This window comes from Garra rufa, chromosome 5 (genome assembly GCF_049309525.1).
Source record: "Garra rufa chromosome 5, GarRuf1.0, whole genome shotgun sequence".
NCBI classification, from domain to species: domain Eukaryota; kingdom Metazoa; phylum Chordata; class Actinopteri; order Cypriniformes; family Cyprinidae; genus Garra; species Garra rufa.
In genome coordinates, this window is record NC_133365.1 from 22,714,248 (window position 1) to 22,786,336 (window position 72,089).

General features: G+C 37.5%; 3 protein-coding genes across 4 annotated transcripts; all 3 read right to left on the reverse strand.

Annotated features, from left to right (window-relative positions):
• Positions 1-1,932: 1,932 nt before the first annotated feature.
• ccdc15 (coiled-coil domain containing 15) lies at positions 1,933-15,684 on the reverse strand. Its single transcript, XM_073841282.1, has 10 exons — positions 15,279-15,684; positions 13,431-13,580; positions 13,145-13,321; positions 12,916-13,032; positions 12,648-12,824; positions 8,555-8,650; positions 7,965-8,068; positions 5,879-6,073; positions 4,073-4,221; positions 1,933-2,196 (listed from the first exon to the last, which is right to left on the reverse strand). The coding sequence occupies exons 1-10, from the start codon at positions 15,474-15,476 to the stop codon at positions 2,078-2,080; spliced, it is 1,482 nt and encodes a 493-aa protein (XP_073697383.1). The 5' UTR covers positions 15,477-15,684; the 3' UTR covers positions 1,933-2,077.
• Positions 15,685-20,760: 5,076 nt separating this feature from the next.
• Positions 20,761-34,290, reverse strand: hepacamb (hepatic and glial cell adhesion molecule b). Of its 2 annotated transcripts, XM_073840319.1 has the most exons (8): positions 34,127-34,290; positions 26,602-26,943; positions 26,239-26,520; positions 26,047-26,140; positions 25,887-25,972; positions 24,558-24,593; positions 24,150-24,220; positions 20,761-23,827 (listed from the first exon to the last, which is right to left on the reverse strand). In XM_073840319.1, exons 1-8 carry the CDS (start codon positions 34,212-34,214, stop codon positions 23,498-23,500), a joined length of 1,329 nt encoding a protein of 442 aa, XP_073696420.1. In that variant the 5' UTR covers positions 34,215-34,290; the 3' UTR covers positions 20,761-23,497. The 2 variants fall into 2 exon arrangements, with proteins under 2 accessions (XP_073696420.1, XP_073696421.1); XM_073840320.1 differs by lacking the exon at positions 24,558-24,593.
• A 14,083-nt stretch (positions 34,291-48,373) lies between these two features.
• On the reverse strand, positions 48,374-53,150 carry nrgna (neurogranin (protein kinase C substrate, RC3) a). Its single transcript, XM_073841285.1, has 3 exons — positions 53,013-53,150; positions 49,706-49,852; positions 48,374-48,863 (listed from the first exon to the last, which is right to left on the reverse strand). The coding sequence occupies exons 1-3, from the start codon at positions 53,025-53,027 to the stop codon at positions 48,843-48,845; spliced, it is 183 nt and encodes a 60-aa protein (XP_073697386.1). The 5' UTR covers positions 53,028-53,150; the 3' UTR covers positions 48,374-48,842.
• Between the last annotated feature and the right edge of the window lie 18,939 nt (positions 53,151-72,089).

Sequence of the window (72,089 nt, forward strand, 5' to 3'; positions counted from 1 at the left end):
CTCATCTGCTCGGATTTTAGGGTCTGAACTATTCGTTTTATATATATAAAAAAGTAACTTTAATAAGTAACATTTAGTAACATTTAGTACAGTGTTTATGCCATTCTTATGGTCTTACAATATACTACTTAAATCTTTCAGTTCGTGAGCATCTGCTTGCACTGACAATGCATTATTTTATATAGTTAGTTATGCAGTATGTACACAACCAGTCAAAAGTTTTTGAACAGTAAGATTTTTTGTTTTTAAAGAAGTCTCTTCTGCTCACCAAGCTTGAATTTATTTGATCCAAAGTACAGTAAAATATGGTTAGTAATATATACAATAAAAAAAGCGTACCATTAGGATTATTCAAAATTCTTGAAATATGCTTTAAAATAAAAACCATTAAAATCCTGTAGAAATGATCCTACAGGATATTTATGTCTTGTATAAGAAAATCCTATTAGACAATTCCTAATGGAATCCTTTAGGAACGGTTCCAAAATATGATGAATAAGGGAGTAAAGTTTTGAAATATTTTCACTATTAAAGATAACTGTTTTCTATTTTTAAAAATATATTTTAAAATGTAATTCATTCCTGTGATTTCTGAGCTGATTTTTTTTTTTTTTTACTCCAGTCACACGCTCCTTCAGAAATCATTCTAATATGTGACCCAGGACCACAAAACCAGTCATAAGGTTAAATTTTACAAAACTGAGATATATACATCATATGAAAGCTCAATAAATAAGCTTTCTATTGATGTATGGTAGTTATGATAAGACAATATTTGGCCGAGATACATCTATTTGAAAATCTGGAATCTGAGGGTGCAAAAAAATCAAAATACTGAGAAAATCACCTTTAAAGTTCTTCAAATTAAGTTCTTAACAATGCATATTACTAATCAAAAATTACATTTTGATATATTTATAGTAGGAATTTTACAAAAAAATCTTCATGGAACATGATCTTTACTGAATTTCCTAATGATTTTTGGCATAAAAGAAAAATCAATAATTTTGACCCATACAATGTATTTTTGGCTATTGCTACAAATATACCCCAGCGACTTAAGACTGGTTTTGTGGTCCAGGGTCACATATTATGATTTGCCGTTTAAAAACATTTATTATTATTATGCCGAAAACAGCTGAGTAGAATTTCTGCAGGTTTATTTGATGAATAGAAAGTTCAGAAAAACACCATTTATCTGAAGAAATCTTTTGTAACATAATATTATAAATGTCTTTATCATCACCTTTGATCAATTTAAAGTATCCTTGCTAAATAAAAATATTATTTCTACAGTTTCTTTGTCTAAGATCTTTGGATCATTCTATTCATCCAAGAATCCTGAAAAAAAAACACACTCAACTGTTTTAAATATTGATAATAAAAATAATAAAGGTTTCTTGAACAGCAAATCAGCATATTATAATGATTTCTGAAGGATCATGTGACACTAAAGACTGGAATAAAGTTGCTAAAAATGTAGCTTTGATCACAAATATTAATTACATTTTAAAACATCAAATAGAAAGCAGTTATTTGAAATATATTACTGTATTTTTTGCCGTATTTTGGATCAAATAAATGCAGGCTTGGTGAGCAAAAGAAAGTTCTTTACAAAACATTACAAATCTTACTGTTCAAAAACTTTTGACTGATAGTGTATATTTATATCATTTTACCTTACCAAACCTATTATCCTTGACCTAAAAACCTTGACTAGAAATTAGGATGTTGCTTTCTAGAATGGAAATAAATACTTCTTATTTCCACAGACAAAGACAGAAATAAATGTGACTGCTATTCGTTTACTGGCTTCTCAACCTGAGGGACTTTGTGTGGATAATGGCTGAATAAGTGTACAAAGGTCACATACACATTTAGGTCCATTCAGGTTCAGAAAACAACTCACATCAGTTGAAATTCTCAGTTCATTAAGGTTTATTGAAACAGTAAAAATACTGGTTACATTGAGGTATGTCAGGTATTTTAAAACCATCTATAAGTACAAAAAGCACACACCATGTAATCTTGACTGGCTGCCCAATCTTAAAAAAATGACTCTAAAGTTGGAATACAATCATTTCCTTTGAAAATGGACATCCTTAGTAGATGCCTTCCAGGTGGACGAACACTGTCCAAAGACTCCTTCCTTCAGATCGCAGCTTAGCAAGACAGACTGCAGAGCTTGAGCATATGCTGCAGAAAAAAAATTCATAAATGAGCAATAAATAAATTTGAAAGTTGAATGAATGTCAGTGTCTTAAAAAAGTTGAAAAATATGGCCATTGCTACCCTTGCGATGAAGTGCTTTTAATCGAATGTGCACTTATAGTGTACTTCAAATCTTAAAAATATATATTCAAAAACTGTACTTGAAGAGAATATAATATTAATTAAATGAAAGGCCACTTAAGTGTACTTAAAGAACACTTTCATGAACGTTTCTTAACACACTTAATTATACTTTGTGCACTTGCAATAATGCAAAATTAAAAGGTTTATTTTAAAATACAGTACATTTTAATTCATTATGTTTTACTAGTCTTTGGTTATACTTAAAAAAGTACATGCATTTTGATTTGCTAAGATGCTAAAGGTTGTTTTTCAGTATTACATTTAAAGTTAATACACACTACCAGTCAAAACTTTTAAACAGTAAGATGTGTAATGTTTTTTTAAAGAAAAAAAAAACTCACCAGGCCTGCATTTATTTGATCCAAAGCACAGCAAAAACAGTTTGATTTATTCCTGTGATCAAAGCTACATTTTCAGCATCATTACTCCAGTCTTCAGTGTCACATGATCTTTCAGAAATCATTCTAATATGCTGATTTGCTGTTCAAGAAACATTTTTTTTAATTAATATTATGACTAGAAAGATCCAAAGATTTTTTTCTGAAATAAAAAGCTTTTGTAACATTATATCATTCAATTTTGGGAGGGGGATGAAATTATAGAATTATAGACATTTCTAATTATAGAAATAATAGTTTAATTTAACAAGGACGCTTTAAATTGATCAAAAGTGATAATAAAGACATTTATAGTGTTACAAAAGATTTCTATTTCAGATAAATGCTGTTTGTCTGAACTTTCTATTCATCAAAGAAACCTGAAAAAATTCTAGTCTAAAATAATAAATTATAAAATAATAAATATTTTTGAGCAGAAAATCAGAAAAGATTAGAACAAGTCTGAAGGATCATGTGACTGGAGTAATGATGCTAAAAATTCGGCTTTGAAATCACAGGAATAAATTACATTTTAAAATATATTTAAATATAAAAACTTTTGACTGGTAGTGTATTTTCAAACTTCATTACAAATGTGAAATTACAAATAAATTTAAATATGTAACAAACAAAGATTTCAAGTTTATCACATGCTTAACCACATTTCAAATGTACACAATAGAAATAATAATGAAATTACATATAAAGACATACTTAAGTCCAACCAATTTTCATTTAACTGTAAGTAACATTCAATTTAATGTCAGAAAACATTAGCTACAGTTTACATTTGAAAGTATTCTTTCTAAAGTATGCAGAAGTGTACTTCTCTTTCACAAGGGTATTTAAAACTCATTTTTCTCTCGTTATAAAAAATAAGATGTTCCTGTGATGAACCAAATCCATGATTAAACTTCAGACTGTCTGGTAAAATATGTACCGTTATACTATGTCATGGAAAGTGGAAAAACAAAAGACATCATTTGTGACAGAGGCCCCACATGCATTGTCTGTCAAGTCATGGTACTGTGAGTAAGAACATTTACGACATAAAAACAGGCACGACGTGACAAGTTTCCAGCAACACCATCACAACAGTTTAGTAGTTCAGTCTACAGTTATGAGGAACAGGATTCTGGACCAATGGTATATATCTCTGTGGGCAGGGCTATCCCACACAATGCCACAGAAATAGGAACCCGGCAACCAATAAAATGTTGTGTTACTTGCTTCTTAGAACCAAAACTCAGAATTGCACAATACGTGGTGTATAAAGATTTTCAAATTATTTTCATTTCAGGAAAAGAAATGAAACAGAGAGTGAGCAGTGAGCAGTTCACCTTTTGGATTGTTGTAGAAGATGCAGTTGTTGGCGCAGGTATCAGGATGGCTGTCCCAGAAAGTGTCTCCACAGCAGCACAGAGGAGGCAGTTCTACTTTATCCTTCTCCAGCGTCTCTTTCATTAGAGCCCGCATGGCCTCAATGTACCTGTCACAGAATCATCACATCAGCTCTTTACATACCATTAGAACACTGTTCTGAGCTATTAAATGTATTGGTGTTTTGTTTATGGTTATAGTTTAGAGTCAATAAGATGTTTTATTTAATATAAATTAACACTTTTATTCAGCAAGGATGCATTAAATTGACCAAAAGTGACAGTAAAGTCATTTACAACATTACAAAAGATTTTTATTTTAAATGAATGCTGTTCTTTTGAACTTTCTATCCAAAGAATTCTGAAAAAACGGCATCATTAGTTCATTTCCAGAACAAAAATGTACAGATAATGTACTCACCCCCTTGTCATCCAAGATGTTCATGTCTTGCTTTCTTCAGTCGTAAAAGAAATTATGTTTTTTAAGGAAAACATTTCAGGATTTCTCTCCATATAATGGATATGTATGGAAATGCAGCTTCAAAGGGCTCTAAACAATCCTAGCAGAGGAAGAAGGGTCTTATATAGGGAAACGATTGGTTATTTTTGTATGTTCACTTTATAAACATTGGGTCGGTACTTCTGCGGCGATGTAGGGCGATTTTGAAGTTGGAGAAGAAAATGAGATGGGAATTTTTTGACATACCCTAACTGTGATGAACTGGAGTACACGCAGAGCTAGACAAGATGAGCATTTGAGGTTAAATGTATTTATATTGTAATTTTCTTTTAGAAAATAACACTTGTTTTGCTAGATAAGACCCTTCTTCCTCAGCCTGGATCTTTTAAAGCCCTTTGAAGCTGCATTTGGAATTTCAAACTCAGGGGGAACCATAGAAGTCCAGTATATGGAGAGAAATCCTAAAATGTTTTCCTCAAAAAACATAATTTCTTTAAGACTGAAGAAAGAAAGACATGAACATCTTGGATGAAAAGGGGTTGAGTACATTAGCTGTAAATTTTTGTTCTAAAGGTAAACTAATCCTTTAAGTAGCAAATCAGCATATGTGACCCTGGACCACAAAACCAGTCATAAGGTTACATTTTTACAAAACTGAGATGTATACATCATATGAAAGCTCAATAAATAAGCTTTCTATTGATGTATGGTTTGTTGGGATAGGACAATATTTGGCCGAGATACAATTATTTGAAAATCTGGAATCTGAGGGTGCAAAAAAAAAAATCTAAATGCTGAGGAAATCACCTTTAAAGTTGTCCAAATTAAGTTCTTAGCAATGCATATTACTAATCAAAAATTACATTTTGATATATTTATAGTAGGAATTTTACAAAAAATCTTCATGGAACATGATCTTTACTTAATTTTCTAATGATTTTTGGCATAAAAGAAAAATCAATAATTTTGACCCATACAATGTATTTTTGGCTATTGCTACAAATATACCCCAGCGACTTAAGACTGGTTTTGTGGTCCAGGGTCACATATTAGAATGATTTCTGAAGGATCATGTGATACTGAAGACTAGTTATGACTACATGTGAAAAGTTAAACAGATTTTAATTTAATAATATTTTACAATATAACTGTTTTCACAGTATTTGTGATCAAATGCATAAACCTTGGAGAGCATACTAGATTCCTCTTTCTTTCAAAACTTACCACACCAAACTTTCTGTATATGTATTGTTATAATGAAGATACTCATAACAAGATAACTTGTGCCATATATTGGCAGTATGTACCGTTTGCTTTCTTTGATCCTCTTTGTTTTCTCTCGTCTTTCTACCTTCTCTGCTGCCTCCTCCTCATCAAGTCTCAATCGTTCCAAAATCAAATACTCCCTCTCAGCCATGTCTTTTCTTTCTTCTTCCTGCTGTCGCTGCCTCTCCATTTTCTTCTCCTCTGCTCTTCTGAGTTGTTCTTTTTCATTCTTAATCCTACACACAGAAAAAAGTTCTCTGAGTTTATAAAAGAAAGCATATAGCGCAACATGAAGTCTTTTGTGTTCTTGGACAACTTAATGAAAGAAAAATGATGTGTGGTTACTTGCTTTAATAGTACAAAAGAAATGTACTTAAGCTTACAGGACAGGTTACTAAAATTAACAACAGCAACAAAAAAAAGTATATGCTTGCTTAGTAATATGTACATAATATAAATATATTCTATATCATCAATATAGGGTATGTATTTTCACATTTTCCTGGGAATTAAACCCGTGAATTACTATTGCTAGTGTCATACTCTGCCAGCTGAGTTACAGGAAAATAGTCATGTCATTTGTGACGAAGACCTAGCAGTCATTCTATCAGTCTTATTTTTAGTCACTAGTTAGTCATGTAAACCAGCGGTTCCCAATTCCAGTCCTCGCGACCCACCGCTCTGCACATTTTGTGTGTTTCACGCATCGCTTCCGACGTTTGTTCTATTCCAACGTTACTGCCCTTCGAAGTAGGGCTGGGTAAAAAATATCGATTCTCCGATTTTAATCGATCTTCTGTTTAAGGCAACGATATCGATTCGGGAAATCCCCGAATCGATTCTTAATGCACGTGCTTCACATAAGAGGATATGAATATTCACCTCTCGTCCTGAAGGTGTCACTAGTGTTCCTGCTGAGAGAGTTCTCTCAACTGCTGGTGATCTAATCACAGCGCAAAGGAGCTATCAGAACATGTTGATCAGCTGCTTTTTTTGCAGAAAAATCTGGTGATCAAAAATGATAAGGCTGTAGTTAAGAACTGTTAGTTTTATGGACAGTTAGAATGTTTTGTATACGCAGACAAGGGCTTTATAATGGGTCTGTTTTGAACGTTTTGAATTTAGAAAAATGTTTTATTTCTTAAACATGTTTGAAGTTCTTAATAGATTTCACTGTTGCACATTTACAGTCTTTTTTTTACAGTAATGTGCATTTTGCAGTTTGTTTACATGGTGTACAATGGATGCACATATTTATGACTTCTTGTTACAGTGTTCATTTAACATAAAAGTTGTTTAAAATAAACAACTGTGTGCACCCTATTATTAATGTAGATATGTATTTCAGTAATAAACTTAAGTAGGAGAGTTTCAGTTACCAGCATTTATATCAAAATATGGATCCTATGTCTGCAAAACTAACATTTTAAATGAAATATTGATAGCTAATCGATATCGAATCGAATCGAATCGAAATCGGAATCGAATTGAATCGAAACCATAAAAATAAGAATCGAATCGAATCGAATCGCCGAATTGGTCACAATACCCAGCCCTACTTCGAAGTGGACATCACAGGATATTCCGCCATTATTCATTAGTTCGAAGCGAGCGTATGTGTTCCATTTGAAGGTCATTAAAGCGTGCGGGACGTAAATTTAAAATGCATTTATTTACAGATGCACTTATGTCACACTTCTCTAGTAAGTTTCATCTGTGTGTGAAGACGCTACATGCGGTGACGTAGCGCAAATATGTGAATGAATGTTTCGAAGTATAGTAAACAGATTTCCCCCGCTTAGGGAGCAGGGAGCAATGAACACTTTGCAGGGACCATGTCAATCGGATCGCAGTTCTTGCACGGACCTCACTTCTAATGAGCTGGTTATCTGAATCAGGTGTGTTAACTAAGAGAGACATGCAAAATATGCAGAGCAGTGGGGCGCGAGGACTGGAATTGGGAGCCGCTGATGTAAACTATTTACTGTAGCCTGACTACAGCAGAGAAACTAAAAGAGAAGTGAGCAACCATCATGCGGAAAGAAATGAAAATAGACATCCTTTTTAGTAGCATAAATGTGATGCTGTTGTGGAGAAGATACTTGTAAACATGTGGTGAGATTCAACCTTGCAGTTCTCTTCAGATGTTTCCTGTGCCTTTGGCGCTCCTTCACTTGCTCTCGCTCAATGTCCATGAAGTGTCGTCGATACAGGAGGAACTGAGACTGCCTCTGAAACAATACAGTTAACGCTTTGAAGAAAACAATATTTTTTTTGGTAAACAAAGATACTACTTAAATCAAGACTAAAAGCTAAGGATACTAATAGAATGATTATTTTTATTCGGTAACGATGCATTAAATGTAACAAAAGTGACAGTTACAGGATTTATTCAATTTTCAATTATTTATTTTAATTAATTAATTAATTAATTTTAATTTTAATCTTTTGAACTTTCTATTAATCAGATAACACTGAAAAATGTTTCACCATTTCCACAAAAAAAAAAAAAAAATATATATATATATATATATTATGCAGTTCTTTTCAACATTGATATGTTTAATGAGCAGGATAACAGAATGATTTCTTATCAAAATCTATTAAAATAGACTAAAGTTATTTTAAAATTAAACTATAAATGTACACTGATCTCCCAAATAATAAAAATATGATTAAAGAGGAGACACCATTCTGAATAAAGCATGATTTCTCACCTGCCTCTTCAACTCCTCCTGATTCTCATGAGGCCAAAGGACTTGGTAAGTTCTGTAGTCAGTTGTGAAGGAAACAGTGGGATCTGGCTCATACACCTGCAGAGACACCATGAAATAATAAAAGGCATTGTATTATAATAATATTATATTAAAAAAAAATGTTTTAAGGGTTATTTGGAGTTAAATAGCTTGAACAGCATTGATTCAAAAAGTGCATATTTATTCTGAAGCACCAGTATGTGATTTAAGGGACCGGTGAATCTAAAAATCAACAATATTACAATCATGATTAAGTAAGCAACAAACTGGTAGCTAATTAAAATAATGGCACAGTAGTAGGATTAGACATTTTTGATACTACGGACCCTCCTAAATATAAATTTGTTTTTGACCATTGTACCAAGTTTACAATTTACTCTTAGTGCCATATTTAGATATCTTAAATTTAGTTCTAATATCTCTGGAACTGAACTATATAGGGCTTTAAAAATGAACATGCTAAAAGAAAAGTTGGTTAAGACCCAAAATCTAAAAGGGCATTAATATATCTTTAATACTTCTTGAGTTACAGGCATTTTCAAGGGTAAAAATAACAATCAAATTTTACCCTCCTGTAATTTAGCTTTGAATCTTAAGATGAAAATTTTCATTTTGACCCCCTTCTACAAAATAGTGGATTACTCAGTACATATACATCTGTGACATTTAATATTTTGGCTTTTTGTTTATCTGTCTTCAGAAAAATTATTGACAAAATCAAAATTTGGGCTTGGGACATCTGGTTTAGTTGGCATAGAATGACCCTCATGTATTTAAACCAATTTGTACGGTGTAAAAAGAACAATATGTGTGATATTATAAAGATCCAAATGATTTCCAAATTTCCAAATGAAATAATTAGGTTTTATAATGTCTTTGACTAAAGCATGTCTTTGCTGCAACATGGAACTTTTTTAAAGTTGACCCGTATTGTTAAAAGCAATGTATAAAAAAATGTGATTGATTGATTAAAGATTGATTACTTTTTATTAACTTTTCCCCATAAAACTATTGCAGATTTGTTGTTTTTTTCCCTAATATTAAAAACGTGTTGTTATTCCATGTTAACAGAATAATCACAGTTAAAAGCAGAATCAAATAGTAATAATTAAATTTGGAGAACATGAATGTGTTAAAAAAAAGTTAAATGGTATGCAATTTTATTAAAATTACATAAAGTGTGACAGACCTAAAATATATTTTACATTTTGCAAATCTCTATGCAGACCCCCTAGCATCCTAAGTTTAAAAACCTCTAATATAGTGTTTTCAGACTGGGGTCCAGGGACCACCAGGAGTCCATATGGGAGTGCTAGTAACATTTAGAGAAAAAATGTATAATAGAAAATTTTTTATAATAGCTTAATCTATTAAATAACAAATCAAAACTAAATATTTAATATAATATTTTACATAAGTTTATTATATAAATTTTTTCAATATATAAATTGGGTCTTTAAAAAACACACATAGCTGCTTTTCATTTTTTTTTTAAGAAAGAGTAATGTTGTTCACATGGATCTTGTTAAAGGGATAGTTCACCCAAAATCAGAAAATTCTGTCATTAATAATTACTCATCCTCGTGTCGTTCCAAACCACAAGTCGCTCGTTTATATTCAGAACACAAATTAAGATAATTTTGATGAAATCTGAGAGCTTTCTGACCCTACATAGACAGCAATGCAACTACCAAGTTCAAGGCCCAGAAAGGAAGTAAGAAAATCATTAAAATAGTCCATGTGACATCAGTGGTTCAACCTTGATTTTATGAAGCTATGAGAATACTTTTTGTGCACAAAAATACGGTGGCCGAGAGAGCTCAACACGCTGCAACTTAAAGGGGCTATATGTAACTTTTCCCCCAAAATAAACGTAACAATAGCCTTTTTATTTGACCATTTATGACTCAAACATCTCCTGATGAGCATACTGACACCTTGTCAGCTCACAGTGGGTGCACCTATAAGCCTGTATCCTATTTTTCCTATTTTCTGTCGGGTCGGATTTTCGCGTGCTGTCTGCGGATGTGACGTCAAGCGCGTTCATGTTAAACGTTTCAGATCACTCTGCCACCACTGCTAGTCATATATATTGCAAACAAACCTAGTTTCTCAAACAATATATGTTTTTGACTGTTCTTACCTCTGTAAAAATAATGTTGACTTCTTTGCAGCGGATGACTTGTGAAGTGTGTACGTACGAGCACGCGCTGCGAGAGCGAGCAGAAAGGAAGAGCAGTTCCGTTTTTTGGCCACAGGTGTCAGTCGCGAGTTTAAATTTCAGAAAGTTACAAATAGCCCCTTTAAGAAAACACATGCAAACAGAAAAAAACGACAACAAATAAAAAAAAAAAACATCTTCATCAGTTTGACAACACAGGCGCTGCAAATCCTCACAACGCAAACACAAATACGGAAACACTGCAAACACCAAAAAAACCCCGCTGCAAACACAAAAAAAGCACTGCAAATAGCACGGAGCACAACGGAAATGTTTCAGGGGGACCTCAAAAAGTGACAAACCCATCTGGGACCTGATTATTTGTTCAGTGGCTGTTGGTCAGAGCAGAGGTGTTGTCGGTAAACTAAAAGGTGATAAAGATGAACTTAGTGAAAATGAAGCTTTTCGAAGCACCAAGGCTTTCCCTCAACTGTATCGTAAAAAGGTTCATTACTCAAAGCTTTTCAACACGTTGCACACTAACGACATCTTGTGGTCAAAGGTGGAAAAAGTTGCTTTCGCGTCCCAGATCTCAAAGCTGTTTCATCAAATACATCAATTTGTGCTACGAAGCCGTCAGAAATAAAAAAAAAATGTCATTTTACTTGAATTAATCTGTAAATAAACTTTTTTATAAAATTATACAAGTATAAGCATGGTTCATGTAGGCATATATGTTCAAAGTAAATTAAGAATACTGTTGACTAATATTGTTATTAATTAGAAGTGCTTGTGAAGCAAGGATAGCTACAAACATGCACAAAACTACACATGTACATATTTATTCGTATTATGATTTATTCTTAACAAAAAGTGAATGACACTTGAAACCGGCGCAAGGTGTTTGTGTTATTTGAATCAGAATATGAAGCAGTCACGTGGTTGTGTGCGAAAACGAAGCTTCGGACGTCACAGGTCACGTGGTTATGGCAAAACGAATCAAGCTCCGGTACAGTGCTTCACTGTGAGATGTTTCGTTTTTATTGATACAAGCTTCGAAGCTTCGGTGTCAAATGTCACATCACTAGATAAACTATCACCTTTTAGTTCACCGACACCACCTCTGCTCTGACCAACTGCCACTGAACAAATAATCAGGTCCCAGATGGGTTCGTCACTTTTTGAGGTCCCCCTGAAACATTTCCGTTGTGCTCCGTGCTATTTGCAGCGCTTTTTTTGTGTTTGCAGCGTTTTTTGTGTGTTTGCAGCGTTTCCGTATTTGTGTTTGCGTTGCGAGGATTTGCAGCACCTGTGTTGTCAAACTGATGAAGATGTTTTTTTTTATTTGTTGTCTTTTTTTCCTGTTTGCATGTGTTTTCTTAAGTTGCAGCACGTTGAGCTCTCTCGGCCACCGTACAAAAAACAAAAATAACAACTTTATTAAACAATTTCTTCTCTTCTGTGTCAGTCTTTGCCGCACGTTCACGAAAGTACCACTGATGACTATTTTATCGATGTCCTTACTATCTTTCTGGGCCTTGAATGTGTCACTTGCGTTGCTGTCTATGTAGTGCAGTCAGAAAGCTCTTGGATTTCATCAAAAATATCTTAATTTGTGTTCCGAAGAATGAAGGTCTTACAGGTTTGGAACGACATAAGGATGTGTAATTAATGACAGAATTTGAATTTATGGGTGAACTAACCCTTTAAATCTATATTGTCTTGCAAAGATCCTATGCCACAAGCCTCAAATCCTTTGCAAAATACTGGTTCTTCTGCAGAAGCGATTACTAAACTTTAGCAGCCAGGTCACTTGTGTAAGTAAAATGTACTGATAAAAACCTGCATGTCTATGAATGTGGGTGCATCATCCGAGACCACACAAGATCTTACCATATCGTTCTGAAAAGTTACAGTCTTGCTTCTGTGGCGATGCAAATGAAGAGGTTGGTCATGTTGCCCCAACAGCATCTCATCTACCACATCAGCATCCTGCTCATTTTCCTCTCCTCCATCATTTGTGCTTTCAGTATAATCCTTCTGATCTCTCCAAGTGTGTGATTCAGGTTTCTGTATATAACAGAAAAAGTGAAGATATTAATACTACAACACTGGATGTTCAGGTCTCGAAAACAACCCAAATGCATCATGCATGACTCACATCTTTAGCTGGGGATATCTTCCATCTCCCACCAGGCAGCTGTGAGAGTTCATCACCCTCTTGCACTGTCTGACGAGCAGCTAGTCTGTGTCTCACCTGCTTCCTGACTTTACTGACCTGGACAAGTATAAAGAAACTCACACTTACAGCTACATTCTGCCAAATCACACAAGCAAAATGAACAACATAAATGTATAAGGAGCAGTAAAAACTCTGTAAATACCCGTACATTATGTGAATGGTGATGTGAAGAAACAGCCTCCATCCCCTGTGCGCTGACACAGCGAGAGCTGGGACTGCAGATTGCTCGATCCTCATGTGTCCAGGAAGGGAATAAATTGGTTTGAGGTACAAGGCGATGGGCTGCTTTGCTGGTTTGTTGCAATACTTTGCTCTCACATTCAACCTGAAGATAGTGTTCACACAAATAACTTTGAGTGTGGGTATTTGAGACTAGCAGGTAAAGCAAAGCTAATCATTTTTGAAGAATAAGATGTCATGAGGTGTTTTCTTACTGTCTCATATGATTTCAGTAGCTGCTGTTGTTTGCGCAGACGGGCCTGCTGTGACACACGTTCACGAACTGTATCCTGAAATCGGCGCAGGCTCTCCTCTTTCTCTCGTCTGGTCTCCTCCAGAAGCTCTTCTGTGAGAACAGCCTGGACCTTACACACACACACATGCAGGGTTGCATTTACAGGACATGTGGCTATGAATCTTTTAGCATCAGGTACCCGCAGGTAGGAACTTTCCATAGATCTTCATCAGTCTCAAAAAGATAATTTTAAATGAGTCTATTTCTTTGGGTTTGTAACCCTAATTTGGGATATACAGTTTAAGTCAGAAGTTGACATACGCCTTGCAGAATCTGCAAAATGTTAATTATTTTACCAAAATAAGAGGAATCATACAAAATGCATGTTATTTTTTATTTAGTACTGACCTGAATAAGATATTTCGCATAAAAGATGTTTTTTGTTTGTTTAGTGATAGTTGTTCATGAGTCCCTTGTTTGTCCTGAACAGTTAAAGTGCCTGCTGTTCTTCAGAAAAATCCTTCAGGTCTCACAAATTCTTTGGTTTTTCAGCATTTTTGTGTTTTTGAACCCTTTCCAACAATGACTGTATGATTTCGAGATTCATCTTTTCACACTGAGGACAACTGAGGGACTCTTAAACACTCACTGATGCTCCAGAAGGAAAAACGATGCATTAAGAGCCGGGGGTGAAGACTTTTAAAAATTTGAGGATCAGGGTAAATTTAACTTATTTTGTCTTCTGGGAAACATGTATGCATCTTCTGTAGCTTCTGAAGGGCTGTACTAAATGAAAAATATATGATATTTAAGTAAAATAAGAAAAATGTACACATTATCATTTCGTTCAAAAGTTTACACCCTTGGCTCTTAATGCAGCATTTTTCCTTCTGAAGCATCAATGAGCATTTGAACCTTCTCTAATAGTTTCAGTGTGAAAAGATTGATCTCAAAATCATACAGTCAATTATTATTTTTTTGTGTGAAATATCTTATTGAGGTCAGTACTAAATAAAAAATAACATATTTTGTATGATCCCTCTTGTATTTTTGTCTACCGTTAAAGTCAAAAGTTTACATACACCTTGCAGAATCCGCAAAATGTTAATTATTTTACCAAAATACTCTTATTTTGGTTTATAATTTACATTTTGCAGATTCTGCAAGGTGTATGTAAACGTTTCACTTTAACTCTATCTAAAAATGGCTTAAAATAAATAATAAATTTATTTAACCAATACATTTTAATACAAGAAAACTTTTAATACAAGAAAACTAAAAAAAACATGAGAATTAAACAGAAAAAATATATAAAACAATATTTATTTTCAAGTATTTTTGGTGTGTTTTGTCATTTGTATTATTATTATTTTAAATATGTCTGTAGTTTTTTTTTCAGTTTTAGTTATTTTAGTACTTAAACTTTAATAAAAAAGTAGAAATGTTGCCTCAGCTACTAGGTGAAATCAAATAAGCTTACGTTTTTTATTTTTGTTTATTTCAGTTAATTTATTTTATCACAGGTTTACATTAACAATAATTTAAAGTTTCAGTTAACAATAATAACTCAGGTAATGGCAAAATAACAGTTTTTACTTTATCTTAACTTTACTTTACTCAGTAGCTATAGCTAGGGCCCAAATGTTGGTTTGTGATTACTGTTACTTTTTTTAACAATTTATTTTACCTTAAATATTCCTTCCAACGTTAGACAGACCAAAATCACGCTAGTATTGGTACATTTAATGAGACACCAACATGTCTCAATAGAGGAAAGTTCCAGTCAATGAAGCTCTTTTTCAACAACATCTCTAGTGTAAGTTCTTACCGCTGGATGTTCCTGACTCTCATCTCCACTCTCTACCCAAACACCCACAGGCGCCACAGCCGGGTTCCTCTCTGCCAGCACTCTCACATCTTTGGTCTTCCTCCTGTTTCCAGAGGTTATCCTTTTATTTTCTTTTAAGAGCCTCTTTTGTGTTATCGAAGAGAAAATCCTTTCTTTAGCTGTTTTAGCTTGATTCATTTTCGTGTAAAACCTCGTAACGTTGGATATGAATGGGTATATCTGTCATGTATGGCTTTTCGTGAGGCACTGATGTTTAGACCTTATTACCAAGCAAGACACCGATCCTTCGAGGAAAAACAAACCTTCTCTATAAGAGTCTTTTTTACAGTAACGTTACAGCGGTTACTGTGCTCATGCAAATAGCGTTAATATTTCTACTCTACTGCTGTAACTGTCAGAATTAAAACTCCCGTTGCCAATGACGCTGACAAAATCATAAACGTTTTAGACCCGCCCATTTATGATTCTATTGGCTACAGCTTGTAAAGATGAGATTTTATTCGTTGAAAGAAACGCCATTCAAAAGTTGTAGCGATAAGGCAACGCCCAATGTGCTCCTATATGTAAGTTCGATAGGGAAAAGAATACCTGCTCGTTTTAGTTCCATGCCATTTGTAATTTATTTCTAGATTTGAGCGAGTCCCAGCGACTAATATTATGTGACCCTGGACCACAAAACCAGTTATACGGGTCAATTTTTTTTAAACTGAGATGTACCTATAAAGGCTGAATAAATAAGCTTTCCGTTTGTTTTGTTAGTTGGCCGAGATACAACTATTTGAAAATCAGGAATCTGAGGGTACAAAAAAAAAGCCTTTAAAGTTATCCAAGTGAAGTTCTAAGCAATGTATATTACTAAAAAAAAAAAAAAAAAAAGTTTGGATATATTTATGGTAGGAAATTTACAAAATATCTTCATGGAACATGATCTTCAAATAACATCTTTAATTAATGATTTTTGGCATAAAAGAAAAATAGCTACAATGAATTTTTGGCTATTGCTACAAATATAGCCATGCGACTTATAACTGGTTTTGTGATCCAGGGTCACAAATATGGTGGTTTACCGCAGAATTCCATATCCTCCCTGTTAAAAAACAAACAAACAAACAAACAAACAACAACAACAACAACAACAACAACAACAACAAAAAAACAGCATATGCTGGTTAGGTAGGTTTTGATACTGGGATGCTGGTTTTAACTGGTTTAAGCTGGTCCTTAGCTGGTTATGTACTGGTCCTAAGCTTAGGGTTACCACTTTTAATACCCAAAAATAAGGGACGCATTCGGGGGGGACATCCTGAATAAGAACTGATCATTGCAAAACATGTTTTTTCCTACTTTTTAGAAATGGGGTCTATATACCCCGTTAAAATGTAATAATGTCCCATATCTCAAAAATGCTGCAGTAAAAAGGTTTCATATGAGTTTTGCATATAATATGGGCCGTCCTGAATAAGAACTGATCATTGTTTTGTTTTTTCTACTTATTAGACTCTAAAGTCTAATAATGTCCCATTTCTCAGAAAAGAACCGTCAAGTACACCAATAAATAAAACGGATATTAAAGCAGAAATGCAAATAAATAAGTAAGTAAAAATTCACGAGCACTTTGTAGTATTATCTCTCAGTCCTGGGCGTCTAAATGAAAAGCGCTCTGCAAGCGCGTTCTCTCTGTGTTGTTTCTGAAACTACCGTAATCACTGTAATATGCGCGCACACTTAAAATCAATCGCGGCTGGCTTGACCGTGTTTTTCTGAATCGCGGCTGGCTTTACCGCAGTGATTATTTGCATGAGACGCTGCTTTAAAAAAAATTATAAAAAATACGGGACAAAACCCGCCCCGTATTGATTCAAAACGGGACGCGCAATTTCATTCTCAAATACGGGACGATTCCGTATTTTAAGGGACGGGTGGCAACCCTACCTAAGCTGGTCCCTCCTGCACATGACCAGCTAAGGACCATCTTAAACCAGCTAGGGACTAGCATAAACCAGCAAAGGACCAGCTTAAACCAGCATCTTAGCATCAAAACCTACCTAACCAACATATGCTGCTTTTTTTCAACGGGGCTTTAAATTCTTATTATGAATATTAGGGATACTTGGATGTAAACAACACTACTGCTAAATACATTGCTCTGCAAATTTATGCTGTCTAAACCACGGGAAAAAACGTGTGGAAGCTGCTAAATCATATAGAGAAGGACTGAGTAATTAGGAAAGGGCACAATATATTGACAAACCAAAGTTAATAGATGGTAAAGATACATACAGGTGCTGGTTATATAATTAGAATATCTTCAAAAAGTTGATTTATTTCACTAATTCCATTCAAGAAGTGAAACTTGTATAATGTATACATTCATTCCACACAGACTGATTATATTTCAAGTGTTTATTTCTTTTAATTTTGATGATTATAAATGACAACTAATGAAAACCCCAATTCAGTATCTCAGAAAATTAGAATATTGTGAAAAGGTTCAGTATTGAAGACACCTGGTACCACACTCTAATCAGCTAATTAACTCAAAACACCTGCAAAGGCCTTTAAATGGTCTCTTAAGGTGCGTTCCATTCGACCGTATGTGGACTGCGAAGTGGATTTCACAGGGTATTCCGCCATCTTAAGTGAGATTCCAAACCGAAGGGAGCGAACATGTTCAGTTCGAAGGGCACTGCGAACGGCATAGGGAATAAGGGAACATCGGTACTTCACTTCACAGGAAGTGGACGGGGAAAACTACCCAACTGTCATTGCGCACCGCGTCACCAGTTAGAAGTAATGATGGAGCAGAGCCGTTGAAGTTTTTTTAAAGGCTCTGCAATGGAGCGGTTGCAATAAATGTTATTATCATTATACAAATTAGAGTGTTTATGAATGGTTATGGCGATTCATGTTACATTTGCATATTGTATTTTATGAATGAAAGTAAAACTGGCGAGGTGAAGCTCTGTCTTGTTTTATTTAATGTTACCACAGGATAGTTAAATATAGGCTGTGTGTGGGGAAAAAAAGTGCGTGAGATAAGACCACAAAATCTGTTAATCTGTTAACCGTCTAAACATATACATTTGGACTATATTTTTTAGATGCATACATTTATATGTATTTTATATGTATTTAAATTTGAAAGTAAAATAAATTACAATATTTATTTATGTTAAATCATAATCTGCGTGACCCTGCCGTTGATTTGCTTTGATGATGTTCCAGGGCATTCCAAATGAGCGATTATTGTCAGCGAAGTCCACTTCAACGGATGTACCGTGCTAAGGGAGTAGGGAGCAGTGAACACTGCGTAGGGACCCTGTCGATCGGAACGCACCTTTAGTCTAGTTCGGTAGGCTACATGACCATGGGGAAGACTGCTGATTTGACATTTGTCCAAAAGACGACCACTGACACCTTGCACAAGGAGGGCGAGACACAAAAGGTCATTGCAAAAGATGCTGGCTGTTCACAGAGATCTGTGTCTAAGCACATTAATAGAGAGGTGAAGGGAAAGATGTGGTAGAAAAAAGTGTACAAGCAATAGGGATAACCGCACCCTGGAGAGAATTGTGAAACAAAACCCATTCAAAAATGTGGGGGAGATTCACAGCAGCTGGAGTCAGTGCTTCAAGAACCACTATGCACAGATGTATGCAAGACATGGGTTTCAGCTGTCACATTCCTTGTGTCAAGCCACTCTTGAACAACAGACAGCGTCAGAAGCATCTCGCCTGGGCTAAAGACAAAAAGGACTGGACTGCTGCTGAGTGGTCCAAAGTTATGTTCTCTGATGAAAGTAAATTTTGCATTTCCTTTGGAAATTATGGTCCCAGAGTCTGGAGGAAGAGAGGCGAGGCACAGAAGCCACTTGCTTGAGGTCCAGTGTAAAGTTTCCACAGTCGGTGATGGTTTGGGGTGCCATGTCATCTGCTGGTGTTGGTCCACTGTGTTTTCTGAGGTCCAAGGTCAACGCAGCTGTATACCAGGACGTTTTAGAGCACTTCATGCTTCCTGCTGCTGACCAACTTTATGGAGATGCAGATTTCATTTTCCAACAGGACTTGGCACCTGCACACAGTGCCAAAGCTACCAGTACCTGGTTTAAGGGCCAGCAAACTCTCCTGACCTTAACCCCATACAAAATCGATGGGGTATTGTGAAGAGGAAGATGCGATATGCCAGACCCAACAATGCAGAAGAGCTGAAGGCCACTATCAGAGCAACCTGGGCTCTCATAACACCTGAGCAGTGCCACAGACTGATTGACTCCATGCCACGCCGCATTGCTGCAGTAATTATAATAAAAAGTTATAAATAACTTTTCAGTTGGCCAAGATTTCTAAAAATCCTTTCTTTGTATTGGTCTTAAGTAATATTCAAATTTTCTAAGAGACTGAATTGGGGTTTTCATTAGTTGTCAGTTATAATAATCAAAATTAAAATAAATAAACACTTGAAATATATCAGTCTGTGTGGAATGAATGTAAACATTATACATGTTTCAATTCTTGAATGGATTAGTGGAATAAATCAACTTTTTGAAGATATTCTAATTATATGACCAGCACCTGTACAAGCAGATACTAGCCTAATATTTTACCTACCTGACCGGAAATTATAAGAACAAACGCGAATGTTGTCAAAATTCTTGCCCTGGAAATCCTGGTTCAGTTTGGCCAACCACAAACACCTAAATTTGTTCTTCAGACAGTTTTTCTTCACCTTGAATTTTTTGCAGTCTATAGTACTCCAAATGTTTTTCCCAGTTTGACCGATTAGTACAGCCCAAAATATGACAATAATTGTCCATTTTCAAAAGCACTAATCAGCAAAATATGCAAGTTTCATTCGGTTCAGTGGCATTCAGTGCTGTCAATATGGTCGGTTGATGGTGCGTTGTGAAAACCCTCTATTGCGTCTCACAATTCAGACAATTTCTGACAATTTCTTTGTGATGTAATGACAAATTGAGAGATATGAACTCAGAATAGGAAAAAAACAAAACAAAGAAAGAAAAACAAACAAACTTCTAATAATATAAAAAGTCATAATTCCTTTTTTTTTTAAATCCCGTGGTGGAAAGAAGCTTCCATACCTACTCATGCTAGTCTTATACAACTTTTGATCATGACTGGAACTGTTTTTGAGGCATTGTTTTTCCACAGGGGTAATCTATTAGCATTCCCTTCGCTTATTTGGGTTTCTGTCTCCAACTTATACATTTATGCATGGGTATGAATCAACACAAGAACAGCCGGCTCTCTTTACAATGCCCAATCTCAACGGCCATGCACATGCATAACAAGGAGCCTACTGTGTCTTTTGTGTGAATCAGCATGCACATTGTCTCTCCCTTTTCAGGAACAGTATGAACTTTAGTGAGAAAGGCATGATTACATAAGGCTCAGATTATGAGCAGGAGAAACTTGCATCAAATATGTGAAAGACTGCATTCAGGTCTTTTTCAATCTTTTATTTAACATCTTCATTACAGATCAACTCTACTTGTCATTTACATTCACCAAAATAAAACTGAAAACTGAAAAACTAGAAAAGGAAAGACAAACATACCATGCTGGCTTGACAAAGCCTTCCCTTGAAGTGTATGCAACAGTTGTTGTGTAGTTTGAATGCTTGGGTAGTTCGAATAAGTATAGACCAGTTAGGTGGTTTCTAGGGTGTTGCTAAGTCACTCCTTAGGAGTTTTTGCTGGTTGCTAGACGCTTGCTATTGTGTTATGCTGTTCTGGGTGATAGTTGAGCTATTTTTATAGGGCAGGTATTTTCAAACCTTTACTCAAAAAAGAAAATTCAGTCATTAATTACTCACCCTCATGTTGTTCCAAACCTAAGACCTTCAATCTTCTTCAGAACACAAATTGAGATATTTTTGATTATCCAAGAGCTTTCTGACCCTACATAGACAGCAACACAACTGACACATTCAAGGCATAGAAAGGTAGTTAGGACATTGTTAAAATAGTCCATGTGACATCAGTGGTTCAACCTTAATTTTATGAAAGTATGAGAATCTATTTGTGCATGAAGAAAACAAAAATAACGACAAAAGTACCTTGACGCATGGTGGTACAGAAGTGCAAGACAAAATTTGAAGGACAGGTTAACAGGTTAAAAGGGGTAAGCATTGGCAGTGTTTTTACAAGATGAATGAATATGATGGAAAGTTTCTAGACAGGAAAGCTAAACTTAAAGTTAAAAATATTCCTAATATGTTATGTTATGTTATCTTTTTTTCTGTTGAGACATGCCTTCCCTTTTAAAGACCTGTAAAATTTGCATTTGTGATCGTGAGGCGTGAAAGGGGTGTTTGCTAAAGTTTGTTTAAAAACTTTTTATTTTTGTGGTTTCACTAGTTGACACTAGTAGCACAGGAAATGCATGTGCCTACCTTACCTTAAAAGGATAGTTCACCTAAAAATGATAAATTCTATGTTTTACTCATTGTTAAGCCATTCTTAGGTGTATATGACTTTCTTCTTTCAGATAAATACAATCAGAGTTTTATTGAAAAATGTCCTGGCTCTTCCAAGCTTTATAATGGCAGTAAATGGGAGTTGAGATTTTGAAGCCCAAAAAAGTGCATGTATTGATCATAAAAAGTACTCCACATGGCACAAATGCCTTCTGAAATGAATAAATGTGTTTGTGTAAAAAATATCCATATTCAGAACTTTCTAAACTGTAATCTCTAGCTACTGCTAACTGTGGTATACGTGTTCACAAGAGAGAGGATAATAAAGGCAGTGACGAACAAGGAAGTGACAAACGCAAAAGCACAGAGCAGAGACAAGCATTTGTACAGAAAAATAAAGGAGGATTTTGATATAAGCCAAGAGGAGACTGGTTTTCCTTAGCTGTAAAGACAACTTGTTTCTTGCAAGACTAGAATATTCTCACAGGAGCTTACGCTACGCCAACGTCCTACATCATCCACTGGAACGACACTATCATATGAATGCACATATGACACTTAGCAGAAGCTAAAGATTACGATTTATAGGCCTGGTTTCACAGACAGGGCTTAGACTAAGCTAGGTGTAGGCCATAGTTCATTTAGGACATTTAAGCAATTTTTATAAACGTGCCTTAAAAAAAAACATTAACAAAAGCACTGATATATTTTAAGATCAGTCAATGCAAGTTTCTTTCAGTTGAAACAGCTCAGACTTGCATTTTAGTCTAGGACTAGGCTTAAGCCTTGTCTGTGAAACTGGGGGATAAAGATTTAAATATGGATATTTTTCTTACACAAATGCATCAATTCACTTCAGAAAGCCTTTATTAACCTCCAGGAGCCGTGTAGAATACTTTTTATGATGGATGGATGCACTTTATTGGACTTTATTATCACTCCCATTATAAAGCTTGGAAGAGCCAGGACATTTTTTAATATAACTGATTGCGTTCATCTGAAAGAAGAAATTCATATACTCCTAGGATGGCTTAAAGGTGAGTAAATCATGGGGTGATTTTCATTTTTAGATAAACTATCCCTTTAAACTTGATGTACTAAAATAACTAAAACAAAACAAAAAACGATATAGACATAAAAAAAACAATAACAATTAAAAACAACAAAAACAAGAAAATTACTACAATTTTTCTTAAAATAAAAATGTAAAATACAAAAATAAACACTAATCAAAATAATAAAAACCTATAGTAGTATGTCAACAATACTAAAATAACTCTTGATTACTAGACAGTGGCTAAGGTATTCTGGCTGGTTGCTAGGTTGTTGTGCAAAGTATTTAATAAAAAAAAAACATTTTATCCCCCCTCCACCACACATATCTGATAATGTCAAACTATTAATAAAAAAAACCATAGTTGTATTTAAACAAACATAATTAAACTATAATTAATATTTAGGACTGTGCTGAATTTAACTTGAAGGCTTTGTCAGGCCAACGCAATCACAGTGAAGTGACCAGACATCTCTGAGAGTGAAGAGATCCTAGCATGTTAAAATAAACTAAACATTCACAATGTGCTTTTGAAAAAGTGTCTTAACATGATAAAGCTAAACAAGTTCAAAACGCATAGTATTGGAGCATAAACACATATGTGTATTTACAAATGTACACACATTAATGCAAAAGTATTTGTGCAGGTCAATAGAGTGTCTGTCTTTTTGCAGCATGTGGGCTCGGCAGACGCGGTCAGTGTGATCAACTATGATTTTGGGGAGCCTCTGGGTTCCTGTGGAGGGGTGGACGGATCCTCAGGCACCCTGGCTGGAGATGAGGCAGCAGAGTGCTGAGAGGCTTGACCGGACCCTCGGCTGCGGGGCGGGGACGGGGCTGGTGGGCTCTGACTGTGTCCCTTCCTTCGGCGATGGTGCGGTGGGGATTTAGTGGAGGTGCGAGGGTATCTGCGAGAGGAGCGCGCTGGAGGCTCGAGCGAGTCGGATGGAGGAGGTATTGAGCTGCTGTAGCTCGGAGGGCTGCTGCTGTTGGAAGTGCATGTTTCACACGTCGACGCTGGCTCGCCAGGAGGAGAATCCTGAGGATGTTAAGTGCAGGCATTTACAGTCTTCACACGCCTACATTAATGCACTTTCATATTGTCAAGACACGCAAAACTTCTAGGCTGTTCTTGCAGTGCAGAAATGTGATAATCTCATAACCTATTCTGCTGTACAGTACGTTAGAATATGTGCTGAATATTAATGGCTAATGTAAAGAAATGTTGCAGTCAGGTGGTTGCACTCTGACTCACAGACAGCTGTACTGAGGTAATGAAGCACTCATCCACTTGAAAGCCTATTTTTAAACATAAAGAAGGTGTAATGGGAAAGGGAAATTAAATAATGATGTCATAATACCTTCTCTTTTAAGATGTAGAGTGATACAGGATTCCTGCGCTCGTGGTCAGTCATTATTGGGATGGCATCATCTAGAAACATAAATGAAAAATGATCATTTATTCCTTCTGGTCCTGGAATCTGATTGGCTGAGAGGTCTTTTTAACCATGTGATATTCTACTAGTATCACCACAGGAACTGTTTTACTGTTTGTATTACTCAGCTTTCAGCATTTCTCACAGCAAGTGTCATGATAGGCCTACTAATGTTATTGTGTCACAGAATATAGTATTATGAGTTTTTTGGGAAAAAACTAGTTGTTTAAACTTCAAATATTTAGTTTGAAAATAGTGCCTATTTGAAAATTTGCGATCTCCAGGGTGTCACTGGTCTTTCAGTGCTAATGAACCTGCCAAGAGCAGCCTTACCTTGGCCAATTCTTCTGGAATTTGCCGCTGATGTCTCTATAGTGGTTAAACATGAGATTTAATTCATTTTGGGCATATCTAATGGGTGACACATAAAAATTTATACAAAATATTTCAATAAGAATAAACCATTTTACAATAGTCTAACAGAATATTTTTGCTTCTTTTTAAAAATTGAAGGATAAGACAAAATTATTTTCTGTGGTAAACAATAAAGCAGGCATTTTAACTAATTTAATTTATAATAATTTATTTATTCAATTAGATTTTTCGTGCATCCTGCACTCATGATCATACATTATTGCAATGACATCCTCTTGATATAAAAATGAACAATTACGCATTATATTAAATTACACAATATATTTTATAAAAAATACAAACTACACATTGTACTTTTTAAAGTCAAAATTAGATTCTGTGGTAATAAACAAAAAATCTGATATTTTAACTGATAGTTTTATTTAATGTAATTTAATTTTAATATAACAATATAATATATATATAATACAGAAGAATTTATAAATATACAATACAGTAAAAATCAATTAAAATACAAACTACACATCTGTTGAGTCAAAAAAACAACAACAATACGTCAGTACATTACATTTAATTTCTAACATACAGTTGAGGTCAAAAGTTTACATACACCTTGCAGAACCTGCAAAATGTTAATTATTTTACCAAAATAAGAGGGATCATACAAAATGCGTTATTTTTTATTTAGTACTGACCTGAATAAGATCACAAGATTCACATAAAAGGGAAAATAATAGTTTAATTTATTAAAAAATGACCAAAAAGTGGTACATACGCTTGATTCTCTATACTGTGTTGTTACTCGAATGATCTACAGCTGTTTTTTTTGTTTGTTTGTTTAGTGTTAGTTGTTCATGATTCCCTTGTTTGTCCTGAACAGTTAAACTGCCTGCTGTTCTTCAGAAAAATCCTTCAGGTCCCACAAATTCTTTGGTTTTTCAGCACAGTGTATTTGATCCCTTTCCAACAATGACTGTATGATCGTTCAGGTAACAACACAGAATTAAAAATCAGGCGTATGAAAACTTTTGAGCGGGGTCATTTTTATAAATTCAACAATTAGTTTCTCTTTTGAACTATATGTAAACATCTTTTATGTGAAATATCTTATTCATGACAGTACTAAATAAAAAAATAACATGCAATTTGTATGATCCCTCTTATTTTGGTACAATAATTAACATTTTGCAGATTCTGCAAGGTGTATGTAAACTTTTGACCTCAACTGTATTTAATTATAAACATAATGAATCAATATGTAGTAACATAATTACATTGATTACATACCCTCTGGCTTGATATCTTGATACCTGATGTGATGGTTTGGTGGTATGGGTCTCGGTTTAATAGTTTTGGACTTCTGTCTTTTTGATCTGTTAATGAAAGTATTTGTGGTGAAAATTCAGTTAACTTAAGGATGGATGAGGGGCAAAGAAAAAAAACATACTTTTTTGACGGCTTCCAGCAAGCACACATAGTTACAAGGGTGACAAGGAGGAAGATGCCTACTGTAGACAATATGATATAAAGAGAGCTCCTTTCTGTAAACAAAAGAACATAGTTGACCATTTTACTTCTGTAAACATGAAACAAATATGTAATGAATATATAAAATGATGTTCAAATAACCCATTCTTACTGTAAACGGTAAGTCTGACTGGTGGACTTCTCATGCTACTAATAGGGTTCTCCACCATACAACTGTAGATGTCATCATCAACCATCTGAACGCGTGTGATGGTCAGGACCTTCTGATCCGCTGACAGCAGCAGACGAGTCTCATTTAGTAACGGGTGACCACCTTTTGCCCAGCCGTAGGTGGTCTTAGTGCCTGTTTCATGGGTGCAGTTTAGTGTGAAATTCTCCGTCAGTTCCAGAACGGTGGAGGTGAGCATGTGCACGTGTGGCTTAGAGATTGGCTCTGGCAAAACATCAGGTATGGTTTTATTGTTATCAGTAGATTATTATGATACCAGTTCTATAATGTTGTTTTTATTCTTACCATCCACCGTCAGATCAATGCTGCTCTCTCCAGTGAAGGTGTCGTCGGTGATGGAGATCTCTACTTCATAAGTGCCTTCATCAGACAGCTTGAGGTTATGGAGCAGCAGAGTACCGTTCTCAAACACAAGGATACGGTCTCGGTATTCTGGCCGCAGGTTACCGATGATCTCTGTGCCGATGGACTGGACCACTGTAACAGGTTTGTCCCTCTTGAGCTGCCACTTGATTACAGGAGGATCCAGACTGGTGCTTGTGTATCGGACTGAGAGCAGAGCTTCTCCACCCACTGTCCCTCTGATTAGAGTCTCCAAACTGGTGATGTTCACTCCCTGAACACATGCTGTGACAAGAACAATCTCATTTAAACACTTGATTTATGAGATTAATGTTAGCTTTCCAAAATGTGAAGAGATCAAGTCAGCACCAGTGAAGTCATTATCAGATAAATTCATAAAAATATCATTAGCACAGTTGCCAGGATTTCACAACAAAACCTGCCCAATTACTACTTAAAACGAGCCCAGTTGCATTTTGGGGGGTAAAATGCATGTTTTTTTTTTTGTCAGTGTTCTTTTTTGTTGCGTGAAAAAACTGAAAATGAAAAACTCAGTGAAAAATACAATGCGGAGCAAAGAGGAAACTAACAATGCGTCGACAGACAAGACAGAGCAGGTTACTTTGGTATAAAACAAAGCCTCAGCTTTCAAATTGTGTCATTTTTTTAACAATTCAAACAATAAATACCATGGTTTGTTTGTCAGACAAAATGGCGCATTCAGCCTTATGATTGGTCAGATTACCTGTCAATCAAGCTCCCCTGAGAAGGGTAAAAAAAAGGGACTTGGCAACACTGGTGATTACCTGAACTGTTGTTGACTTTACATTTAAAAAAAATATTTAGTCCTAGATTTAAGATATCTGTTTTTGAATTGCATATACAATCTGGATTTACACAATTGTAACAAAAAAAAAAAAAAAAACATTATACAAATAAACTTGAATTGAATTGAAAAATGTAAAAAAAAAAAAAAACTTTAATGTGATGCATATTAGTAAGCCATCCATTCATAAAACAATAATAATCTTATTTAAACACCTGATTTATGAAATTATTGTTAGTTTGCCAAAATGTGAAGAGATCAAGTCAGCACCAGTGATTTCATTATCAAACAAATTAATAAAAAGTCATTAGCAGGGTTGCCAGGATTTCACAACAAAACCTGCCCAATTACTACTTAAAACTAGCCCAGTTGCATTTTGGGGGGTAAAATGCATGTTTTTTTTTGTCAGTGTTCTTTTTTGTTGCGTGAAAAAACTGAAAATGAAAAACTCAGTGAAAAATACAATGCGGAGCAAAGAGGAAACTGACAATGCGTCGACAGACAAGACAGAGCAGGTTACTTTGGAATAAAACAAAGCCTCAGCTTTCAAATTGTGTCATTTTTTTAACAATTCAAACAATAAATACCATGGTTTGTTTGTCAGACAAAATGGCGCATTCAGCCTTATGATTGGTCAGATTACCTGTCAATCAAGCTCCCCTGAGAAGGGTAAAAAAAAAGGGACTTGGCAACACTGGTGATTACCTGAACTGTTGTTGACTTTACATTTAAAAAATATTTAGTCCTAAATTTAAGATTTCTGTTTTTGAATTGCATATACAATCTGGATTTACACAATTGTAACATAAAAAAAAAAAAAAAAAAAAAGAATTCTACAAATAAACTTGAATTGAATTGAAAAATGTAAAAAAAAAACTTTAATGTGATGCATATTAGTAAACCATCCATTCATAAAACAATAATAATCTTATTTGAACACCTGATTTATGAAATTATTGTTAGTTTGCCAAAATGTGAAGAGATCAAGTCAGCACCAGTGATTTCATTATCAAATAAATTAATAAAAAGTCATTAGCAGGGTTGCCAGGTTTTCACAACAAAGCCCGCCAATTACTTCTCAAAACTAGCCCAATTGCGTTTCGGGGGTAATTCAATCCACAGACATGAAAAACTCAATGAAAAATACATTGCGGAGCAAAGAGGAAACTGACAACACGTCGACAGACAAGACGAAGCAGGTTACTGTGGTATGAAACCAAGCCTTAGCTTTCAAATTTCGTCTTTTTTTAAGAAATTCAAGCAATAAATACCATGGTTTGTTTGCAGGACAAAATGGCACATTCAGCAAATACGATTGGTCAGATTACCTGTCAATCAAGCTCCCTGAGGAGGGGAAAAAATGGACTTGGCAACACTGGCCATGACCTGAACTGTTGTTGACTGCACACAAAAAATATTTAGTCCTAAATTTAAGATTTCTGTTTTTGAATTGTATAAAAATCTTGGTTTATACAATTGTAACGTTTAAAAAATAAATAAATAAATAAAAACTTAAATGTGATGCATATTTGTGAGCCATGCATTAATAAAATGGTTAATAATCTCATTTAAACACCTGATTTATGAAATTAATGTTAGTTTGCCAAAATGTGAAGAGATCAAGTCAGCACCAGTGACCTCATTATCAAATCAATTTAAAAAGAGTCATTAGCAGGATTGCCAGGTTTTCACAACAAAGCCCACCAATTACTACTCAAAACTAGCCCAATTGCGTTTCGGGGGTAAAATACAAGTTTTTTGTCAGGGTTCCCGTGTTAAAATTCAGGGGTTAAATGTCACATTACTGGGGTCGCTTTAACCGCGAACATGAAAAACTCACACAGTGAAAAATACATCGTGGAGCAAAGAGGAAACTGACAGAGCGTCAACAGACAAGACATTCGCAATGAAATTCGCAATTCAAGGGCTAAATATTACATTATTGGGGTCGCTTCAACTCGCAGACACGAAAATTTAAATGAAAAATACATTGCGGAGCAAAGAGGAAACTGACAACACGTCGACAGACAAGATGAAGCAGGGTACTGTGGTATGAAACAAAACCTCAGCTTTCAAATTTTTTCTTTTTTTAAAAAAAATTCAAACAATAAATACCATGGTTTGTTTGTCGGACAAAATGGCGGATTCCGCATTATGATTGGTCAGATCACCTGTCAATCAAGCTCCCTGAAAAAGGTAAAAAAAAAAGGGGGACTTGGTAACACTGGTCATTACCTGAAGTGTTGTTGACTGCACATAAAATTTTTTTAGTCCTAAGTTTTCTGTTTTTGAATTGCATATAAAATCTTGGTTTACACAATTGTGAGATTAAAAAAAAAAAAACTAAAAAAACTTTAATGTGATGCATATTTGTGAGCCATGCATTAATAAAACGGGTAATAATCTAATTTAAACACCTGATTTATGAAATGAATGTTAGTTTGCCAAAATGTGAAGACATCAAATTAGCATCAGTGACCTCATTAAATAAAATCATGGAGAGTCATTAGCAGGGTTGCCAGTAACTGACCTTTTCTTTCAGAAACCTCTTTCTGAAACGGGCCCGTTACTGTGGTATGAAACACAGCCTCAGCATTCAAATGTCTTTTTTTAATAAATCCAAACAAGAAATAACATTGTTTGTATGTCAGACAAAATGACGGATTCAGCATTATGATTGGTCAGATCACAGGGAATAAATAGGTACGATTCCTGTAGGAGTGTGAAAGTATTTTAAATGCATGTTAAATTCTTGTTATAATGTCATACTTTTGATAATGTCATACTAATTGAATATTGATTATTCCATATTTAAAGTTCATAATTTTTAGCTGAATAACACATCACAATTGGTTTATTCTGATTCTCAGCCATTTGAATAAATACATAAAAATATTTGTAATATTATCAAAACTATTACATGAAGTTATTAAATTAAAAGAGATGCAAGTAGTTCATAAACTATGTCAACCCAGTATCATGGCAATTTGTACGTATTTTACAACATGTTCCAACTAATCCAATTTGATAGAATTTTCTATGCAATTCAAATGCATAGATCTCAATTTCATCTCATTTTTTGTGTCTAGTTACTTGCATAGAGATTTTAGTGATTTTTTTTACTTAAAAAACTATTCTATACAGCTCAGAGTTAAAGATTAGAATTCATAATCAGACATTTGATGGTTTGATCCACACAAGGATTGACATTAGCCATATGCTCTTGAGCAAAGCACTTCACATCAGGCTTGTCTGTGAATTGAACCTGTAGTAAGTGCACTGTAGGACACTAAAGTGTCTGCTAAATTACATAATTAGTACATAATTATTATATACATTAAGTATGACTAACGCTGTAAAAGCATGGGGTTTTTAAATTTAGCATTTTGTTTCTTTCACTATATAAGAAAAGTAGTGGCAAATCTTTTATTCTGTTTCATACAATTGAAGGAAAATTATTTTTTTTCCCAAAAAAATTTGTCTCTCGCTTTCTTCTTCTTTTCTTTTTTAAGAGATAGTTCACTAAAAATGAAAATTCTGTCATTAATTACTCACCCATGTTCCAAACATGTAAGACCTTTATTCATCTTCAGATCACAAATGAAGATATTTTTACTACCAGAAAGGTAGTAAAGACATCATTAAAATAGTCCATGTGACATCAGTGGTTTAACCTTACAGGAGAAATTTACAGATAATTTACTCACCCCTTTGTCATCCAAAATGTTCATGTCTTTCTTTCTTCAGTAAGAAATTATGTTTTTTGAGGAAAATATTTCAGGATTTCTTTCCATATAGTGGACTTCTATGGTGCTTGCTAGTTTGAACTTCCAAAATGCATCGCTGTTTTACCTTTTTTTTTGTAAAAGTAGTATCTTCAAAAGTTTCTTAATTTGTGTTTCGAAGATGAACGAAGGTCTTACAGGTTTGGATCGCCATGAGGGTAAGTAATTAATGACAATTTTAATTTTAGGGTGAACTATCCTTTTAAAGAAGCACTCACAAAAAATAAAATAAAATAAAAATAAAAAAAATAACATGCATTTAGAAAACTGATGAATTTCTATTTCCTGTTGTGTTCACTTAGATGATGGTTCATTAGCAATCTCACACACAGGGAAGATTACACTTCATTTGTCAGTTCGGTAAGGCCTCACCATGCCTTCTGTCTGACTTTACTGCAACCTTGTGCACATAAAGCTATAATAACACTCATCTGATCCCATTGCCAGAGAGGGCAACAACATAACTTACATAAAGTATACTTGCACAGTCCAAGACACCTTTTACTATCGAGTTCTTTCTGATATTGATGACTCAGATCACACTGAACACATTCAAGCCAAAAATGGGTCACAACTCTTTTCTGACAGTCTCACAGACAGCAGAGAAGAAATACAAAAATATCAAAATGAAACTTACTATATAATCATGCATAGCTAGCAATACACCACAATTTCTATGAGATTTTGGAAGAAGTGTTTATGCTCATAATGGTTGTGAAGTCTTCAGTGTCACATGATCCTTCAGTAATCATTCGAATATGTATAATAATTGTAATCTTTTTTTAATTTCAATCATTTGAAACAATGCACTTAATACATGTTTTTACTTATATTTTACCACCTGTCCCTAACCTGACCCGTATCCTGCCTCAATAGCAGCAAAAGTGTTTTGCAATACAATATGAACACTACATTGTACTCAATTTTTGACATAAGTACATAGTAGTTAAAGCCACCTAATTTAAAGTGGGACCTTGTATTGTATTTTAGTGAGTCACCTTTTAAAGCTGTAAGTATTGTAATGTAAAGCATCAAAGATTCTCATTCTCTTTATCTGATAACCAGCAGAATAAAAAGCCTGTGTGGAAACGGCCCATCTCCTTGGTAACTGCTTACAGTGCGAAAGGCCTGCCAGAGATGAGCACACAAAAGCTTGAATTGTTTGGCCCAATTTCCTGGCATGAAAAGGACCCACAGAGCGACAAACAATCAGTGTGATTAGATGAAAAGTGACACACGGGGCTCCTGTGACTCTGTTGATGACAACATTGGCCAATTGTACAACACAAACAGCTTCTAAAGTAGTCATGATGCGAGGATAGGAAAGGGTTTTCATGATGTTGTAAATAGCAATATAAAGTACATTCTAAGTCGTCTTTGTCCATCTAGTAACTTATTGTCTCAATGCTGCTACAGTGTCTGCTCGGACACTGCTTCAGACAGGCACAGCATTACACTGTAATATTAGCGTACAAAAACCTATAGAAACAATATTTTTCATTTACTTAACGTTCATTTTCATTTGAATGTGGTATAGCAATATTTCAGATATTTTAGTCACTTTCATACTCATAATGAATGAATGCCACTGTAACCCAACATCACATCAGATATAATTTATTTTAACCCTGGATAGCCTGTCATATAAAATAATAGTCAGAAAAATCTCTTTTCTTGTTCTTTTTTATGTTTTTTTTTTGGCAGTTTTGCTTTGACTATAATATTTGATACATCAGGCTTTTATATTATGATATACTCGATGAGGAAAAACACCTCAGATTCATTCAGAGGCATAAACTTAACGGAGAAAATTTGTAAATATGCAATTTGTTGCATTTGCTGTTATCTGTATGTGCAGAAAGTAAGATGAAATTCTGAAAGCTTGTAATGTAAATCCTGTATAGCAGACAACTTACATAAAATGCATATAAATATTGATATTTATATATTTTAATACTTATAATATTAATACATTTATTTAACATGATTTTCTGAAAAATTATGTATGGACAATCAAGTAAACCTAGGTTGCTTCAGTCCAGTAAATGTTCTTGAAATGTTACTAATAATATAAAAGTTAACAGGAAAGATTTCACAGGAAAAGACACCAAAAGATACTAATTTTAAAATGATACTAAAAGGACTTTTACTTGCTAAAAATGTATAAACTATCAGTGCGGCAACAAAAGCGATGTAGAAGTTTGTTTACAACAGTTTTATTAACAAAGTTTTGATATTTTTGATGACCATGACGATTTAGGGTCTTAGATATGTGCTTATAAAATATGATACAGTAGGCTTTATAGGGTTAAGAAAGTACAAGAATACTTTTCAAGCATAACATTTCATAGTTTCAAGTAATAAAACAAAAGATATTTTGTCATTAAGATAAAAAGATTGTGACACATTTTGGCTGCCAAACATCCACAAAAAAAATCACACTGACACCAGTTATTAAAAAGTAACAACTAACAAGTAATAACTGATAAAAAGATTCTAGAAAAGCTCAAAAAGTGACACCTGTTCAGAAGAAAGCTTTAGCATTATTTATTTGCCACTTAAATTAATATTACCTTACGTTATGAAATTCATACATCAAGTCTGATATATGAGTCCAAAAGGGTCTAAATGCTAAAGTGTCTACACCAATAGAAAATATAGTTATTTTCTGGTTTCTATTCATTACAAAATCCATCCGATCTTGACATTAACCAGCAATGCCAAGAATAAAATATAAAAGGGAAAAGCCGTCTGTAATTTTTCTCGAACTTCCAGTCATAACTACGCCATTAGTTCTCAGTCAAGGCCAACAGTGCAGCATTGTCATCTGAGAAAAAGCTACATTTGTCCCTCTTACCTGAATGAAACAGAACTGCAAGGATAAAGAGGAGAGGAGCAGCAAAAGCAGCTGATGCCCAAGAGAAAGCCTCCTTCTGTGCCTTCATCTTGGGTCTAACTTTCACAGTCTTCCCAAAACAATTAGCATGATTTGTTCACTCTGTGCACATCCCCCAACTCAAAATCCGGCCATTCCTTCCGAGGCTGGGCTATGCTGTGCTGCGGTCAAACACACACAGACGTGCCCTCACACACACATGTGTATATGCATTCTCACAACCAGTGCACTATGATGGCATGTTTGAGTCGTTGAATGGGTCTGTTTGTGTAAGGGGGGAGAAGGGGTTGTCATTGCTTCACGGCCTGACTGTTCGTTGTATTTCACAAATTAATTTTCTTTTGTGCAATTAAGATAATTACATAACAAGATTATAAAAAAACAAGATTCTTAAAAAAATTTAGAATGGAACATACAACATAACATCTCATGTTAGATGAATGTTAGATTTTTTTCTGTGATGCAAAGCTGAATTTTCATCAGCCATTACTTTGGTCTTCAGGTTCACATGATCCTTTAGAAATCATTCTAATATGCTGACTTATTATTAGAATTATCAATGTAGGCAACAGTTGTGCTACCAAATATTTTGTTTGGAACCTTTTTTCAGGATTCTTAAAGATGAATGAAAAGTTAAAAAGAAGAGCATTTATTCAAAATATAATTCTTTTCTAACATGACTTTGCTATTACTTTTTTTTTTATCAATTTAACACATCCCTGCTGAATAAAAGTAATAATTTCTTTAATAAAAAAGAAAGAACAAAAAATTATTGACCCCAAACTTTTGAACAGTAGTGTATATTGTTGGAAAAGATAAATTTATATATACAGTCAAGCCCGAAATTATTCATACCCCTGGCAAATTCTGACTTAAAGTTACTTTTATTCAACCAGCAAGTTTTTTTTTGACTGGAAATGACACAGGCTTCTCCCAAAAGATAATAAGACGATGTACAAGAAGCATCATTGTGGAAAAAAATATTTCTCAGCTTTTTATTTACATTTGAACAAAAAGTGGCATGTCCAAAATTATTCATACCCTTTGCAAACTGTCACAGTCTATGGGAAAATCCAAAGTTCTTTACCATTCCAAATAGTCCAAGCTGTTCTAAAGCATCCTAATTACCCTGATTCACTGGTAACAGCTGTTTTAATCAACTCAACAGGTGAAAAACAGAAGCTCTCTGCTGTTGGTTTGTGGACAGTGATGGCTAAGACAAAGGAGCTCACTGAGGACCTGCGGCTGCGCATTGTGAAGAAATGGTTAGCAGACAAATACATTAACATTTTGCAGTGGCCCAGCCAGAGTCCTGACTCAAATCCAATTGAAAATCTGTGGAGGGAGCTAAAGATCAGGGTGATGCAAGAAGACCCTCCAACCTGAAAGAGTTGGAGCTCATCGCTAAAGATGCATGGGCAAAAATACCAGTGGAGACATGCAAAAAGCTGGTCAGCAATTATAAGAAGCGTTTGATTGCTGTAATAGCCATTAAAAGCTTTTCTATTGATTATTGAGAAGGGTATGAATAATTTTGAACATGCCACTTTTTGTTCAAATGTAAATAAAAGATGAGTAATATTTTTTTTTTCCTGATGCCTCTTGTACATCGTCTTATTATCTTTTGGGAGAAGCCTGTCATTTCCCGTCTTGCTGGTTGAATAAAAGTAACTTTAAATCAGAATTTGCCAGGGGTATGAATAAATTCGGGCTTGACTGTATATATTATATTATATATTTTAATATTTATTTTTTAAATACTATCTTGCAATAGTTTCATTGCAAGAAAAAAAAGAATGGGCTTTTGACTGGTTTTACTTTCTAAAATAAATTACAAAACTGTAGAAGAGTTCTTGACTGAATTTCAATAAAAATCTCATTTGTCTGTGATTTATAATTCATTTTAGCACATGATATATTTTTACGGAAGATGTTGACAGTCAAACACAACAAATACACAGTTTGCTCAACTTTTTGCTGATTATTAGTCATCTTCTATATGTAGTATTAAAAACTTTGTATGATGTTAATGCTGTCCATCTGTTTCTTTACAACAGTTTTTTTTTGTAAGCTGTATTAATCTCTGTGCTTGTGTGATATCAGTTGAAACATGCTGTAAAGCTGGTGTAAAGATTTTGTTCTGCCCTCAAGTTCAAAGATTATTTCAATGACAGAAAGCTTTTAAAGACTTTATACAGTCAAACCAAAAATTATTCAGACACCAGATATAATTTTTGACATTTTTTACTAGTGGGTGCAGGGCATTGTAGTTAATTTATGAAAGTGAAGATATCAAAATAAAGTAAACTGTGACATATTATACCCTAAAATTCTTCATACAGTGGACTACCAGTAAACTGATAAAAAAATTTAGGGCCAAAAAGTATTCAGACACTTTGACCTGACCATGTTTTGCTTAAGTGTTAAGTGTTTTTTCTTTAATTGCTAATGCAATGTTTTTACACCACAAGCTGAACAAACAGTCGAACAGTTGTCTGAATTTTTGGTTGATTATAATCGATTACATACCTTTCTGTTAAAGTTATCTGATATTAGACTAATTCATTCTGACACAGTTTAACTCTGAGATCTTGTCATATTTTATTACCATTTTCTAAACTATAGCGAATAAACTGATAATGTGAGAAATGTTGAAGGTGTCTGAATAAATGTTGGTTTTGGTATACAGCTGGGGTTTCATAGGGCACATTTATACAATGCTGCCCTCCACTGGTTTGTAAGCACCAAATTGACCTTTCCTTCTCTGTCCCACTACAAAATGGACAGTGGTCTCTATATTGACTTTTATCTCTGATAAAAGTAATTCATTAAACTGGGGGAGGGTAAATGCATGCATACATACATAAATAAATTACATAAATGTCTTTCCTATACATACACTACAGGCTAGAAGCTAATAGCTTAAAAAGCAAAGTGAACCTTATCAAAATTTACATTTACATTGATGTTCACAATTCCCTTTAACACACATACAGTATATAGAGTAATTAAGCTAGTGACTAATTCATTTTCCATCATATCATGTAAGTCAGTGTAGGTGTAATGACCTCTTGTCACTAACAAGCTTGTATAAGTCAGCATGACCATGGTTTCAGCATGAACAAAAGCCATATTTACCAACAAAAAAGAAAGATGAAAGGCGAACATATGAGCCTACAGAAGCAGGAGGCAACACTATAGCAGATTTTGTCTGTGTTGCCATTGGAAACCTGAGTGAAATTCATATTTCATAACTCTCCACCCCCGGCTGAGTCCCTGGACGTGTCAGAGCGAGTGGGAGCCAACGTGGGCGTAAAGTGGGCTCAGAGGCTCCAAAGCAACTTAAGGCTCTCATCCCACAGCACAACACAGAGCAGGATATTTAGTTACTACTCATGGATTCAGACATGCTGGGGTTGTTGCTATGCTGAATTCCTGGAGTTGTGATTTGCTTTGATATGAACTATGTGCCCTTAAGCGCCTATTTTTGAGAATGGCTCTTGAAGAGTATTTTTAGATCAGAAAATAGTATTTTTTTTTTAGAAGTGTGTTAATATGTGAAAAAAAGAAAACAACATTTTATGATAAACATACACTTCTGTGATATGCACAAGATTGTATTCATATCAAACAAAGATCAAATGCCACATCACAGAGACAAACTCTCCCAGCTCTTGAAATAAATGTCAGGTGGGCTAACCTAACTATGTGCCTAATGTAGTAATATCTAAATAAACTGATTCCCTTTCGAAAGTGGAATTTCGACAGTGTGTCATGGAGTCGATGTCAATGGGGATTCGCCATTTTGTGACCAATGTTGAGGCATGTGTAACCTAACGCCAATATTCATTGGTGATGATGGTCTATGATATCACAAGTGAAGTACCTGTAAGTATAAAAAAGCTCCTGCAATACACATAATCAGCTTTTTTATCTCCAGGAGCTGTTTGTTTGTAGTAGGGCGCAAAGTGTGAATCCGTATTCAGAAAGGCACGGAAAATGAATAATGTGTTCTACTGAGCCACTTAAAGGGATAGTTCACCCCAAAAAACTAAATTAAGTGCGTTTTTTTTAAGTGCGTTCAATTTACTTAATTTAGTCCACACGACTAAATATCTTACGTCATTTTGCTTATCTAGTAAATGCATTTCAATTTAAGAATTTTTAGATATTTTGACAAGACAAAAATACTAAGTAAGACAAGCCTTTTTTTTTGCAGTGTATGCCAGATAACGTTGACATGCCGGCTGTTGTAAACACGCTCAGGACGACTGGAAATTGTGGTGGATCAGAGGTAAAAAATGATATAAATACTGTTCAGTTTCTTGCACAGACCGATTGTTTCAAGTGTTAAGACCTCAATGTACCCTGCTGAAAAAAACAGCATATGCTGGTTAGGTATGTTTTGGTGCTGGGATGCTGGAACCAGCAAAGGGCCAGCATGAACCAGCAAAGGACCAGCATAAACCAGCTAAAACCAGCAACCCAGCACCAAAACATACCTAACCAGCATATGCTGTTTTTTTCAGCAGGGTACATTGAGGGTATCGTCACCAGCCGCAGGGTTTATTTTGGTTTTGTCTGTGTATGTTTTTTTTTACTCTCAAAGCCGTGGGTTGACTGACATTATATGACTGACAGACTACAACGGTTCAAGTTAAAAACTTTGTTTGTGTTCTACTAAAGAAACAAAGTCACCTACAGTCGTGGCCAAAAGTTTTGAGAATGACACAAATATTAGTTTTCACAAAGGTTGCTGCTAAACTGCTTTTAGATCTTTGTTTCAGTTGTTTCTATGATGTACTGAAATATAATTACAAGCACTTCATACGTTTCAAAGGCTTTTATCGACAATTACATGACATTTATGCAAAGAGTCAGTATTTGCAGTGTTGGCCCTTCTTTTTCAGGACCTCTGCAATTCGACTGGGCATGCTCTCAATCAACTTCTGGGCCAAATCCTGACTGATAGCAACCCATTCTTTCATAACCACTTTTTTGGAGTTTGGCAGAATTAGTGGGTTTTTGTTTGTCCACCCGCCTCTTGAGGATTGACCACAAATTCTGAATGGGATTAAGATCTGGGGAGTTTCCAGGCTATGGACCCAAAATTTCAGCGTTTTGGTCCCCGAGCCACTTAGTTATCACTTTTGCCTTATGGCACGGTGCTCCATCATCCTGGAAAATGCATTGTTCTTCACCACACTGTTGTTGGATTGTTGGAAGAAGTTGCTGTTGTGTTTTGGTACCATTCTTTATTCATGGCTGTGTTTTTGGGCAAAATTGTGAGTGAGCCCACTCCCTTGGATGAGAAGCAACCCCACACATGAATGGTCTCAGGATGCTTTACTGTTGGCATGACACAGGACTGATGGTAGCACTCAACTTTTCTTCTCCGGACAAGCTTTTTTCCAGATGCCCCAAACAATCGGAAAGAGGCTTCATCGGAGAATATGACTTTGCCCCAGTCCTCAGCAATCCATTCACCATACTTTTTTCAGAAGATCAATCTGTCCCTGATGTTTTTTTTTTTTGGAGAAAAGTGGCTTCTTTGCTGCCCTTCTTGACACCAGGTCATCTTCCAAAAGTCTTGGCCTCACTGTGCATGCAGATGCGCTCACACCTGCTGTCATTCCTGAGCAAGCTCTGCACTGGTGGCACTCCGATCCCGCAGCTGAATCCTCTTTAGGTGACGATCCTGGCGCTTGCCGGACTTTCTTGGATGACCTGAAGCCTTCTTAACAAGAATTGAACCTCTTTCCTTGAAGTTCTTGATGATCCTATAAATTGTTGAGTTAGGTGCAATCTTAGTAGCTACAATATTCTTGCCTGTGAAGCCATTTTTATGCAAAGCAATGATGGCTGCACATGTTTCTTTGCAGGTCACCATGGTTAACAATGGAAGAACAATGATTTCAAGCATCACCCTCCTTTTAACATGTCAAGTCTGCCATTCTAACCCAATCAGCCTGACATAATGATCTCCAGCCTTGTGCTCATCAACATTCTCAACTGAGTTAACAAGACTTTTACTGAAATGATCTCAGCAGGTCCTTTAATGACAGCAATGAAATGCAGTGGAACATTTTTTGGGGATTAAGTTAATTTTCTTGGCAAAGAAGGACTATGCAATTCATCTGATCACTCTTCATAACATTCTGGAGTATATGCAAATTGCCATTTTAAAAACTTAAGCAGCAACTATTCCAATTTCCAATATTTATGTAATTCTCAAAACCTTTGGCCACGACTGTACATCTTGGATGCCCTGGGGGTACATCAAATTTCATTTTTTGGTGAACTATCCCTTTAAGGGACATGGTTAGCCGCTTGCTAGCGGTAACCTGTTAGATTATAGTACGTAAAATTTCACTTACCACCTAAACAGATTAAGGAGAGCTGACTGATAGGACCATGGCAAATGATTAGCAAATCCTGAGCACCACTGCCAAACATCTAATCTTGTAACATGTACCGAAAGTACTGCCGCTACGTAGTATACACAGATTATGTGTGATAGCGAATTTCTCCATTGTGTGGAGGAAACCCACAGCCTGCAGGTTGATTACTTAGGAGTGGAGTACACGCGTTCAGCACTGGGGTGCTGGATGAGCTTACTTTGACAAGCTCAATCTGTTGGATCGGGAAGCCCAGTCTCTGGCATCTTCCAGTGCAGCAGAAAGTTTGTAACTGGTGCCATCTAGCCCTGAAGAGATAAATGTGGTTGGAGAGGGCAAAAAACTGGGTGTGGTAAACCCAACATGCGGGAATTGGATGTTACGGCACACGCCACAGCTAGTTTGGATCTGTGTCAGGAAGCCATGATTATCCCTCCCCCATGAGCCTGCCATTTCTTCCAGGTGCTCACACTTGAGAGGAGAGATCATGGAAAAAAACGTATTCAGCTCGCTTATTTCCCTTTTGGCAATCCATTTATGCAATGTGGAGGGATTGTGTAACCTGGAATATGTGAAGATGTTGAGGAGACACTGGATAGCTATTGCTCACATAGTGAGGCATCTTCATTCAAGGCTTTGGTCTTGCTGTCTAAATGGTTACAGACCACCTTGTGGTTGATTAGCAGAGCATATGCAGCAATGGGTCAGGCTAAGGATTCCTTGCACATGATGGCCGTATTGCAGGCATGCCTGATCTGCTGACTTGGATCAGGGGCAGGAATTGTTCCTTGAACTGCGCTTCACCATTCGTCCATCATTCTTGATGCCCCGGTCTTGGCTTCTGGACACAAGATTTTGTTAAGTGTGCCAACACACAATACAGGCGTCTCGAGTTCCAATCCCGACCTGAGGACCTTTCCTGATCCTGATCTCTCTTCCACCTCGCCTCCTGTCAGCTCTGATCTGTCCTATCAAAAAAAAAAAAAGTGAAAAGGCCAAAAATAGAAAATCTCAAAAAGAAAGCACTGCTGAGGCAATGGATAAGAAGGTTGGTTGCAGTGAGATGATGGAACCCTTCTGGTTCCACTTGTCTTAGAGTCTTGTCTCTCCTAGAGGGTGTTGGCATCAATAGCCTCATGGGCAGTGCGCTGACATATGTATGGCGCTTCGGGTGTCCCAAGTTCAATCCCGCCTTGTGGATTTTTCCCAATCCCACCCCCCCTCTCTCTCCCACTTGCTTCCTGTCATATCTCTACTGTCTTATCAAGAAAAATGTTAGGTAATTTCCCCTTAAAGCTCTGGTTTTTGGACTGTATAAGGCTGGTCCCACAAGGGAGGGAGGGAGGTGTAACAGACAGGACTTTCCTTGAGGGACTTTTCCTTTCCTTTTCCAGGATATTAATATTATATAACTAATATTATATATATATATATATTAGTTTAGGTAGTTTCACCACTGTGACTCACATGGGATGCGCCCATAGGGTTGAGATGATCCTGAATCTGGATCAGTATTCCATTCAGTTAATTCATGTTATGCCCACTATGGTTGTGCATATTCACAGTTTAGTGAGGCAGACGTTCTCTCAGCATGGCGTAGTGCAGGGGTTCTCAACTCTGGCCCTCCAGGTCTACCTTCCTGCAGAGTTAAGCTCCAGCCCTAATTAAGCATATCTGAACAACTAATTAAGGTCTTTAGGATTTCTGCAAAGTTACTGGCAGGTGAGTTTTAAGTTCACTTCTGAAACAAAAATGTACAGATAATTTACTCACCCCCTTGTTTTTCTTTCTTCAGTAGTGAAAAAGTTATGTTTTTTGAGGAAAACATTTTAGGATTTCTCTCCATATAATGGACTTCTATGGTGCCCCAGAGTTTGAATTTCCAAAATGCAGCTTCAATGCGCTCTAAACGATCCTAGCCAAGGAAGAAGGGTCTTATCTAGCGAACCGATCAGTTATTTTCTTAAAAAAAGTACAATTTATATACTTTTTAACCTCAAATGTTTGTGTTGTCTATGTCTGTGTATTCTGGTTCATGACAGTTAGGGTAGGTTGAAAACTACCATCTCATTTCCTTCTCCAAGCACTGGGTCAGTACTTCTGCAGCGATTTCGAGATTTTGAAGATGGAGGAGAAAATAAGATGGTTTTTCGACATACCCTAATGCTGATGATGCACTGGGCAACTTTTTGAGCAATTTTATCGGGCAACTTTTTTTGAGCAATGTTGCTTGGGCACTTTCTCATTGAGAATGGGGAAAACATTCCTATCTGGAAAATTTTGATCTGTTGTGGGCTCTGTATCACCCTTGGCTGCCTGTTTACGGCAACATTTGCCAAAGTTGCCCAGCAACATTGCTCAAAAAGTTGCCCAGTGTGTCATCAGCATAACTGTCTTGAACCGGAATACACAGAGTTCATGCAGAGCTAGACAAGATAAGCATTTGAGGTTAAAAAGTATATAAATTGTCAAATGTTTTCCAAAAATAACCGATCATTTCTCTAGATAAGACCCTTCTTCTTTAGAGCTGTTTGAAGCTGCATTTAAACTGCATTTTGGAAGTTCAAACTTGGGGGCACCATAGAAGTCCACTATATGGAGAGAAATCCTAAAATGTTTTCCTCAAATAATTTCTTCACCACCGAAGAAAGAAAGACACAAACATCTTGGATGACAAGGGGGTGAGTACATTATCTGTAAATTTTTGTTCTGGAAGTAAACCCTTCTTCAGTATCCCCTTAGAGCCATTACAGGCTCCTGTTAAAAATGCTGGCAACACATTTTCACTTCTTACCATGCAGTTCTATTGACATTTGCACCCTGATTTTTAACCACATGTAGTATGTCTTTTACACATGCATAGCTTGCAGAAATCTTGTGCCACTGCTCTATTTTAAATAAGGTTGGAGGTTAACTCTGCAGGAAAGTGCACCTTGAGTTGAGAACCCTTGGCATAGTGGGTATTGGTTCCCCATAGCGTCTATGATGCAACCTCCAAGTTTCAGTTTGAAAGGGAACATCTCAGACTGAAACCTGGTTCCCTGAGAAGATGCTATGTCTGGTTGCCATGCCTAGGGCTTACCTGCACGTCTCCTTCAGTCAAAACAACTGATGATGTGTATTACAGGCGCTTTTTTATACTCATCGACAGGGGCATCACAACCGGGGAGAATAGGGGGAAAGAGTGCAAATGACCTAGAAGCTAAGAGTGGGCCATAACAATGTCCTTTGGGGAGCTCGACTGAGAACGCCAACCCCTACACTTAATGAGAATTTTAGGGGGCCCCATAGCAAATTCTGTGCAATGGATCCAGAATCCCTTGTGACTCATGGGTGCTTTGACTCACTGGTTGCTGATGAATATTGCTGTGAGATTACATACGGTTCAGACAATGGTCAAGCTGATGCAGTTACCCATAAAGTTAACTCCATGACACATCTCATTCCCCTTCTCAGGAACCATAGACGTTTAATGTAAATGAAAAAAAAAAAAAAAAAAAAAAAAAAAAACACAGTTCTATTCCTTTAAAGCAGGGTTTTTCAATCTCAGATGCAGACTCTTAGACAGCTTCTGATACATTGTGACTAACATAAACCCCCACAGAACCCCTGTAGAGCCTTTACAGGCTCCTGTTAAAAATGCTGGCAACACTATTTCACTTCTTACCATGCAATTCTGTTGACATTTGCACCCTGATTTTAACCACATGTAGTATGTCTTTTACACATGCATAGCTTGCAGCAATCTTGTGCCACTGCTCTATTTTAACTGCTAGATATCACTGAGGAGGCTGCCTAGATGTAATAAAAACTCTGTCAGGGGACAGGGCAGGAAGAGATAATTACAACACGCTCTACTTTCTCCTGCCCATTGTGAGTTGTGTACTGTAATTAAAACATGAGTTCTAGAGGCACTCTTTCACTGCCAACAAAGAGCACTCTTTGGGAAGAATGGGATGTCAGCTAAATAACCCGCTAGTAAAATGTCTGTTTGACCAAGGCATGTTAAAACCAATAAGAGTCAGGGTTTGGCTGATTAGCGTTGTCTAGTTCAGAGGTTCCCAGCCATTTTCCAGGAGACCTCTATTTTAACCTTAAAAATCCTTAACCAAATTAATAACAATAAAAAAACAAACAAACAGAAATTAATGAAATTTGGCATATTGCTATTTGGTTGTTGTGCATGTGTGCCATGCTTTGTAATTACAAAATTAGTCTGTATGGGTCATTATGGACCATAAATTTAGTGTTCCAGAGTTGTGGACCAAAATGCAAATTTTTCCTAGTGTTGGGGGGATGTGTGTCTGTGCACCTAAATAGCAGTGCAAGATTGGGACCATCCAGCTTAATTTGTGGAGAATATCCTTCTAAGATTCAGTGTTTGGACCTCTAACAAATTCTTAGAGGCAGGATGTGAACTCCGGTGAACTACAATGGATTAAGGATGATGGTGGAGAGCCTGGTGTGGGAGTGGTAATGACACTCTCACAGAAGTTAAATGGTGCCTGTTTTATGATGCAACAATCTTGTTTTGCCCTGAGAATTGAATAAAGAATTTAACTGGCTTGAACATGTGTGACATTTCTGTCAAAAAGCACAGATGAAATAAACAGTGATTTTAATCACCAAAGTTTTTTCGGGTACAGCAAGGCTATTCAATAGAAGCATTCTAATAATACAGAAAATGAATAAATGAAGTTCCAAATGTAGGTTCAGGAGGAGCCTATCCCATAAATTCTATCAATCATCATTATGAGCTTTTAAGCAGCAGCCATTGAGCCGTCTCAGGAACAATACTTCCAGCGTCCCTCTAACCTCCTTGACTATTACACTCTTTCTTTTTCTATGTAATACCACTGAGGGGTTAATTCGGCGCTTGAGTCAAGCCTCTGGATCGATCCTCCTTTGAGGACAGCAGGCATATTAGACTGCTGTCACTATACGCCTTATTCAGCCCGCTGCCATTTTGAATCGAAAACGAGGCTGTGAGGGATAGCAGTCCAGCAGCGCCCACTGTGGCGCGTTGTTGCGTACCGGGATGTAGATCGTATATCCGTAAAATAATAGGTCATTTCACATTTTTCCACAGGACAAAGAGCTCCAGAAGACGTGGATTGATCGACAGGACAAATAACCTAACTTTCAGGTAACAATATTGCATTTTTTTTTGAGAAAATGACTGTGGAAAGACTGCTAATTTCTAATGGGAGCATGTTTATCTTCCTTTAAACGCTTACATAGAGTTTTTCAAATGATGTTATATAGATTAAAATGCTTAATGGTTTGTGTTAAGAGCCTGCAGCTAGGTCATAAGCGTCTTCCCGACCTTTATTATGAAATTACGATAAACATGACATTTTCCTTGTCTAAAGCAAGACAGAAACAAAAAAATAATGTTCTGAATATCATTTAGCGATTTTAAAAGGGGTTGACATCAAACACTACATGGCAAACTAATAAATAATTGTTATCTTTTGATCTCTTTGCATAAAAATAAACTTTCAACCCACTGTTTTTTGTATGACTTAACATGTTGTCTGAAAGAGGCTTACGATCTAACGTTAACTGCAGGCTCTTAACACAAACTATTAAACATGTTGATCTTTAAAACATCATTTAAAAAGAATATCTTTTTCATTTACAATCGCAAGGTTTTCTTTTCGTGAGGTCTTTGAGTCCAGGTAAACACAGACGGAGCTGAACCCTCCTTAAGCGTCCTAATTCCAGTCAGTGTTTTTGAAAAACAATCCTGAGTAAAATGTTGAGCACTCTTGTGTTCTTTGTAATCTATTTAGTTTAGTTGTTGTAGTAATACATGACATGTTAGCTCTGCGTAAACGTTTAAAGGAAGATAAACATGCTCGCATTATGAATTAGCAATTAGCCAACCGGCTAGTTTCCACAGTCATTTTCTTAAATAAATGCAATATTGTTACCTGAAAGTTAGGTTATATGTCCTGTCGATCAGTCCATGTTTTCTGGAGCGCTTTGTCCTGTGGAAAAATGTGAAATGACCTATTATTTTACGGCTATACGATCTACATCCCGGTACGCAACAATGCGCCACAGTGGGCGCTGCTGGACTGCTATCCCTCACAGCCTCGTTTTCGATTCAAAATGGCAGCGGGCTGAATAAGGCGTATAGATAACTCCTGCAGGTATACGGAACGGGCAGAAAAATGGGCATATTCTGACAAAATTTTATGTGTGTATGTAGGCCTATGCATAGTTTTTAATTAAGTTACTACACGTAATCCTAGTATTTACATATACCAGGTTATAGTAGTGCTAAAAAAAATAACAGAGATAACAGAGTGCTGTTTAAACAAGTAACCACTGCTGCAAAGCCACAACCGGAAAAGCTATTTAGATTATCTAGAAAAAGATAACATATCCCACGACCCTACAGAGGATAAGTAGTTTTTTTTTTTGAACGGATGGATGGAAACTTTTTTGATGTGTCGACTAACATACTAAATAATATACAAAGTGCTTGATTATAATTTTAACAGTAGTGTGTTATTAAATTTTACGTTTAAGTTAATAGATTTTAGATGTACTAAATTACAACTTCCTTACAAATATTTCTAAACATGACAAGAAAATACAATTATAATTAAAGGGATAGTTCAAAAATCAAAATTCTGTCATTAATCGTGCTACATTAATTACATGTCATTTGGACTGATCAAGAGAAACACCCATCTATGCAATTCTAAAGCTTGGAAATGCCAGGATAATTTATGATATAACTCTTATTGGATTCATCTGAAAGAAGGAACCCTTTAAGGTTCCTTTAAGCCTTTAAGGTTGAGCCACTGATGTCACACAGGCTATTTTAATTATGTCCTTACTACCTTTCTGGGCCTTCTACCCAGTGACAGTTGTGGTTTTGTCTATGTAGGGTCAGAAAGCTCTCGGATTTCATCAAAAATGTCTTCTTTTCAAGGCCTTACGGGTTTGGAATGACATGATGGTGAGTAATTATTGACAGAATTTCCATTTTTTTAACTAAAACTTTAAGCACACTTCAACCATATTTCAAAGACAAAAGTAAAATTTAGCTAATTGCATTTAAAATACATTTAATTTAATTGCAATTAATATTGCAATTTTATATTTTGAACATTTGATGGCACATTTGAAATTGTATACTTCTGTGATTTCATGCACCAGCCTAGCAACTGACATTGAAATAATGGGTTACAGAGTTTTCTACAGGTATTACAGACCTCCTTGTTGAAAACCCTGAGCAATAAGTTCAAGAATGCAGTCCAGTGACATTTACGTTACATTTATCTGTATGCATTTCGCAGATGCTTTTATCCAAAGTGACTTACAGCACACCTGCCCTATACATTTTATCAGTATGTGACCCAGGCACCGATAATGCCATGCTCTACTAGTTGAGCTGCAAGAACACAAGGTAAAAATGCTGTGTTTTACCAAGAGATGATCTGATACAAATAGACAGGTAGACAGAAAAACAAATGCACAAAAAACATTCACACAGACAGGGCAGCACGCAAGGAGTGCATTTGAGCAAATCCATTTTTAATGAGCATCTGTGCTATTTGAAGGATACAGTCGCACTGTTTGAAAGATTGATTAAGCTGTGGGAATACTTCACTGAATCACATGGATCTGACACACACTGGAAATATGAACAATATTCTCAGTGTATCGCACAGCTTGCATATTTGTCATGTAAACCACATAGTTACTTTCCATCAGCTGTAATTAACATATTTATTACCTTCAACACAAAAATGCCATTAGTAACAGCTCCAATGAACACAGAAAGCTGATATGTGGAACTTAATTTGCTTTATTAAACAGGCATAAACAAAATTTATGCTAGAAAAAACACTGACTTTAGTAAATGCATACTTGTATATTGTAAGATTCAGTACAGCCAAAGAAGTAAAGCACAACTTCAAACAAATCAACAAATCTCCAGACAGAGTATTTGGCTTGCCTTGCTTGAAGCAACAAGAAAACGCTTCAGATTCGAAAGCGGACAGATCACACACAAACTTATTTATCTTAAAATGAATCGAATTAATAATGTCATGCTGTGAACCTGTTTCGAGTCAGAAACAGCCACTCAAATGCTAAAGGAAGAAGAGGAAAGTGTGGGAGAGTCTGCTAGTCAGGTGGCAAACTCTGTTTGGATGTCGATGCTTTTATATCATACACTGAAGGGTTCTTTTTAAACAAAAGAGCTCTGGTTATTGCAGTGATGTGCTATCGGGTGGTGGCGATGGTGGTCCTCTTAGCTACTTCTGCTCTCGTTGTTTCTGAAACAGATGACACATGTTTTTGTTTTGAATTAAACGCCTGAATGATGCTTATGAAAGCCTGGCATTTACAAATGACTTGTGTTTCTATGCATGAAATACACCTTTTACGTTCAAACTGAAACTCTTCCAAAAGGCATTTCATCCCAATTCAGTAAAATATCTTTCTTTTTTGTGTAAAAAAAACATTACCGTAATAAGAAATTCAACTGAGAAGAGTGCACACATGACATTAACTGGGTACCATCTGTATTATTGCTTAGCAACAAGCAATTAAGGCGGTATTGCTAGGATACCATTTTAACCATACTGATGTCTGCTGGGGAAAAACTGATTCCAGACAGAAACGATTGTGTAGAGTTTGTGATAACAACAGTTTCAAAGAACCTTTAATGATAATTGTTCTTTCAATATGATGGAATACAAGATCATTTAAGATTGATTAGGATTTCGATCAGCCTTAATTTCCCAGGAGTGAAAATAATCAGATATACATTCAACCTTTAATGGGATAATGACTTAAACATACAGTTGTATTTCTTTCTGCCATGCTCTTTATGGACAGTTTTTAACTAGTTATAGGTCTTGTGCTGTTTCTAAACAAGATCAGAAAGAACACGTTAATGATAATGGGCCACTGAGTTGAAAATGTATGCATACTCAAAGTGGTAGTATTACCATATCGCAAAGCAGACATAACATAAAGATAATTTTAGGTGTGATGTGAATCTAATCTGCAAATCAAAATAGGTTTATATAATACATTAAATAATTGAATTCAATTTATATAACTAAAGTCACCCGTGGCAAATGTATTTTGATGTACTGCCCATGCTGCTAACCTCATCTCTAGGCTTGTCATCCTTCATTTTCTTCCTGGTCATGTGACCTCGAAAACCAGCTTGAATCTTAGCAGCAGCCTTGTTTGCGGCTGGGTCATCAAGAGGAATGTCCATGATGTCCTCGTCTTGTGGCTGAGTGCATCCTTCCTGCAATTTAGATAAAACACAGTCAGCCATTTTAGCTATGACTAGGCTACATGACAGAAGAACAGTTACAGATCCTTGTCAAGATTGACACTGAAGTGTCAACGAATATTCACACTCTGTAATGCCACATGAGACCAATCTGTATCAAGAACATCAAGTGTAAAATGAACTTCCGAGATTTCAGTTTCTCTGTTAACCCCATCACAATGGAAATGCTTTGAGGAAGGTTTTAAATATATATTGAAATTATATATTTTGATCTTAAATGCACAATAGGATTTATGAGGTACCTTCAAATGGTGCACATAGATGTTCTAAAAAAAGCATAAACCCACCTCTAAACCTACCTGTTAGGTTGTACAAAAAATAGTTTAAATTGTATGAATTCATATGAATTCGCCACCAGTTTACTAAAGTGTAAAATAGATATGAATTGCCATTACAGTATGTTGGTTTTTCTAAAGACTGTGGTGGAATGTGGGGAATCTTTCACTTTTACAGTGTTGTTTGCTGAGGTGGCTAATGGTAAAGTATTGTTACAGTCATGTCAAAACCTAAAGTCGGCACTCTGTTGCTCCCAAAGGAATTGTTTAATGGTATTCTCACCAGCCCTGTTTTTGGTTAAAGTCCCATTAAAAAATTCCTTTGGGAGCAACTGTGCACTGGCTCTAGGTTTAGTTATTGGTAAATGTGTTTTTCATGCACCTGTATGACGTTTATTTGGATGTGTGAGCTTTTTTTTAGCATTTATGACTTATGGTACTACTATAACAACCTTATATGTGACCCTGAACCACAAAACTAGTCATAAGGGTAATTTTTTGTACATTTCCATTGCTGTATGGTTTGTTAGGATAGAACAATATTTGGCTGAGATGCAACTATTTGAAAATCGACAGTCTGAGGGTTCACAAAAATCTAAATTTTGATAAAATCACCTTTAAAGTTGTCAAATGAAGCTCTTAGCAATGCATATTACTAATTAAAAATTACGTTTTGATATATTTACGATCCATCTTAATGGAACATGATTTTTATTTAATATCCTAATGATTTTGGGCATAAAAGAAAAAATCTATAATTTTGACCCATACAATGTATTGTCGGTTATTGCTACAAAAATAACTGTGCACTTATGACTGCTTTTGTGGTCCAGGGTCACATATATCCATCCTATGATTCCTTTCAGAATATAACCTTTTGATATTACTGCTTCATTTTGATTGAAACATATCCAGCTATTGTAAACTGCAACAAATAAAACTCCCTAACATTCAAAGGATAAAAATGAAAATTCTGTCATCATTTACTCTTATGTCATTTTAAACCTTTTGTTCTTCTCAAAGAAGGTTAAAAAGATATTTTAAGAAATGTCTCTGATTTCCTTTGTTCATACTGTATGTTAGAAGTCAGAACGTTTTGGCTACCAACAATCTTTAAAATATCTCCTTTATGTTTGCAACAACATGAGGGTGACTACATTTTGACTGAATTTTCTTATGGGTTAAGTTTCTCTCTGTAAAATAGTTGATCTTTCTTTCAGAATCGAAATCATTAAAAACAGTATCGCAAAGGTAAATCATTATGTTTAGGGGAACGCACATTCTTTTAGTTTGATTTCTTGGATTCTTTTATTCTCTTTTATTCTCCAAGCTGTCAGCGGTCCCTAGCGAGCCTCAAGTTTCCGACAGCTCAAGTAATTTTCCCTGCCTGCTGGGGGTGCGTCATAGTCAAGGGACTGAAGCTGAAAGCATTCGGAGCTTCACAGGCTAACAGTGTGAAGATCCAGCTGAGTGAGGTGGAAGCCTGACACTCCTCTGAGGTTTATGCAGGGATAAACAATGATCTATTACACAACAAACAAGAACCTGAGGGCTTCTACTGTGATCATTCCCCATAAAGCCCCTCAAAAATACCCTTTGGTATTCTACCTACATGCTCCGTCTGCGTTCAGCACCAAAGATAAGCAATAACTACGTTTCTGAGAATGTTCCTAGCAACAGAGCTTTCTCAAGCACGACAGACTCTGATCCTGAGACCAATCATCAATCAAGGAACATCTTGTGTGAACTTTACTTGTGAGTATGTCTCATCACAAAGCTCTCCCATCAGTTTGGAACATGCAAATGACCATCTGTCTCATCAGTCACAACCACATCTTCATTATACACAGATAATTGCTGTTTCTAGAAAGTTCTGAATCCTCCCACAAACACAGAACTCCAAGCCCACGCAATGGATGACTTGTGTAACCAACCGACTGCTTGTACTCCTGCTGTACTGAGAGGTAAAACAAATGGGAAGAAACAGTTTTGACATCTTGACATTAAGCTTTCAGTCAGATCATTTTAATCAAAATGTAATGTGGAAAAGGTTCTTGAAAGCTTGTGTTTGAGCTTGCAAAGATGAACTGATCAAGCATTCAAGTGTTCTATCTTTAGACACAGACATGTCACTTCTGAAAATCAGCACTTATGAATGCACAAGACCAGACGTCAAAACAGTGACCCTTCTCACCACACACAACTGCAAACACAGCACATCTCCTTAATGCATTTCAATCCTTTCATACAGTAAAAAGCCTGTGGAGAAGTATTTTTCGGAGAATTGAGTGTCATTCACTGTTTATATATATTCTCTGTCATAAAGTCTGAAACTGTTACTTAAATATCTGTTGAATCGTCTGCCATGACACTGATACAATTGAAACATGTTTAAAATCCACCTACCACCCACAGCAGGTTCTCTTAAATCCTCTTGTTGTCAAGTCACTTAGATAATGGTTTGTTTTAGCTGATTAATCTGTCACTGTAATCATAATGCACTTTTCCCCCTTCAATCTTTAATTAATTTGTAAATGTAATATTTTAATGCAATTGGTGTCTGGTAAATCCTAAAATATAAATTAACTCTAAGTAAGTTAGTCTTCTTGCTGGATTATGTAACGACAATTTACAATTCAATTGTAGCCTTAACTGTTTATATGTTATATTCATATTTTTAGTAGTTTTTGGAAACATACAGAATATCGTTAACACTTTAATATTTTAACACATATACTTAATCTGTTGTCACAAATAGCCTATCCGAAATCTTTAATATGCATAATTCATAAGTTTCTTTTTGTAGCTGTACAAACATAAACACGAACTACACTTACGTTTCGACAGTCCATAGCGATTTGAGATGACAGGTTTGTGAAGTTCAAGATTTGTTGTCCAGTAAAACTATGATTGAAGAATATATCGGTAAAGATGTTGTCTCTCTCTCTCTCTTTCAGTGTGTTGAGCTCTCTGAATTTGCTTTGGCTGTCTGTAGATGATGTGCGCTCCAGCTGAATAGACCAATCAGAACGCGCGACACATTACACATCACAGACAACCATTTATCACACGCTTTTCTTCATATTGGCTTTCGTACGGATTATTATCGATTAAATATTGTTTAAGTACATAAGAAGCCTCAAACACGCTATAAACTTTATTTTGATGCGTTTACTTTAACACTTAAAAAAGCATTAACTGTAGGTTTTGCCAAAACTAACAAGATATAAGAGGCGTTTATTATTGTTGATTAGTTTAATAATTTTGTTGCCATGCGTGGCACATATGTGACCCTGGACTACAAAACCTGTCATAAGGGTCAATTTTTGAAACTGAGATTTATGACTAAATAAGCTTTCCATTGATGCGTTATGGGCAAGATGCAACTATTTGAAAATCTGAGGGTGCAAAAGTCAAAATATTGCGAAAATGCCTTTAAAGCTGTCCAAATGAAGTTCTGAGCAATGCATATTACTAATCAAAAAGTAAGTCTTAATATATTTATGGTAGGAAATTTACCAAATATTTTCATGGAACATGATCTTTACTTAATATCCTAATGATTTTTTGACATAAAAAAGAAAAAAGAGATAATTTTGACACATACTATGTATTTTGCCTATTGTTACAAATATACTCATATATGCATGATACTTAATACTGATTTTGTGGTCCAGGGTTACATATTGTAACAAACACATTTTGTATCATGATATCCATGTTTTTTTATGTGTCTCAAAATCGTATACACATATTCAGAAACCTAGCCTACTACTTTATCTCTAAACCTTGTAAAAAATGTGCTGTTAGAGCAACCTTCACCACTATCAGAAGCAATTTAAAACACTTTATAAGACTTTATTTATTCATTGTGTTAATAAAATCCTAAAAAAATTATTAGCCATGCCAAGTCACCACCCTCCACCCTCATTTTATTTTAAACATTTAAGTATTTCAAAAACGTAAACAAATATGAAACATTTTAATTAAAAAGAGCAAATTAAATTGCATAAAACATAGGCTAACAACTCTAAAAACACAACAGACAACGTGGGCGTGCGTTAGTCACTCTCACAGTTGTGTGAAATCTAGCCTACTGTAGCTATACACTGTTCTAATATGTGAACCCTTTGTGGATCCAGCAGATACACTGAAAAAGTGTTACAACCCTCCCTGTCTGGTCAAATAAGATATTTCTAGTTGTGTTTGGATGTAAATGAACAGCTTGTGTGGCTGTTATATAACAAATTGAATGAGAGAACCTGATGATTCAGATGTTATCGGCTCTGTCATTTACCATCCACTACCATGAGAGCAAATCATAATATAAATCGAACAAGAAATGTTACTTTCTTACCCCAGAATTCCCTTTTCATTCCATAAACCCTTGATTCTTCAGAGAATTGCTAGGGCCCAAGAGCACGCTCAAATATTTTATTATGTGACCCTGGACCACAAAACCAGTCACAAGGGTTGATTTTTTTCTTTTTTATTGAGATTCATACATCATTTGAAAGCTGAATAAATAAGCTTTCCATTGATGAATGGTTTGTTAGGATAGATTAGATCCAAAACATCTAATTATTGAGAAAATTGCTTTTGAAGTTGTCCAAATGAAATTCTTAGCAAAGCATATTACTAATCAAAAATTAAGTCTTGATATATTTATGGTTGGAAATTTACAAAATATCTACATGGGACATGATCTCTACTTAATATCTTAAAGTTTTTTGGCATAAAACAAAAATCTACAATTTTGACTCATACAATGTATTTTTGGCTATTGCTACAAATATACCCGTTACTTAAGACTGGTTTTGTGGTCCAGGGTCACATATATTCCAAAAAAGCATTATGCTTTTTAGACAAGTATCATGGTAATACCATGGTATTCCTGAAAGTACCTTGAAGTACTATGAACACTACCCACTACTGTCAAGTTTTTGAAAGAAGTCTTTTGTGCTCACCGAGTTTGCATTTTATTTAATTGAAAATAAGTATTATTGTGAAACTGCTTTCTATTTTACTATATTTTAAAATATAATTTAGCATCTATTACCCCAGTCTTTAGTGTTACACGATTCTTCAGAAATACTAATATGCTGGTTTTGCTACTTAATATTGTATAGAAATTATAATACATTTTCTTCTGTACACTGTAAAAAAAAATGATGTGAATTTAATGGTAAAAACTGTAAAAATGCTACGGTAAAAACCCGTGAAATGGTTAATGTAAGTTACCCTTCTATATACAGTGAAAAAACTGTGTTGGACATTGCATGTAATTTTACGGTAGTATACCGTTTTTGGAAGTGAAAAAGAACATAAAATTTACAGTGAATAACTGTCCCAGAATTCCATATGTTAAATTTTTTTATTTGATGTTTTTTTTTTTTTTTTGTTGAAATAACTTTTTCTTCTTAGTTTTATTCTTGGCAGTTTTGTACATTATGGTTGTATGTTACATCTAATGTTGTTAAATTAATGTTTTTTGCATTATTTCAGTTTTATGTGTGTTACCATGATGGTGTTTAGTGTTTGTGTGAATGACATTGTGCACCTTTTATATATGTTAATATTTAAAACCCTCTTTGTGATGGGCTTTGTTTCATCTTGTGATGTTGTCATCACCACCTGCTTTTGGTGGTTATCAGTGTATTACAAAGGTACAAAACAGATTTCAGTACTTCAAAAGATTGGTACATTACCATTATATCAGTTAATGAAATTACAGTAATTACCTGTAAATTTAAGTGAAAACTGTAACAGGTAAAACATTGCTACTGTAATTTTTTACAGTAAAATTCTGGCAACCACAGCTGCCAGTTTTTTACCGTAAATTTTACGTCCTTTTTTTTTCTTTGGCAAGAAATTTCAAAAGAACATTTATTTTAACATTTATAAAAAGCCCTTACCACCACTATTGATTAATTCAGTGCATCTTTGCTAAATAAAAATAAGAAGGTATAATATAGAGTAAATACCATGGTAAAGAGTAGTAAACCTTTTTAATATATGACATCTTCTAATTCCATTAGTGTGCCACTGCAACCTAAAAATCATACTTCCCTTAATTTGTAGGTCACAGCCTAATGTATTATTCTGTGCTGACAGGTTAAAATTATTAAAGCTAATGCCTAATGCATGCTACTTTATAGTGCTGTATCTCAAATGACATGCTTAATTCCAGTTACACATGTACAGTTACTGTTGATCTTGTTTAAATGCATCTTTTTACTTCTTCATTCTTGTTATAAAAACACATTTGCTACTTTATACATTTTTAAATATATAATATATAATTCAAGATAGTTATTAACCAAGAGCATTTGCCACTAAGCATTTATACCAATGAAAAGATCATTTATCACAACATGTACACGACTGTCATTGTTTCCAGCTTTTAGCGTCCTTATGAAATGTTGCATGACTTTGACTAAAATAGCAAGTTGAACATTAAATGCTCTAAGGCTGAACTGTCTTTGAGAAGGTGGCAGAATCCTTCAGGCGAACACACAGCCATGTTTATGTGCTGAAACTGTTTCATGCGAGCTCTTGTCACAGACCCCTCTAATGGATACAAGCCAGCGTGTCTGTAAAGATGAGCGCTGCTGAGCGTTCATTCTGCCAGTGTCATTTCATCACATCCCAGATTAATTCTGATTAAAGAAGCATCAATCAAGCATCAAAAAGGCAAATAACTTGGTAAACAACATGTCACTCTGTATTTTAGAACCTTTGTGTAGTTGTATTTATTTTGTCATTTATTTGACATGCTGATTTGGCATCACACACCCCCACTGTTAACACATTTAACATGCACATGCCTAAAAACACTGTGCATTCTGAATTGGTGACATAAAATGATGTGCAAAGCAGCTTGGTTGATAGGTCTGAAAGATCTTAAATACCTATTCTACACCCACGCTCATTTTAAAATAAACAAATAACACTCTAAGAAAAGTCCATTAGGGCCCAATGTATTACGTATAACAATGTGGCAGAAATTTCTGTATTGATTATCCACAAGTGTGTATACAGTTGAAGTCAAAAGTTTACATATACCTTGCAGAATCTGCAATGTTAATCATTTTACCAAAATAAGAGGGAATTTTTATTTAGTACTGACCTGAATAAGATCTTTCACATTAAAAGACGTTTACATATAGTCTACATATAGCTTTTTTTAGTGATAGTTGTTCATGAGTCCCTTGTTTGTCCTGAAACGTTAAACTGACCACTGTTTAGAAAATTCCTTCAGCTCCTACAAATTCTTCAAATTCATTTTCTGGGCTGATAAGATTAGGAACTACACTCCCATTCCGGTGTAATAGTCAAGGAAGTTTGCTGCCGTAATATGGCTGAAGCAGGCGCAGTAATATCACGCAGCACATGTGCAAATGCTAACCAAGCTGTGAACTAATTTCAGGTGCTGCGTGATATTACTCCGTCTGCTTCGGCCATTCCACCGGTATTAGTACACAATATAACTACAGAAGAGTCAAGTTTTAAATAGGAAAAATATTGAAACTCGTTGGTCATTTTTCAACGTGATGCTATTGGTCTAATGGGATTCAATGATCTATGCTAAGCTATGCTAAAAGTGATATCGCCAGAACAGGAGAACAGCTGAATGGATTTCAAAATGGTAAAACTCAACTTATTAACTCGGGGGGAGTTGGAGAAGGAGCCTATTTTCAAAAAAGTGGAGTGTTCCTTTAAGAGCCAGGGGTGTAAACTTTTGAATAGACTGAAGATCAGGGGCGTCGTAGTTGGGTTAAAAGGGGGACTAAATTACCAGGGCCCCAAGTGGGGGGAGGGCCCCTGAGGAGTGAATTTTTATTTCCCTTTAAATATAATTTTAAGATCACAATAAATGTTAACTAATGTAAATGCCCAACCCCCCCCCCCCCCTCTGGAACGTAATACAGCGATCAGGGCCCCTTAGCTGAGTCAGTGCACAGGGCCCAGAATTCCCAGCGATGCCCCTGCTGAAGATGCGCACATTTTTCTTATTTTGCCTAAATATCATATTTTTTTCAATTAGTACTGCCCTTCAGAAGCTACAGAAGATACATAAAAGAATAAGCTCTTAATGCATCATGTTTCCTTTTGGAGCATCAAAAGGAACTTTCTGTAATAGTTGCATATGAGTCCCTCAGTTGTCACAGGGTGAAAAGATGGATCTCAAAATCATAAAGTCATTGTTGGAAAATGTTCAAATACACAGAAATGCTAAAAAATTAGTAGGGCCTGAAAGATTCTTTTCTGAAGAACAGTAGTTAATTTAGGACAAACAAGGCACTCATAAACAACTATCACAAAAAAAAGGGGTGCTATGCATTTTGTAGATTCTTCTGCAAACTTTTAACTTTTAACAGTATATACTTACATAAAAATGAATATAATTTATGCCATTTAAACATTATAAACATTAATCATCAAGTACCTAAAGTAGCTTAAAAATTAACAAGTACCTTGTAGCTTAACAATTATGTTTTAGTGATATTTATGAGTATACTGCCATCCAGTGGTACTTTTATGAAAACTAACAACAATAAAACTCTTATTTTTGGCCTGTAAAAATCCCAGGCTTCTTCTACCTCAGAATATATGGCAGCTGCTAACATTAGTCTGGTGATCATTATGATAATGATGAACATTATTCTTGTCTCATTACCCAAAAATGGATACAAAAAGACTGCAGCCAAGAAGGAGGAAATGATCCTTTGCGGAACCTGTGGGTAAGAGTTAGGCACTCAATGAATAAACTAATATAATCTCAAAAACTGTACCCATGACAATTGATTAAAGCTCTCTGAATTGAAATTCTCAATTAAATGAATAGAATTACATACTGTACCTGACTGATCTACCTTGCCTTTTGGTAATTCAGCAGAGAGATCTAAACAAACAGAAGGTTTTACACTATGAGCTTGTATGGAACTTGATACGGTTCATGCATTAAATCTATGAATGGTAATTGCATCACTGTTCAATTAAAAGATATTAATGTGAATCTTAATTAAATGCACCATCCTCACCTTCCTTCTGGTATAATTCAATGCTGAAGTCTGAGAACTCATGAAGCTTACTCACAGAACACACGTGCTTCCCAAAATCCTCCTGCCTCACCTCAGCGATGATGAGAGTAATATTCCCTGGGTTGTAGTGCACTGAATATCCAGCTGTGCAGTTGTTGTATGTTTTGTGCTTGATCAGGTGACAGAGGAGCTGGTTCCTAGGGTTTCTCCACTGTAGGGACAACTGCTGGATACTTCCTTTAGTCTCATATTCATATTGACATGGCATTTTTATCATCCTTCCGGGGGGAGACCAGAGCTTTATGGCGGTTACTGTGGGTTATAGGGAATAGATAAGTCCACATATTTAATGAGATTCATACTTTAGTCAAAAATAAATGGGTTAAAAACAAGATGTTTGTTAAAAGACAAACATATAAGACAACGCAATAAGAGAGTAATTATATTATATAGTGTGTATAAAACAAATATCTGTAATATAAGATTCTAAACCCACCTTTTAGAATGAAGTAGAGCAACAAGAATCTCAACGTTTGGTAAGCCATTTTCACTAGCTCCCTCAAAGACCCATAAAGTCTGTCATCACATTAAAATGCTTAAAATAAAATCTTTTTCAGTTCGAATTTCTTTTGGATTTCTTTCAAATTTTCACTCTCCAGCTCTAAACTTAAAACTGGAGTCACTTTTGTTTTCTAAAGCCTGCCCTTACATGGCTGTTTCTATGTTGTATAATTTGATCCAGGGTTCTTCCAAATGAACATCAGTGTGTCTTCCCAAAATGATACAAGATATTAAATGACCTCATGAATTTGAGGGGATTTTGCCATTTAACATATGGTATTTAAATATATATTGTCATGTGAAAACACGACATAAACTTTCCAACTTTCTCACTTTGAAGCACACACACAGACATCTTTTCCATTTGTAGACACATACAAAAACAGAGTTAGTTCTGTGCATAGACTGTGCTGCTGTAATTTTTAGTTTGTGCTCCTGCATTTGTTCTTCTGTAGTGTCTCACTTTTCACTTTCCACAAACACAATAGAGCAGTGACAATTATAATGTATTTAACAAACCCCATGAGGCAATAAAAATGGCACAGATGTGCAAACATCTGCCTAAACATATGAAGAGTTTTCCTGTATATATTCATCATGCTCGAAGTGGCCTAACTTATGCTGCCTTCACATGCTATCTGACATTTCCTACTTTCTAATTCTGAAACTGTATTTATGACTTTGTCACGTTTGTCAACAGGAGTCATAGTGGACGGCCCATTCATCAGTTCATGCTTGTATATTTCTTGTAGAATTCAAGAAATATCAAAAGCTGTAGAAGATATTTAGCAAATATCCAACAGGTTTTGTATAAAATGTAGTGTCACATTCACTGGTATAGCCATAAAACTTTCACTGCACGCATCTAGAATTATCTTTGAATATGCACAAAATGTTTTTTTTATATGGAAATATTCATGACTCTAATGGCAGGAGAAAACAATGCAGATGTTGTGAGAAAAATGTATAAAACTTTACAGTATTAAAGCTACACTGTAGCTTTGCTAAAGCTGTAGGTTCTTAAAAATAAAGGTGCTTCACGATGCCATAGAAGAACATGTTTTGTAATCTAAATGGTTCCATAAAGAACCTTTAACATCTGAAGAACCTTTTGTGAAACAGAAAGGTTATTCAGATGTTAAAGGTTCCCTCTCAGTCGGTTTCTCCGACGTCTCGTCGAGACCAACGAATTGGGATATCGCTTAGAGAGACCAATCCTCTTCGTGTGTAAACTAAACGAGCCAATGCACATTGGCATGCATGATTGCATCCAGCTGTCGCTGATCACAGCGTGAGCATAAATAGGCAGCCGGTGCAATGCATAGACAGCATTTCGCTTCGGAGCCGATCCGTTTGATGACAGATGAGCATCTGAGCAAACTGAAACCTTACACTCTCCTCTGCTGTGTTGGCGGCACGGCGCTCCAGCGGTGGTGGTCATCTGTGGGTGGAAAAGCGCACAGTCAAGGATTGCACTACCTGCCTTCTGTGTCGCGGTGGCCATCTCCCCTGTGCGCTTCAGCACATAGAGCAGTTTCTAAAAGAGTGCCACGGGTGAACGTCTTTTTAAAGACGAGGTGTTTAAAACAAAATGCCTTTTCGCCTGTGCGTTTCTGGGTGCGGTCGTTACCTGGCGCCAGGTGATGGTCACGATTGCTGTCTGACGTGTCTGAGCATTGTTCAAATGGTTCTTCTTCTTGGGCATTAGTTACTAAATTGTTGTTACTGTTACTGGAATGACAGTATTACTCTAGTGCAGGGCTGCCCAACCCTGTTCCTGGAGACCAACTATCCCGCAAAGTTCATCTCCAACCCTGATTAAACACACCTGGACCGGCAAATATTCTCTTAGGTAGCACTTGTTAATTACAGACCGGTGTGTTGGAGCAGGGCTGGAACTAAAGTCATTGCGGCGGCATGTCCATCACGGAGCTGCGGACCAGACTCCGCTTCCTGCAAAGGGGCGGGGTGCCAGTTCCTCTGCCCAGATCTACCGTTCACCCCGGCAAACGCCGGGGGGACTCTACCTCTGGCAGAGGGCTGACTGGTCTGACGGTGACGGTGAGGAATTCCTCGGCGGATAATCCGTTGGGGGTTCCTCCTTCCACCGACACTCCGTTCCATCTGGAGCTCCCAGAAGAGTGTGCTGGACCTCCTCGTGAGGTACCACTCATTACTTTTTGGGCTCCCCCTGATGACCAGATGTCAACCACTGCATCGGGGAGTGAGCCAGACTTCTCGGGGGAGAACGAACCCGGATCGCTGCCGTCCGCTGGGCGGTCAGTGGTGCCGGATACCGACCCTGAGATGATGGCTATGCTTGCCCGGGCCGCCGAGAAGGTAAGGCTTGAATGGAACCCTCCATCATGTCGTGACTGAAGGACCTGTACGAGGGTGGACACGACCCGGAAGTTCTACGTGAACTCCGTATCGCAACGGACCTCGCGCTACGAGCGACGAAAGTTACGGCGCGGTCTCTGGGTCGTGCGATGTCCACGATGGTGGTCCAGGAACGCCATCTCTGGCTGTGTCTGGCCGACATGAGGAAGGCCGATAAGATCAGGTTCCTATATGCCCCCGTGTCCCAGACCGGCCTCTTCGGCGACGCGGTGGAAAACTTTGCCCAGCAGTTTTCTGCCGCACAGAAGCAGACTGAGGCTATCAGTCACATCCTGCCCCGGCGTGCTCCCGCTGCTGCCTCCACCCAGCCGCCGCCGGCACCTCGGTCTGCTCGTCGCCGAAGGCGGCCCCCTGCTTCCGCCCCCGCTCCACAGCAGCCAGTACAGCAGCCTTCACAGCGGCGCCGTGGAACCGGTCGCAGGGCGACCGCCCCGCCCGTCCAGGCTCCCACCAAGACCAGTGGGAAACGCAAGAACAAGCGTCCCTGAGACGGGCGACCCGGAGATGGAGGAGACTGCTCTTCGGGAGATGGTGAACGCACCACTCCCTCCCCCGGAGGAGGGCCGGGTGGAGAATCTTTTGTTTCTTTTTTCCCCGTCATCGGCCTCACGACCGGTGACACCCAAATATTCAAAAAAAGAGCAATTTCCTCTATCTCTGGGTCCCCAGAGGGGACAGCGGATGTTGCACAGGTCAACCCCGGGCTTCATCCACGCCCGAGCAGGGTCCCTGCGTTCCACTTCGCTGCCCCCCCGTGGGTACGTCGGTGATCCCGCTGGTTCCACTTGTACGTTGGCTGGGAGCCTGGAAAGAGCTTCCCAGCCCGTCTTGCTGGCTCCTCCGAACCATCAGACTCGGCTACGCGATTCAGTTTGCCCGGCGTCCTCCCAGGTTCAGGGGCATCCACTTCACCACCATGAAAGTAGCAGATGCCCCTGTCCTGCGTGCAGAGATTGCAACCTTGCTGGCGAAGGAAGCAATAGAGCCGGTCCCTCCAGCCGATATGAAGACAGGGTTTTACAGCCCTTACTTCATAGTACCCGAGAAAAGCGGTGGGTTACGACCGATCCTGGACCTGCGCGTCTTGAATCGAGCTCTTCACAAGCTACCTTTCAAGATGCTCACACAGAAACACATCCTCAGATGTGTCCGTCCCCAGAATTGGTTCGCAGCGATCGACCTGAAGGACGCGTACTTTCATGTTTTGATCCTTCCGTGCCACAAACCATTTCTGCGGTTTGCATTCGAAGGCAGAGCATATCTGTACAAGGTCCTGCCCTTCGGGCTGTCCCTCTCGCCCCGTGTCTTCATGAAAGTCGCGGAGGCGGCCCTTGTTCCCCTCAAAGAACAGGGCATTCGTATCCTCAACTCCCTCGACGACTGGCTGATTCTAGCACAGACTTGAGAGCAGTTATGCGAACACAGGGACCTGGTGTTGGCACACCTCGCCCGCTTGGACCTTCAGGTCAACTGGGAAAAGAGGAAAAGCAAACTCTCTGCTACGCAGAGGATCTCTTTTCTTGGTGTGGAACTGGACTCGGTCAGCCAAACAGCTCGCCTCACACAGGAGCATGCTCAGTCGTTGCTGAACTGCTTGAATATGTTCAAGAGCAGGAAGGTGGTCCCACTGAAACAATTTCAGAGGCTCCTGGGGCATATGGAAGCAGCCACGGCAGTTACACCGCTTGGCCTGCTCCATATGAGACCACTCCAGCACTGGCTTCATGGCCGAGTCCCGAGGAGAGTGTGGCAGTGCGGCCCACTCAGACCTGGTTTTCGGAACTAATGCTCTTCGTGACAGCCCCTCCTTGGCGGATTCCTCTGAGGAAGGATCTACTGACTCAGAGACGGGGTACCTTGTGGCACTTCGGCGAGAGCTGTATCCACGAGACATGCTTACACCTTGAAGTGGAACCTCTCTCAAAATGCAGCTTTACCGTTTACTGCACTTTTTATTCTTTGTGTTATTTCCCTACAGCGGCTAATGAATCAGAAGTATCGCACATTCACCTAAAACAGCTTACGTTTTTATGTTGAAAAATAAGGTGAATAGTGGTTTCAGGACCTTAGCTGAATCGTTCTTTTTATCTGATGGGACAAGAGAGTATAGGAATGTTAGGCTACAACAGTAGCTAGTGTATAACATGTTTATAATTTGTTCACAAGGCTGTGAAAGTTATATTTTTATACAGAACATAAAGCTGTTGGCTAAGCCATTGCATTTTGATAACCCATTGAGTCAATCATTGCAAAGAATCAATTCAACAGAGTGATTGTTTTGAGCTTATTTCTGATGCAACCTTCAGGCAAATGCGATAAAATGCACATGAGATCCAGGCCACTTTGTTAGCTTGTATGGTCAAATGCTGAGCTTTGAGGGATCCTGGGAAGAGTGCTAACCCAACCTGAGTCATTGTGTTCTACAGTATCTGGGCTTGTGAATTGTAATTGTTTGTTTTATTTTACCATAATACATTTATTTGTCTATTTTAGAGAGTCTTTTCCACTTTTTTGGAGAAATATGAATAAACCCATGGAATTCTTTGGCCACTGTGAATGTCGCTAGATGGCATAGGCGAAGCATTGGAATGTTTGCACCATTTGAAAGGATGTTATCATCTATCTCCATGTCACTATTATGATTTTGGGGGATCAGCCTGATGTTTTTGTTTTTTCCCCAATAGCATTTCAAGATATTTTGGGACACTATGAAACTTGATCAAACAATGTGTTTTTCTAAGTAAAGGGATATACGGAGACATTTACAAACAAAGGTTTAATTTATTTAATGTTTTTAATTCATAACTAGTATATAGTATACAGTATTAATAATAAATAAATAATTGGGCCGATACCAGTAAAATATACAGCACTGTGCAAAAGTCTTACGCCACTAGTATTAATCAGTTTAAGTCAGTTATTTCAATCTTTTGTGTCAGTAAGAAATTTCTATTTACATTTCCAAATATTTTGCCATTAATTGTAATAATCCACTGAGATATTTGTTTGCACAATGAGTCTGACAACTGTCACGAGCGAGAGATGGAGGTCTGGGTCCAAATGCAGGGGAAGGATCTTTAATGAACAAAACACAAATAAACATAAACCAAAAGGCCAACACGGCACAACACGACATAAACTGAATACTAAATAAACTAAAACAGGAAACACGGTCAAGGGCCAAGATCAAGAACACACAAAATAACATGCAAGACAAAAGACAATGCAGACCTGAATCCAGAGTGAGCAGAAAGAGTTCTTATAGTCCAAATGATAATTGTGAACAGATGTGGGTGATCAGTGCAAATGACGAAACAGACGTGAAGAATCAGAGGAGTGAGTGCAAACAGCGACCTCAGGTGGCTGAGGGAAAACCCACAGCCCCGATCATGACAGTACCCCCTCTCTAGGGAACGGCTACCAGACGTTCCCAAAACAAAAATTCTGGAGGGAGGAGGAACGGTGGAAGGTGCATCAGGGGGAGGGATGGCGGGCCAGGCCCGTGCAGCGGAGGAACGTGAGCGGACACCGCCGCCAGAGGAACGTGAGCTGGTCTCGCCGCCAGAGGAACGTGAGCTGGCCTCGCCACCAGTGGAACGTCCGCGGGCACCGCAGTCAGAGGAACGTGAACTGGCCTCGGCGCCAGAGGAATGTCCGCGGGCACCGCCAGAGGAATGTCCGCGGGCACCGTCGTCAGAGGAACGCGAGCTGGCCTCGCCGCTAGAGGAACATCAGCGGTCACTGCCGCGTCAGGAACAGAGAGCGCGGTCACCGCCGCGTCCGGAACAGAGAGCGAGGTCACCGCCGCGTCCGGAACAGAGAGAGCGGTCACCGCCGCGTCCGGAACAGAGAGAGCGGTCACCGCCGCGTCCGGAACAGAGAGAGCGGTCACCGCCGCGTCCGGAACAGAGAGAGCGGCCACCGCCGCGTCCTGAACAGAGAGAGCGGCCACCGCCGCGTCCTGAACAGAGAGAGCGGCCACCGCCGCGTCCGGAACAGAGAGAGCGGTCACCGCCGCGTCCGGAACAGAGAAAGTGGTCACTTTCGCCTTCCCACGGAAGAGCCACTCCACCCCCACTGCAAAGCGGGAACGCCGTCGCGCCGACTCGGCCCTACAGGCCTCCATCTCGGCCAGTTGGAGGTAAATGACCTCCTCGAACCGAGCGGCCGACGCCGCCTCAAAAGATGCCGCCTCCTCCGAAAGAAAAAAAAAATTACTCCCCGCTGGACCCATCTGTGCTGGCTGCATTCTGTCACGGTGAATAACAGGAGGTCTGGGTCCAAAATGCAGGTAAGTGATTTTTAATGAATATAACAAAGTAAACAAACAAAAAGGCCAACACGGCACAAAACTAATAACTAAAACACAAAATAACACAACCAAGAACAAGATCAAAAAGGCCAGGATATCAGAAACACAAATTCACCAAACAAGACATGAGACAATGCAGACAGAAAGAGTAGTGGGAAATGAGGGTTCTTATAGAAAAGTCCAAATGGTGAACAGCTGTGAGTGAATCAGTGTTAATGACAAAACAGACGTGAATACTTAAGAAGTGCTGTGCAGGGAAGGGAAAACAGCGACCTCAGGTGGCTGATGGAAGCCCCACAGCCCAGATCATGACAGTACCCCCTCTCAAGGGAACGGCTTCCAGACGTTCCCAAAACAAAAACATAAAATTTGGAGGGAGGAGGAACGGTGGAAGGTGTATCAGGGGGAGGGATGGCGGGCCAGGCCAGTGCAGCGGAGGAACGTGGGTGGACACTGCCGCCAGAGGAATGTGAGCTGACCTCGCCGCCAGTGGAACGTCCGCGGGCCCCGCAGCCAGAGGAATGCGAGCTGGCCCTGCAGCCAGGGGAACAGGAACAGAGAGCGCGGTCACCGCCACGTCCGGAACAGAGAGAACGGCCACCGCCGCGTCCGGAAAGGAGAGAGCGGCCACCGCCGCGTCCGGAACAGAGAGAGCGGCCACCGCCGCGTCCGGAACAGAGAGAGCGGTCACCGCCGCGTCCTGAACAGAGAGAGCGGCCACCGCCGCGTCCGGAACAGAGAGTGAATCAGTGCAAATGACGAAACAGACGTGAAGAATCAGAGGAGTGAGTGCAAACAGCGACCTCAGGTGGCTGAGGGAAAACCCACAGCCCCGATCATGACAACAACAGCCAGTGCTCCACACAGAGATCTGATCTCATCATCATCCAGTCTGTCTGGAATGACATGAACAAACAGAACAAACTGAGACAAACTAAATCCATAAAACTGTGACAACGTCTCCAAGATGCTTGAAGAGACCTACCTGAAAAACTATGAACAAGTGTATCTAGGCCAAAATCTGCTTTAAACGCAAAGAATGGTCACAAGAAATGCTTAGTCAGCATCCTCATTTTACAGCATTTTTACACAAGTGCCTAAAACTTTTACCAGTACTGTAGTTTTGCAGATAGGTTTCTTGGAGGTGTTGCCACAATTTTATGGATTTAGTCGGTCTCTGTTTGTTCATGTCATTCCAGACAGACTGGATGATGATGAGATTAGATCTCTGTGGAGCACTGGCTGTTGTCAGACTTTTTGTGCAAACAAAAATCACAGTGGATTATTACAATTAATAGCAAAATTAATGTTTGGAGATGTAAACTGATATTTCCTACTGACACACTACAGCAAAAGATTGTAAAAAATAAACAGTGCTGTATATATGAAATATGTGTGACAGACAAGAAAAGCTACAAGAGTTTATTTTGAAATGCCAGAGACAGTTTATTGTTCAACCAAAATACCAATAATAACCAGAAAATCGATTCTATGCACAATGCTGGACTGCTACATGTAATTATAAGCAAGTCTGAAAAAATACGCTGGGGCTTATTTTTAAAAGTGTTTGGTTTATGACTTTTAACTGCTTATTAAAAAAGATGACAAAGATAAAATATGCATCTCTGCAACTATCTACAACAGACTACAGTATAAGCACCAATAATAATCGCCTAGCAAAAAAGTACAATTAATTGATTGCAAACTGCTCTGAAACCACAAGCCTTTAACTGAATCACATTTAATTGAATCATAGCCTTTTGAAGGTTAATATTCACATTAGCCCCTATCATGATTCCTGTTTTTCCATCTCGTAATTTAAGACCTCTTAAAATGGCAATTAAGACTTGTTATAGCATACCATTTAGGGTATTTATGAGTTTTTATTACCTTAAATACAACAGAATTTAAGACACAAAAAATATGTGTTAATAGTTTACATGCTTTAAATACATTCTACAGTTTACACATATAATTTTAGAGAAAGAGTGAGATGAGAGAGTAATGATTTATTACAATAAGAATGTCTACAGACAAGAAAATTGTTGATTCTGTTTATTTTCTCAAAAGTAACATGCTCCAGTCATTTCTCATGTACTAAATATCATTTAAAATATAAACAAAATCTTCAATTTACTGAATAAATTAAATAAGTGAGTACAGTATATAAGACTATAAGTCTGTAAAAATCATAAGTATATTGATTCATTTCTTTAATGCCTTTGTAGTCCAACTCAGTAGCTGGTTGAGATGCAGTCAGTGAAGTGCCTCTTGCAGTCTGGCTGGTAGGCACATTATAGTCTTTGCCCATCGCCTGGTAAAGATGCAAGCAGTGGTCTGTGAAGCATTCCTTTTTGTCTGGCTAGATTCAGATGTATGTTGGCACATTGTAGTCTTTGAATCCCATCCTAAAACTGGTAGAGATGCAGGCAGTGGTCAGTGAAGCATCCTTTGCTATCTGTCTTGCATAGACTGCAGTTGGCAGTAGGCATCGCTCAGAAACACAGATGATGTGGGATGGGTATCCCAAGAGAGAAGAAGAGAAAACAAATTAGATAATGTTAGTGTGAGTGATTTATTTATTTATTTTTGTGCTGAAATAAATTACTGAGAAATTGAAAGTGATGAAAAGTCCCATACAGTTCATTGCTGGGGAAGCTATTCAAATATTAGAAGTCATATATAGACTTAACCACCTATTTTGTTTTTAAATTTTCTAAGCAGCCTGTTTGTGAACTTAACGAGTGCGAGAAACTACAGCATGGTAGAAAATTACTGAGAAGCTAGAATATTAAGACCTTTATAATTAATATTTCTAATCAAATATTGAATCAAAGCTGTATTGAATCAACTGAAGTTTGTGTATGAAGACTACAGAATATCCTGCCAGTAATGCATCTAGAAGTCATGAATATATGCAATTTTCTGTATCAGGAACAGAGAGCATGTTTCGTAGCTTAGCAATATTCCTTATGTGGAAAAATGTAGTAAAAACACTGGAAAAATTCTTTGCAAGATAAATTGTTGTCAAGCTTGACATCCAGGTCTGATGATAACACTTCTGCCATGTAGATTGTCATCTATTGTAACAGCTTATCATTGATCGTTTTGGTCTAATGAACAATACCTTTGTTTTGTCAGTATTTAGTAGTAGGAAATTACTGGTATCCCAGTCATTCTATAGTCATTAATACACTCCACTAGCTTGGAAAATTGAGAAATGTGTAATGTGGATGCTTAGGCTGAGTTGGAATCCATGTGCGGTTGTTTATTAGAAATAGCAGGAACAGCAAAGTACAGAAGGGCAGGCAAAAGGTCAGTAACAAGAGAGCGGGGCAGTCCGAGAAACAATAGTAAATGGGCAGGCAGTGGGTCCAAACCGTGATGTCAGTCCAAATGGGCAAACAAAACAACAGGGATAATCCAAAAGACGATAGAGAGGAGGCAGGCTAGGTTCAAACCGTAAATGCAGTCCAATCTGGCAAACAATCCAAAGGGGTAATCCGTAAACTCGTGAATCCAAAGACAAAGCAAAACAGCAACAGGTAGTCAGACAGAGTAAATAAAGAATGCTCGGTAAGGCAGGTTTAACTGGCAATACTTCGCGAAGAGCGAGCACATGGTCAGTGTTTAAATACTACCAAACAGGAAGTGACAGTAGAAGTAGCAGAGGGAGCGTGGGCAGTCAGTACTCAGGTGAGGGCTCCCTCTGCTGGCTTGGCGTTACAGAATCCTGGAGCTCGATGTGGAGCTCGATGTGGACGTCCCCGTGGTCTAGGTGCAGGTCGGTCGGGTCTGGCTCGGTGAAACTCTTCAATAAGAGATGGCTCCAGGATGTCGCGGGCGGCTACCCATGATCTCTCCTCAGTTCCATACCCCTCCCAGTCCATCAAATATTGGAGCTGACCCCCTCGACGTCGCGAGTCCAGCAACTCGTTCACCTGATAAGCGGGAGTTCCGTCAGTATCCAGTGGTGGTGGTGGTTCTGGGGCTTCATGGCCGGGGTCAGCATCTGGGTGACCGGTTTGAGGAGGGAGACATGGAAAGAGGGAGAGATACGGTAATTAGCAGGAAGCTCTAATTGGTAAGTAACTTCATTAATTCTTTGTAGAATTTTAAATGGTCCTACATACCTTGATGAAAGCTTCCTGCTGGGCAGCCGCAACTTGATGTCTTTCGTTGAGAGGCAGACCCGTTGTCCAGGTTGGTAGGGAGGATGTGGGCGGCGCCGTCTGTTGGCCTGGACCTCTTGCGTCCTTATGGCCCGCTGGAGACAGACGTGTGCACTGTCCCACACCCTCTCACTACGTCGTATCCAGTCGTCCACGGCTGGAACCGAGGAGGGTTCGCCAGACCACAGGAACATGGGTGGTTGAAACCCCAGGATGCACTGAAAGGGGGTAAGGCCTGTGGAAGATTGACTTAGGGAGTTCTGAGCATATTCTGCCCAAGGTAGAAACTCTGACCATCTGTGTTGCTCTCGGCTGCAATAGGTTCTTAGGTATCGTCCAATTTCTTGATTTAATCGTTCAACCTGGCCATTAGCTTGAGGATGGTACCCTGACGTGAGGCTCACATTAATATCGAGTTGCTTGCAAAACGCTTTCCAAACTTGGGAGATGAACTGAGTGCCCCTATCGCTAACAATGTCCTCAGGGAGACCATAGATTCTGAAGATGTTGTGGAACAGGGCTAGGGCTGTCTCCATGGCAGTGGGTAGTCCTTTTAATGGTATGAGATGGCAAGATTTGGAGAAGCGGTCAATAGTTACCAAGATGGTTGTGAAGTCATTGGAGGGAGGTAAATCAGTTACAAAGTCAATGGACAGATGTGACCATGGGCGTTGTGGAATGGGTAGTGGCTGGAGGAGACCAGAGGGCAATTCCTTGGGGGTCTTAGATTGTGCACAGATTGGGCAGGACTTGACATACGTGGTTACATCCTTTGTCATTGAAGGCCACCAAAATGCGTTTTGGACTAGATGGAGCGTTCGTGAGATGCCAGGATGTCCAGCACTTAACGAAGAGTGGACCCACTGCATTACGCGCTGGTGTAGAATTTTAGGCACAGTGTTTACTTGGAGGGCAGTTTGTGGGTGGTGGATCATGTTGCTGCTCCCGTTGGATCTCCTCCATGATGTCCCAAGAGATAGGGGCTAGAATTATCGTGGGTGGAAGTATGGATTCAGAGGATTGACGTTCTGTGGGAAGATTGTGTCGTCTAGAGAGAGCGTCGGCCTTGCTATTTTTACTGCCTGGTCTGTAAGTTACTGTGAATTGAAAGCAGGTGAAGAAGAGGGCCCAGCGAGCTTGGCGAGGGTTCAAACGTTTGGCACCCTTGATATATTCCAGGTTCTTGTGATCAGTTATAACTTGGAACGGGTGAGTGGCGCCCTCTAGCCAGTGTCGCCATTCTTCGATTGCAGCTTTCATAGAAAGGAGCTCCTTATTCCCCACGTCATAATTACGTTCGGTGCTGGTTAGTTTCCTAGAGAAGAAGGCGCAAGGATGTAGCTTGCCTGCTTGACCGTGCCTCTGAGAGAGGACTGCCCCGATCCCACAGTCCGAAGCGTCCACCTCTACTACGAAGGGTAAATT

Excerpts from the sequence above, each read along its gene's own strand:
- ccdc15 (XM_073841282.1), bottom strand. The coding sequence starts at position 15,476 with ATGAATCAAGCTAAAACAGCTAAAGAAAGGATTTTCTCTTCGATAACA. Across the intron at positions 6,074-7,964 it reads CATCTGAAGAGAACTGCAAG|GATTAAGAATGAAAAAGAAC; the intron begins GTTGAATCTCAC and ends TTCTGTGTGTAG. Across the intron at positions 4,222-5,878 it reads AGGATCAAAGAAAGCAAACG|GTACATTGAGGCCATGCGGG; the intron begins GTACATACTGCC and ends ATTCTGTGACAG.
- hepacamb (XM_073840319.1), bottom strand. The coding sequence starts at position 34,214 with ATGAAGGCACAGAAGGAGGCTTTCTCTTGGGCATCAGCTGCTTTTGCT. Across the intron at positions 25,973-26,046 it reads TGCTGGAAGCCGTCAAAAAA|ATCAAAAAGACAGAAGTCCA; the intron begins GTATGTTTTTTT and ends TTTCATTAACAG. Across the intron at positions 23,828-24,149 it reads TCTACATCTTAAAAGAGAAG|GATTCTCCTCCTGGCGAGCC; the intron begins GTATTATGACAT and ends TAACATCCTCAG.
- nrgna (XM_073841285.1), bottom strand. Across the intron at positions 48,864-49,705 it reads ATGACAAGCCTAGAGATGAG|AAACAACGAGAGCAGAAGTA; the intron begins GTTAGCAGCATG and ends CATCTGTTTCAG.